This window comes from Phyllostomus discolor, chromosome 6 (assembly GCF_004126475.2).
Source record: "Phyllostomus discolor isolate MPI-MPIP mPhyDis1 chromosome 6, mPhyDis1.pri.v3, whole genome shotgun sequence".
Taxonomy (NCBI): Eukaryota; Metazoa; Chordata; class Mammalia; order Chiroptera; family Phyllostomidae; genus Phyllostomus; species Phyllostomus discolor.
Window position 1 is genome coordinate 63,852,295 of NC_040908.2, and position 68,938 is coordinate 63,921,232.

At 41.4% G+C, this 68,938-nt stretch overlaps 1 protein-coding gene across 2 annotated transcripts; it reads right to left on the reverse strand.

The window, feature by feature from the left end:
• Window positions 1-1,658: 1,658 nt before the first annotated feature.
• Window positions 1,659-53,283, reverse strand: TMEM87B (transmembrane protein 87B). 2 transcript variants are annotated; one of them, XM_028516334.2, is made up of 19 exons: window positions 53,016-53,283; window positions 49,676-49,736; window positions 44,223-44,314; window positions 40,019-40,150; window positions 39,076-39,129; window positions 37,778-37,868; window positions 36,263-36,324; window positions 35,855-36,038; window positions 32,778-32,877; window positions 30,143-30,236; window positions 22,647-22,718; window positions 20,706-20,814; window positions 20,564-20,622; window positions 19,194-19,297; window positions 17,705-17,778; window positions 16,700-16,773; window positions 16,178-16,230; window positions 6,946-6,976; window positions 1,659-4,809 (listed from the first exon to the last, which is right to left on the reverse strand). In XM_028516334.2, exons 1-19 carry the CDS (start codon window positions 53,145-53,147, stop codon window positions 4,750-4,752), a joined length of 1,638 nt encoding a protein of 545 aa, XP_028372135.1. In that variant the 5' UTR covers window positions 53,148-53,283; the 3' UTR covers window positions 1,659-4,749. The 2 variants fall into 2 exon arrangements, with proteins under 2 accessions (XP_028372135.1, XP_028372134.1); XM_028516333.2 differs by lacking the exon at window positions 22,647-22,718 and adding an exon at window positions 26,985-27,056 and having other exon boundaries at window positions 53,016-53,282.
• Between the last annotated feature and the right edge of the window lie 15,655 nt (window positions 53,284-68,938).

The window sequence follows — 68,938 nt, forward strand, 5'->3', positions numbered from 1 at the left end:
TTTGCTGCACTTTTCATAATGACCTTGACTGTGTTTTGAAGGCCCGTGCACCAGGCACTTGATACACATTATGTTACTTGGTTCTCTAACAAGCAAACACTTTCTCCCAGGACTTTCTGACGACTCAAGGATGCTTCACAAAGGTACTACACCAGCCTGTCACTTGCCAGGAGGGTGCTCTTGGGCAGGTTACTGAACACTGTTTTCTTATTGATAAACTCACTGGTGGACCTGCCACGGCACAATGGGACAACAATGGTTAGGAAAGCCTGGCCCTACGCACCCCTACTCTCCCTAAATCACCGTCACTGCTATTCCAACATGCTTTTCCTCTGGAAACACCCGCCTTGGCTGTCCCCAGGACCGGCAGCATTTCCATCCACTTGGGACAGGATGGGTTTCACTTACTAAAGGATTAAGCTGTGGTCTGAGACAACACCTACTTCTGGAGTTTCTGGTATCACATAGCCGTTATGGCACTATAACTGTCTACATAATTATTTCTCAATGTTTACCTGAAAAATTGGGAAGGAACAGGCTTTTAAGTCTCCCTCAGTCTGTTGCCCCAAAGGAACCCGTGGTAGAAGCTCTTGGTTGTCCACCCAAATCCGTCCGCTCCTTGCACAGCACTGGAACAGCAGGCAGGCATGGAGCTGCTGAATCCCCAGTGTGACTGGCAGTCTGCTGCAGCCAGGCTGGCTAAGCTTTTGCCAACAGAATACGCCGTGAAGTGATGTGCACCACTGACAGGCTGCACCCTACAAAACCTCCCAGGTTGGAGGAGCTGTCCCTGTCTGCTGGAGGATCACAGATGACGGGCCCTGGAGATGGCGGCTCACAGACAGAAGTTAACCGTGGGTCCCCCGAGGGACTGGGGGGCAGGACTGCCCTGCCCACCTCTATGCCCACCCTACAACTGCTACATAATTAAGAAACACCCTTTTCAGTCTTAACTACCGAAATGTTGTGATCAGGTTGTGACCATGGCCAAGCTGAATCGAAACACTGACTACAGGTGCCACTGTGAGGCATTTCCACTCAGCCCTTCCTATTACATGGAAAATAGTTCACACATGTGCCTGTGTACCATATTTCTTACAGTAAGTATTTTTCTGTGTGTTACACATTCTTCACAATAGTTTAATGGCTGCAGTGTTCCATAAGTAGCTGATTAAAATGTAGGTCACTTTTTACTCTATTGTTGACATTTGGTTTGTTTCTAATTTTGTCTCTAACTAATGCCATTATGAACATTTTTTGTGCAGAAGCCTTATTCTACATTTTGAATTACTTTAAAAACCATCATCAGAGTTGGCATTACTCCCAGGTTATAAACACACTGCTGAACTTCTTTCACAAAGACTGAATCAAACACATTGCCATCATTAACGTGCTAATTTCATCAGACTTTGAAAGCAAAAGGATTTTACAAATATGTAAGAGTGTACATTTAGGTCAAGTGGATTTTTAAAAATTTCCCAATCTTTTATTTTGCATTTCTTTGATCACCATTGAAGTTGAACACATTTACGTGTTTGCTAATTAGCTGTACCTTCTCTTAAAAATTTTATGTCCTGCCATAAACTGGAGTCTACATTTTCTGTAGATTTACACAATCTAGCACTAATAGATATTATCAAGAATCAATAATCCAAAAATTCAGAAAGCAATTTATTAAAAGTCAGAACAAATATTAAGGCACAAAATACATCATTTTTTCAAACGAAAATCTTTGAAATAGCTTTGTCCTACATTCAAAGCAACTTCTTCCTTATACAATAATTTAACTTTTTTAAATAGAAAAATATAACTACTTAAGTCCCTAAAGTTTCTTCCCAAATACATTTTCCTATTTCTTAAGAAGTTTCTTAGTGCGTAGTTGAGCTCCAGTATTATAATGTACACTTTCTTGGAAGTCCTGTTTGCCGTTTACACAGCTGCTATGTTTAGAACTCTACTTGTCAGTATGAGACTGGTGTTCTGTGCTGCTGACTGCACGCTGTTGGCCGTACAAAGACACAAGCGCCAACACCAGGGACTTGTAAAAAGCATAAGATCTCAACATTAAACCAGTCATGTGTAGCTTAGTGCAACAGACTCAAACCCCTTTTTTAAAAAGGATATAAAAAATCAACGGTATACGTACATTTTTATACTTTCAGCCTTGACATTCTAGTAGTGCAAACATAATGTACCATATTACAGGGGTAAAGCTGGTCTGCCCTACAGATAGGAAAGATTAAAACAATTATTTTCTTTACAGAAAAAGTATGGAAACATCATCTCTCAGCCTTAAAAAATCATATTCATCTATTTTTTCTAATTTTTGAAATAAACTTAATTATCCTTTAAAGTAGATACTAATACTAATCTAACCCAAATAGTGAAAATTCCCTTTTAAGCAAATTTCACACATCATGTAAATCTAACATGAACTGCAAAATGCTTTTCTAAGCCTTCTGCCTAGAACACATAAAACTGGACTATTATTCTCAGATCTCTTCATTAATATACTGGAAGACCCATCTGGATGGTATCCTAAGAATAAACTAATCTGACCTTGATGAGCAATTTCTGGAACCTTCATGCAGAAGCAGGATGACAGCTTCACAGTGGCCCTGGGTGCTACTTGGCCCTGTGTCCTTTCTATGAACAACAAGCAGTCCTAGGGCGCCCCCTCCTGTTCATAGGAGGAGGACCAGAAGACCCTGCCCAAGAATCCTTGCTTCGGGTTCCTGGACATCAGCAGAGGGCACAGTAATCACTCATGGACAGTGACGGACACAGTGCAGGCCCTTTGAAAATAGCATTTCTGACAGGCCATCAGGAGGAAACTCTACCTGCTTTGGATGATGAGGGAAGCCTGCACTTCAGTCTACAGCTAAGCCACCTAGGTTCCAGCATTAATTTTTCCGGCTGCAGGAAGCAGTGTTTTTATAAACACTACTGAGATTACTAGGTCAGAGGCAGTTTGCTGCCTCACACTGACCATCAGCCCCCACTCTCACCCCACTAGCTGGCAGCTCCTACAGGCCAGACGCCCAGGATTCTACATTCAAAATTCAGCTATAGGAGTTGGGGTGAATCTGCCTTGAAATCCAGGCAGTGGTATTAGATAAAAATTGAGGAATGAGAGGGCAGTGGTCACCTCCTGATCTGAAACAACTTGGGCTGGGGGTGAAATACACCAAAACCAGAGAGGACATGAATGGTGGGACATGCACAGGGTGGGAGCCCTGGACAGTGGGATACTGGGAAAGGACTGGAACCTACACCAGGAACTCGGACACTCTTCTAGGAAGGACACCCAAAGTGACAGCATCTTGACCAGCATGTCCTGTTCAGTACAACACCTACTGAAGGTCACTACTTTAAGTCACTACTGAAAATAAATTGGAAAGTATCTTTCAAGAGACTATTGGAAATAAATCTTTTTTTTTACTAGCCCTTGTTAAATAGGTAAATGAGAAACACATTCCAAAGAAAAAATTTTGAAAAAAATCTTTTGTGGCTTCATAATGAAATTAAAAAACAGAAAAGTTATATTAAGAGCTTATAGTGGGGAGGACTTCAATGCTTCTCAATCATAATTCCCTGGAGTCAGTCCTGATTTACAAGGTTAGATCTCCTTCCAAGAAAGACACACACGATCCCGACTTTCACTCCTGCTCTAAATGCCGGCCAGCCCTGCATCTCTGGTCACTAAAGCAGCAGGCAGCACATTTCCATCACACTACTTTCAATGGCCTTTCACGTTTAGAATGTTCTGCATTAAAAATAATTAAAACAAAAAATTTCAAATCACACATTGCAATGTAACAAAATAATGTATAAACCATGGTTAAAGGTTAAGAAATTAGTCGCAAGATTAACAGTGATGTACTGTACAGTTTAAATATATGTGATATCGTGAAATCAAGTATGCCAAGGTTACAAACGAGATAAGGTCCTAGCTTCCTCCAGGGTAACCCGGGAGGAAGAGCTCTGGCGAGCTGCGCGGCCAGGTGTCCACTGCCTGCCCCAGGCAGGTTCAACAGCAGCACATGCACATACAGCCTGAGTGAGGGGACAGTGGCAGAGCAAATCTTTGGAAGTGACCCTCAAGACCTCTCTCTCCATGTACTTGTGTCCACTGAGCTCAAAGAGAGAAGGTGTCCATGACTTGTGTGCACCGTGGTAATGAAAACCAGGTCTTTGTGCAAGTGTGCGCACTCTTACACGACAGCCATGTAAATGTCCTATGTTCCAATGTAAACCAAATGTCACTTATTATCAAACTGCTTCAGTACAAAAGTAAAGGAAATTCTTACTGCACCCAGCTAACTATAAACCGAGGAGATGGAGGCAGTGTTTGACCATGCTTCGTCTACCTCTAAAATCATGGAAAGAACAGTGGGAGTGTTTATGTTAAAAACAAACAAACAAACAAAACAGTTTAAACCTGGAAGTGCCATATTTTCCAAGGAAAAGGTACAACCCAATCTACATATCTGCCACCCATTCACTCAGGTCATTTGAGCATATACTGATCATAATACTTTTCTCACATTATTTCTAAGTCCAGGCAATTTAAAGGACAGGAACTGACATTCAAGAGCTGCTTAAAAAGGGTGTAGAACCCATCCACCACTTGAATTCTTAATTTTAATACACAGATTTCAAGATAATGCAGTCAGAACTTGTCGCATGACTTCTTTGAGTCCTGGGGAGTCCTTCACTGGTAACTAGGTCTCATGCATATGGTTCCAATCACATTATCTTTTCTGAAGAGAACATTTTTTCTGCCATTTCAGATCTGGTCATGATTTCCTAAAAACAAACAAATAAAGATACTCATCAAAGTGTAGATGCTTCTTCCAGAACCTAACAAAATTCTCTAATCTTTCAATAGTCATGATTTTTGTGGGGACCTGAGTATATTCCACAGTATGCAAAGAAGTATTAGATACAGAAAATAAAACCATATAACCCATATTTCCTAGTGTATACAAGGGTGGGGACCCCCAAAACCCTGGAATTATCTTCTGGAGGGCAGGCCCCCTATAATACAGGCTCCCCCACTAGGTGAGTGTTCTAAAGCCTGCGTTCGGCCTCAGTGAATTGTTTTTGAAGACTGTCAGTGTTTTTGCCCATTTCATGATGGGTGACTTTGAGCACCTGCCCACATCGCACTGAGTGGTCAGCAGTTTTTGACCAAAAACGGCATGACCCTTGTGCCCCATCCTCCCTATTCACCCAATCTTGCCACAAGTAGCCTTTCCCCCCTCAAATGAAAAAAGTCCTGAAAGGGAAATGTTTTGCTGACATGGAAGAGGTGAAATAAGAAATGGTGGAAGCAGTAAGAGGCATCAAAATTGACGAGTTCAAAAACTGTTTCAAGCAGTGGAAAAATGTTTTGATGGATGTACTGCATCAAATGGAGAGCACTTTGAAGGTGACTGAAGTTCAAACATGTAATAAACACACAATTTTTAATAAATAAATGTCAGGTTTTTTGGGGTCCACCCTCCCATATAGTCAATTAATTACCTGCTGAGAAGTGCAGGAAACATTAACCTCCCATTAGCTAGAGCACATCTTGAGCTCAGACTTACCAGGGAGTGGCAGGGACAGGAGTTTATCTGGAGATTTGCTTCACTTTACCAACTAATGAACTTTTAAATTATAAATGAGTGATTTATCATATGAATGCTATAAAGGCCCTTTTAAGAACAGTTTCACGGCAACGGCAGTTACAAATCCTGAGGCCCAGCTGCTCTTCACCCAGGCACAGGTGCGCTGCAGCCTCTCAGAACTCCCCACCCCAAGACAATCGGTCAGCAGGCTGACGCCAGAACCACTGCCCTTGCCTCCCAGGAACACACCGCGGCTCCCTCCTTGCAAGTCCCTGCTCAGCACCACTGACTGCCCTTGACTCTCTTCACGGAAGCTGACGTTCCCGCAGCCTTCCTCGCAGCAATTCTTACACTTCAGACTCCCGCCTGTCTCGGGCCACTTTTCAATGTCCAGGTGATCCCTAACTAATTCCCTCCCCAAAGCCTTCTTACATCTGCATCCTCTATTCAAATGTCCTTAGTAAATGAAAATCAGTCAGAAATCCTAACACCCCAGCAAAATATCAGCAAGTATGAGATTATTTAGACCAAGCAGCCATCTTCTAAACTCTACCCATATATGAGATACTCAAAATTTCATAAAATAGTTCTCCCCTCTTTTAATGGGTTGGCCAGAAAGTTTGATTTTTTCTGTAAGATGGCTCTAGTAGCACTTAGTTGTCTTTAACTTCTTTCAAAACAATTTTGTTTATATTGTATTGTGACAGCTGTCATATCAGCCTACATTTGAAAAAAATTTATCAAATTGATGAATTTTTGTGTAGCCATTTTAATACTGAAGATGGAAGAAAACATACAACATTTTAGGCATGCTATACTTTATTATTTCAAGAAAGGTAAAAATGCAACTGAAATGCTTAAAAAGATCTGTGCAGTCACGGAGAAGGTGCTGTGCTGATGGAACGTGTGAAAAGTGGTCTGTGCAGTGCTGTGCTGGGGAGTTCTCCCTGGGCGATGCTCCACCGTCAGGGAGACTGGTGGAAGCCGACAGCGATCAAATGGGGAATTGAGACGATCAATGCTGTCACACCTGGGAGACAGCCGACATACTCAAAATGCCAAATCAATAAAGTCCTTGTGAAAATGAAAAACGTGTCTTTTATCTTACAGAAGAAACCACATGGACCTCCTGGCCAGCCCAGTCATTTATCTTGCTCCCGTTTTACATGAAGATACAGTTCCTTTAAGCTTTACCCACAAATCAACAGTGTCTTTTGGCCTGCTCAATCTGCAGCTGTTTTAGAAAGTAACTTTCAGAATTTCTTTCTGAAATGCACTTCTACTTTGTGAAAAATAATAGCCCCAAGAAGTTAGTGAAAATATATTTTACCTCATCTGAATCTACTAACACTGGAAGAGCTCTGAAAAAGAAAGAAAAAAATGTCGATGGTTACTGAAAGGCTGGTGTATCTTTGGAAGCTGAGTGGGACACACCTGGATCCCCACCACCCACCTCCCAGCCGGTCGCAGCCAAGGAGCGGGCCAGGCTCCCCAGCCGCCATGGAGAACTTTTACTGCTGTTGTTTCTAAGAGCCCCAAAGGGGTGAACTGGCACATTCATACAGTGAAATGCTATACAGCCCCCTAGAAGGTATGACTCCTTCAGGAACAAAAGTTTAAAAACTGATACGAGTCATCTACAGGTACATATTCAGGACAGCAGCACCTTTGAGAAAGCGAGGTCATGGCTTGGGAGGAAAACAAGGTGGTTCTTAGGACAGGCAATGTTCTACTTTCTGATCTGGGTGCCGGTTACATGAGTGTGCTCGCATTAAAAATTTACTGAGCTATACACTCATTTAGAATGTGTACACTTTTACGAATGCGTGCTATACCCCCACAAACTTCAGTAAAAAACTAACTGAAATGTGAAAGTAATCGTAACTTCAAAATGGAAACTACAGAGGCGGAGAGAAAGCGAGACCAGCAGCGCTGGAAGAGGCTGTGCTGGGGGGACATCCGCGCCCGAGCAGCGCCAGCCAACGACCCCACACACGCAGCCCCGACCACTTGTTCGCCAGCCCTGCCGGTTTCTACCTCGACTGCACAGCCAGTGTCTGAGTGGCACTGTGCTGTCCAATTTTTGAAAACCCACGTGCATCTGAGAGAACTCGGCAATGAATTAGGTGGACTTCAGTCATCACTTCACTATGTATGTATGTATCAAATCATCGTGATGTACACCTGATATGTACCTAAGCCTTATTAAAATATACACATGCTTAAAAAAGAGGGACGAGCAAACATTATAAAAGATGGGAAAATATTTATGGAATCAGGTGTTTGTTTAATTCCATGTCTTTATCGTTATTGACTGGGTATAAGCTAACAGTACACTGGAGAGAGAAAAAACTACCTAACAGAAGCTTTGCTTGGGAAAGATAATATGATAAAAAGACAAGTGTAGCCTTGATGTGTGAGAAAGCTTTGAGGGAGCACCTGAAGGGCACGTCTGTGCCAGGCCACAACCTGAAAGTCCCATCCACACTTAAGCCCAAGGATGGATGCTACCTGCAGCACAGTCCCTAGTGATGGAGGAACAGAGAGACTGGGAGACAAACTGACGTGCAAAACTGACGTAATGAAAGGAGCTTGTCTGGAACAACATCGCTAAGGAAAATCCAGGGGGAGACAGCTTCTGGGGAAACAGGAACCAGAACCCGAGAGTCTGAGCACAGTCATTGGGCACCTAGCTCCTTGTTTACAAATAAATACTAGCTGCCTCAAAAGTGGGTCTGCTAGGTAAGTAACTACCTAAAACTTATTCAGATGTATTCGGAGCTGCGAAGAGGAAGGCAGATGATGCTAAGCTGAACTTTAAGGCTGGTCAGAGATAAGGAAAAGCCATAATGAACATGACCGCATGTGAGTAGCTCATGATACAGCAGATCACATGGTCATTCATCATCGGTTTAAACTTCCTATGAATTACAAAACTTTTGTTTTATTTTTACAGATGTATAAAAAAGGTTTCCCTGTGTATGAAGTCTAACTTCCATACATGCTATGTGAAGTGTACACTTATTTTGAGGAGCATTGCGCTAAATTTCTTGTGTTAGTTTTCAGAAGTGAACGACACAGATTTCTAAGAATCTAAAACACTGGAAACTAATTTGGATTATACAGCTCTACTCATTTCACATAAACTGTTCATGAGAACATATGAGATCTCTAAGTCTTTTATAGTCCGAAGGAATTTTTGTAATCAAGCACATATTTCTATTTACAGGAAGAAGAATAAAGTGATGACTTCCCAAAACATGAAGAAAATTGCCAGGAGCCCTACTGCTTTCCAGGAAGTGGGGATTCTGCTGGGATAACTTCCTTCTGAAGTACTTAGGAACGAGTTGCCAAATCTGGAAGACAACAGTTGTCACCTAATCTGAATCTCTCCACACACCTTTGCTCAAAAAAACCTGAAATCCCTAAAGACTGCAAATAAAGCCACACACAATCTGTGGTCTTCAGCATTTCCAGCAGAGCACCACAAACTGGAAATTACATGTAGGCAGAGAAGTAAATGCCACTTTTAACAGATTCCCTGCTGTCACCACAAGCTCATGAGCACACAGTGGGAAAAGAGAAGTTTGAGGGATTGTGTGAAGAGTAGAGGGGAGGGAGGACAGCCAAACAAAAACAAAACCAACCTCAGCAAAAAAACCCAACACTAAGCACCAAAGCACTGAGGAAAGGCGGGTGACCTACTACAGGGACGGGGCTTACAGTGAGCAGAATCAAACGGAGTGGCTTGGACAGGCATCCAGACTTCTGGTCAAGATGGAGGTGTGGGTAAACACGGCTCACCTTCTTGCACAACCATCAAAATTACAAATAAACTACAGAACTGCCACCACTCAGAACCATCAGAAATCGAGCTGAATGGAAGTCTCACAACCATAGAAAGAAACCACATCCATCTGGACTTGTAGGAGATGCACAGACATGGAATGGGTAGGTGCTACACCCACATGTGGTGAATAAAAACTCAGGAGGGGATAGCTCTGGAGTGAGAGAGCTCAGCTCAACACCAAGCCTCCCAGCCCAGGGTTCCAGTGCCAGATGGATACGTCCTGAGCAGGGTTTGAGTAGGTGAAAGGAGCTACTGAAGTTCCAAGCACAGCCTTTTAAAGGGCCCGCACATGGACTTACTCAGACTACGCCCTATAGCTCCATACTGGGGTAGCAGCTTGAAAGGCACCAGTGGCATGTAGAGAGAAACTGAAGTGTCTGGCATTAAGGTGAGAACTGGGAGACAGCTTTCTCCCAGAAAGAAAGGCAGGCAGAGACCACTGTTCCTTTTATGAGCCTTCCCTGCACAAACCTTGAGGGCTGGCAGGCAGAGGCCATATCTGAGAATTCATCAACCTGGCTCACATGGTTTTCTCTGCCCTGGGGAATACCTGAAACTCTGACCCACCCAACTTGTGACCCAGGCAAGCTGTTAACAGTGGCTTTTCCACACGAACGGCTGGTCTCCACTCAACTTCACATCTTTCTAAATGCACTCAAGCAACAACCAGCCTCAGTAAGTGCTCAATCCCTGTACCTCTGGCTAAGTGGCCTCAAGCCCAGCACTAGCAGCAGCCAGCTATGGATCAGTTTGGCATTGCCTGAGCTCCTCCAAGCTCATTACAAATAGCAGCCATCTGCAGGTTGCTTTGTAGCTCGTGATGAGGGGCTCTAGGCAGAACACAGGCTGTGGCTGACCCTGGCCTGGACCACTCGAGGAACCCCAGAGCCTGTGGGCCCAGTGGATAGTTGGAGACCACATGGGAGCACCAGAACCCTGCCCCTGCACAGCTGATCTTCCATGGAGGTCAGAGGTTGGTGGTCAGTGGTCATAGCCAGTCCTTGCAGCTGAATGACCTGAGGAAATCCTACCCATTGACCTGCCAACAGCAAGCCAGACTCAGTTACAAGAGGAGGGTGTACTCAGACCACATGAAGGGCACACTTTGAGTTCCCAGCTTGGTTGATAGGGGAGGCTGTGCCACTGGACCCTACAGGATACCTACTGCATTAGGCCATGCTACCAAGACTACGGAGTCACAGCAGCTCTACCTAATACATAGAAACAAACACAGGGATGCTGTCCCTGTGAAGAGACAATGAAGAGACAAAGAAACACAGCCCAAGTGAAAGAACAGATCAAAACTCCAGAAAAAGTACTAAACAAAATGTAAATGAGCAAATTATCAGATGTACAATTCAAAACACTGGATATAAGGATGCTCAAGGAACTTAGTGAGGTCCTCAACAGCATAAAAACAGATATAGTCAGAAACTAAGGATACACTAATTGAAATAAAGAACAATTTACAGAGAATCAGAAGTAGAATGGATGAAGCTGAGAACCAAAGCAACAATATGGAACATAAGGAAACAAAAAATAACCAATCAGAACAAAAAGAAAAATAATAAAAAAACCAAGGATAGTATAAGCAACCTCTGGGACAACTTTAAGAGTTCCAACATTTGCCTCATAGGGGTGCCAGAAGGAGAAGAGAAAGAGCAACAAATTGGAAATCTATTTGAAAACATAATGAAAGAAAACTTCCCTCATTTGTTGAATGAAATAGATATGCAAATCCAGGGAGAAGAGAGAGTCCCAAATAAGGTGGATGCAAACAAGCCCAAACCGAGATACATCATAATTAAAATGCCAAAGGTTAAAGATAAAGAGAATCTTAAAAGCCGCAAGAGAAAAGCAGTTAGTGACCTAGAGGGGAGTTCCTATCAGACTATCAGGTGATTTCTCAAGAGTCGTTGCAGGCTAGAAGGATTGGCAAGAAATATTCCATGTCATGAAAAGGAGGGATCTTTAGGCAAGACTGTTCTACACAGCAAATCTATCATTTAGAATCAAAGAGTAGATAAGGAACTTCCCAGACAAGAAAAAAGTAAAAGAGTTAATCATCACCAAACCATTATTATATGAAATGTTAAAAGGGGCTTATTTAAGAAAAAGAAGATAAACTATGAACAATAAAATGGCAATAAACAACATACCTATTAACAACTGAATCTAATAAACTAAATAAACAAGAACAGAGAATCATGGATGCGGAGACTGTTTTGATAGTTGCCAGATGGGAGGGTGTTGGGGGGAATGGGTGAAGAGGTGAGGGGATTAAGAAGTACATATTGGGCCCTAGCTGGTGTGGCTCAGTGGATTGAGTGCTGGCCTGTGAATCAAAGGGTCACTGGTTTGATTCTCAGTCTAGGGAACATGCCTAGGTTGCAGACCACGTCCCAGTTAGGGGGCATGCCTGAGGCAACCAGGCACTGATGTTTCTTTCCCTCTCCCCTGCCCTCTCTAAAATAAATACATAAAATATTTAAAAAATAAAAAAAGAAGTACAAATTGGTAGTCAAAGAATAGCCAGAGGGATATAAAGTACAGTACAGGAAATGTAGTAGTCAAAGAACTTATATGCATGACCCATGGACATGAACAATGGTGTGGGGAATGCCTGAGGAAGTGTGGTATGCTGGGTGGATGGGGGGAGGGGGAAAATTGGTACAACTGTACAATTTAAAAGAGAAAAAACAAATATAGTGGCTTGAATAGTCATGGTTTTCAGGGGAAAGTCAAACACACAGAGGAGTGGTATTCGTCAGAGACATGACAGCACAGTGAATAAAAAGAAGGAAGAAAGCAAAATTAAAGACTCTGCAAAAATAAAAGAAAAATAAGACAACACCAACCTCCCTTCTCTCCAAACCTCCCATCTCAACCACATTACCCATAAATGAAACTATAATTTATGTAACTTGATGAAAGAAAGCACTCAAACTAGGTAGTCTCACCACAAAGTACCTAGAAATAGGAAAAACAGAGAAAATCAATTCCATATAATGGTGGAGAAGAAAAAAACAAAAAGAAAAATCAAGACATTTTTCAGTGGAAGAGAGCTATAGCTATAATACAACTCTCTAAATTAAATAAAACATTTGGTGATATTAAAAACAATAATAAATTTATTTTTTAAAATTTTAAAAATATTTTATTTATTTATTTTTTTAGAGAGAGAAAGAGGGAGGGAGAAGGAGAAAGAGAGAAGAATGTGTGGTCTCCTCTCATATGGCCCCCACTAGGGACCTGGCCCGCAACCCAGGCATGTGCCCTAGACTGGGAATCGAATCGGCGACCCTTTGGTTCGCAGCCCACACTCAATCCACTGAGCTACACCAGCCAGGGCAATAAATTTAGTTTAGAAAAAACAATGAATAAATTTAAATTTCTACAGTAAGAAGTTTAAAAACCAAGAACAAAAATGGATAAAAATAAAAGAGGAAGGAAATAAAAGAATTACTCAAATGCCCAGAAATAATTAAAGGAAAAGACAAAATCATCCATATAATGAAAAAATAGCAAGGTTGCTATAGAAGAATAAATATAAATAAAAATTTAATATGTGGTAAGGAGACAACTAAGAGAATGAAAATGATGAAAAGGAAGAAGTAAAAATGATCATAGAGAAACTGGTGAAAATGGAAGATAGGAGGTAAAGGTGAAAAGAAAAGATCGGATGATTCCTCCCACACAAAGATGTACATAAACACAGACAAAATTATTAAAAACAAGTAGTTGAAGGCACTGCAAAATAACCAAGGGGAGTGGGTATACTGGGTATACTGATCCAAGTAGCTCAACCAATTCCAAGGAGAATATGCAAAAAGAAAACCACATCTAAGCACATTACAAAGACACTGCAGAAAGCCAAATACTATAAAAAAATCTGAAGAGCAGTAAACTAAATGACACATTACACACAAGAGAACAAAAATATAATACAACTGACTTCTCTACAAAAACTATAGAAAGAGAAGGTATTGGTAGGACATGCTACTCAAGTGTTCAAACAAAAGTCAACCAAGAATTTTGTATCCAGCAAAACTATCCTTCAAGAAAGGAGGGTAAAGAGCCCTGGCTGGTGTGGCTCAGTGGATTGAGTGCCAACCTGAGAACAAAAGGGTTGCCAGTTTAATTCCCAGTCAGCGGACATGTCTGGGTTGCAGGCCAAGTCCCTGGTGGGTAGCATGCAAGAGGCAACTACACATTGATGTTTCTCTCCCTCTCTCTCTCTCCCTTCCCCTGTCTCTAAAAATAAGTAAATAAAATCTTTAAAAAAATTACTTTATAAACAAAGGAGGGCAAATAAATACATTTACATATAAATAAAAGTGAGAAAATTTGTTTCTAGCAGAGATATATTGTAAAAAATAATAAAGACCTATAGGAGATGGTGATAATTCAAGACATACAAGAAGGAAAGTGCTAATAAATGCATGGCTAAATATAAAAGAATATATATACACCTATTTTCCTTTTCTATCAAAAAATATAATAGTGTATCGTTAGTATAATATATATGGTGTCCCCACTTTGCATAAATCTGATGTGTGTGAATTTAAATTACTATAATTTAGTTAAGTAACACTGGTTCCTTAACAGGACAGTTCAAATTTCAGTTACTAAAAAGCACAAGATACCATAACTACTGAAAGAGCTACAGCCAAAAAGGTGAGCAATAACAGGTGTTGATATGGATGTGGAGAAATGAAAAGCCTCATACGTTACTATAGGAATGAAAATGGTTCAGCTGCTGGGAAAACAGCCTGGCACCTCTCCAAAATATTAAACATACACTCACCATATGATCTAACAATTCCGTTTCTAGGTATATACCCAAGAGAAATAAAAATATATGTCCACACAATGCCAAGAATCACCATATTCACAGTGATGAAAACCAAAGATAAGGGAGAAAATCCTGAAGGCAGCCAAAAAACTAAACGAAACAAAAATTCCACAAATAGAACCCAGGTAACATATGGAGGAACAAAGAAGAACTAAACCAGACTTCTTTCTGAAATTATGAAAGCTGGAGGACATCAAGTAACAATCTTTGAAGTGTTAAGAGAAAAAACTAAGAATTCTATCTATACCCAGCAAAAATACCTTTCAAAAAAGCTAAAACAAAGACTTTTTCAGACAATAAAACCTGACAGATCATTGCCAGGATACCTGCACTGCCATGAAGGGTATTCTTCAGGCAATCAGAGTGCCATACTAACAGGAACTGTCTGAACAGGAAGCAAATGGGAACAGGAAAAGGAAGGAACAGTATGTGAAAACATCACATCTGTCTATCCTGACTACTTCCACTGTGGAACTGGCTCTGGAATGCTAGGGTTAGACAGAACACTGATCAAGAAGACCCTGAATAGTTCAAAGTTCCCAGAGGGGCTTCATTTGCACTCTATTTTTCCTGTGCTCACGTTTTTCTTCCAAAAGCTTCCCCGCCATACATGACAGTGTGGTTATGTGTTAAAGAAAAGTATTCTACATGTGTTTGAAATTTTCCAAAATAAAAAGTCAAAACAAAATAAAATGATTCAACCCTATAAACAAAGATCAGAAAAGGCTGGAATTGGTAATAGAGTACAAGTATTAAAAAATAGTTATTGTACAGTGGAAAAGAGAGAAGACAGACAATCCAATTAAAAAATGGGCAAAGGACCTGAATAGATATTCTCCAAAGAGGACATACAGATGGTCAATAGACATATGGAAAGATGCTCAATGTCACTAATCATCAGAGAGATGCAAATTAAAACTACGGTAAGATACCACCTCACAACTGTCAGAATGGCTGTCATCAATAAATCAACAAACAACAAGTGCTGGCAAGGATGTGGAGAAAAGGGAACCCTTGTGCACTACTAGTGGGAATGCAGACTGATGCAGTCACTGTGAAAGGCAGTATGGAGTTATCTCAAAAAAATTAAAGCTGAAACTGCCTTATGACCCAGTGACTCCATTTCTGGGAATTTATCCAAAGAAACCCAAAACATTAATTCGAAAGAATATGTGAATTCCTGAGTGCACTGCAGCATTATTTACACTAGCCAAGATCTGGAAAGCAAGTGTCCATCAGGAGATGAATGGATAAAACAATATGGGACATTTACACGATAGAATACTACTTGGCCATGAAAAAAGAAAATTTTACCCTTTGTGACAGCGTGGATGCACCTGGAGAACATTATGCTAAGTGAAATAAACCAGTCAGAGAAAGACAAACACTGTATGATTTCACTCATCTGCATTATGTAACGAACAAGCTGAACTAACAAGCAAAATAAAGACACACTCACAGATAGAAAGCAGGATGACATTTCACGGGTAGAGAGGTTATAGGGTGGAAGGACTGAGGAAAAAAGAAAAAGGACTCATGGACATGGACAACATTGTGCTGGCTGTGAGGGGGAGAGAGGAAGGTGGATGTGGAAGAAGGTATAATGGGCATAAATGGTAATGGAAAAAACAAAATAAAAAACTAAATAATTTTTAAGAAGAAAAGGGGGAGAGAAAGACAGATCAAGGTAAGGGTGTGTTTTCTTTGCAATTCAACATGCACTAACTCGGTCATTTACTAACGAAAGGGGCTATAAAACTGTGGAGGTGTGAGGGCTGAAAAGCATGTGACAAAGTATGAACTTATCCCTTCACATTTGAGCCTAAATTTAGATTCAAACTCCAATAGGATATTTACACGTCTGTGAATGAAGAGGGAATATTTTCTTCCACCCACTTCAAGTCTTCATCCTGTGGAAATATTTACATATTAATAAATATTTACACATTAATATTTATATATTATATAGATATTTACATGTTGCTTAATATTACTTGAAAATGGAATTTTTAATAGAATATATATAAAATTTAAGTATTTAAAATCAAATGCATGTCATTCTTTTAATTTCTATGTATCCTACAAAATTGTCACTCATGCCACAAAGAAATTATGCCAGTATTTTCTTAAAGAGGCAAACAAACAAGAAATTTGAATTTTTAATTTTTGTATTCTTGGTTTTAGTGAGATGCAGTTGGTTTTGTCCTAAAGAAAAAACAAAAACAAAACAAAACATAAAAATACAAAGAGTAGACCTATACAACAGAAAAATGCAAGAATATTGATTTGCATTGATTTTTTGCTCTCTGCATTCAGTCTGATACTCACATAAATTTCTGAATTATTAAAGACAGACAATTAAATATGTACATTACTCACAAAGTTATCAGAAGTAGCAGGTTTGGCTGTTCCATTGGAAACAGATTTTGAGGTTCTTAATTTTATTCCTTCAGCTACAATAAGAAATATTATAGAGATAAATATATTAAAATTATAAAATATTTTCCTTCACGGCCTCATATTTAATAACTCCACAAGGAGTAATATTATATATGTTTTTAAAAGAAGTGTTAATAGTATTTCTATTTGGTTCTCCTTCCTTCTCCTTGTTCTGGTCCTTCTCTCTTTTTTAAAAGTTTCCATGTCTCCTGAAATTTACCTTGTCTTCACCAATCTATCCCTGTAGAGTCTTTAATACATTTGTAATGCTTATTTTAAAGTTCCTTCCTTCTAAGTGTAATGTCTGTGCCACCTCCAGCTCTCTGCTGACTGGATGTTCCGCTAACTACGGGTCACAGTCTCCGGTTCCATCCCTGTCTGTTACTTTGCCACTGCGCGCTGGGCACTGACAGTGGTGCCACACAGGCTCTGGGTTCTCTCACCTTCCTCTGGGAAGTGTCGTGTTCTGTCCTGGCAGTCATTCAAATAACTGATTAGAGTATTAAGGTAAAATTAGTAAAATGATAAAATGCTTTGTAGGAATTAATAGGAAGATGAAATTAGCACCTAAAACATAGTAAGAAATGCTTTGGGTATGACCAGGAAATTACAGATGTGCCTAATTTTAAAGAGCAAGAAGAGGTGACTGAAAGGAACTGAGTAATCACCAAGAAGATGAATATATACCAAACTATGCTTGTGAAAAGCGGTGTGCTTACCTCAATACTCGGAGCAAACCAGTAATGAAAAGCTCAAACTACATTAATCATCTTGAAAATTTCATTACTAACTTCTCTTCTTATGAGTATCTAGCATACAGATAATAGTTTAAAAATATACATATTGTAAGAAAAAAGTATCTGACCTTGAGCATCACAGGTAAAGGTACAATAATTCTTTGTTATAATATACACATGGTCATTCAATAAGAAACACATCACTCACTTAAATTTTCCGACGTTACCGTAAATTCTTCAACTTCATCATCAGAATCATCTATTAAGGGCATGAAGGCATACCTATGTCATAAACAAGAAGTTGTTTTACTAGTGTGTTTAAGGTTGTTCAACCATCAGTTTATGGCTACAAGGGTCATTGCACACAAGCAAATCTAAAACTTTGAGTTTTTTCATAAATTAATTATGAAATTAAAAATTTAATTATTTTACGCTCAAATAGAAAGGTTATTGTGAAGAACGGTGAACCTAAGCACCCGCAGCCCTGCTGGTGAGAGCAGAAACGAGAGGGATCAGTCTGGAGAGCAGTTCTGCAACATGTCCTGTTCAGGGAGGGGCCGGCCTGCCTGCCTGCTGTGCTCCTCTCCACCTCAGGTCTGCCTCCCTCCCCACACCTTTTAACTCATGCCCTAACAAAAGGGAAACTGCTAATCTGGTGAGTGAAAATAAAGCACATGATTGAGCCACACTTACTAGGTCCAACAAGCAGTCAGAAAGCATTGCTGATAGTAATAGCAGGAAACCCCCCCCCCCCCCCGCACTTGAAACAAAGTGTCTAGTATTCAGGAACTGCTTAATAAATTATGCTACATTCATAACATGGAATGCCACATAGCCATTAAGCCCTGGCCAGGTGGTTCAGTTGGTAGAAGCACTGTCCCACACACCAAAAAGGCTGTGGGTTCGATCCCTAGTCTGGGTGTGTACAGGAGGCAACCAATTGATGTTTCTCTCTCATATCTATGTTTCTTTATCTCTCCCCTTCGACCTTTCCTCTCTCTCTCTGAAGTCAATAAACATATCCTCAGGTGAGATTTAAAGAAAAAAAGAAAAAAGTAATGTGGAAGATCTACATGGGATGATGTGGGTACATTCCAAAAAGGTGCAGAGTAGTGTATACATGTATGTGGGCATGTACTACTGTTATTATTGTATGACTGGTACATACTTGTACATTTTCCCCTCATAGTGCTTTTCTTGGGGAAGAGGAATGAGGTGAAGGAAGGTGGGGCTCCCCATCACATGTGGTCTAAAGCACAAGCTTCTGAACTTAGCATTCAAACTCTTCTTGATTATGGTTCCACCTTCCTTTGCAGTTTTACCTCTTTCCAGTGTAAGCATCATTAACCACACTGCATGCCTTGATGATCCCCAAAGCACACCTCGTTTCCCTACTACTCCAGAAGTGTACTTACACTCTTCCCCAGCCCTGTCTCTTACTGCCCTTCCCCTTTCCTTAAGGTGAAACATAAATGCTGCCTTTTGGAGTCTACCTTACCCCACCTCTGTGCGCCCCCTGGACTCACTTCACACATTTCTGATTTCACGGTCTTGCATCTGTTCTGTGTGCCTTCCTGCTGGACTACATACTCCCAACAAGCACGGACTACTTCCCCACAGTCTCTATAAACGTGGTGTTAAGTGTAGCAGGTGATCAACAAATGCTTGCCAAACTTGACTTTTCCTATGTTAGGTACCTTTGATTATTTGCTGACGGTCTCCACAAAAACATTATTACAATAAGGATAAGTGAAAAAAGGAAGCTCCAAAATGCACCATCAACCCAACTTTCCATCCAGTCCTACAAGGACAATTCAAACATGAAAAGTTAACTTTCTGATAAATATAAATACACAGATTTCTAATTCAAATAGTGTACAATCACAAGCACTAGTGAAATTTTTCCAATCAGTTAAGTCTGTATACATTTTTAAATGAAACATAAAAACTAAGAAATGTTATCTTTCTAAAATCAACATCAATTCGTGCTTCAGCTTCATAGCCAATCAGATGAATAAAATCCTAACATAAATTATATAGTATAGTATCATGAAAAGAGTAAGAGCTTAAAGGTACTTCAGAGATCATTTAATGTGTTTTCTATATGGGAACAGACATGGGGCAGGTTAACAGCAGAATTAGAATCAGGCTGAGAATGGGTACATAGTCCCCTCTCAGCTGCGCTTCTGCTTTCTATGGTTTTCATTACCTGTGGTCAATTGCAGTCCGAAAAAAATAAAGTCCAGAAATAAACAATTCAAAAGAAACTTTAAGAGAAGACCATGTTCACATTACATATAATTGTCCTATTTTATTACTAGTTATTGTTGTTAATCTCTTACTGTGCCTGATTTATAAATTAAACTTTATCATAGGTGTATATGTAGAGAAGAAAACATAGTGTATACAGAGGGTTTGGTACTATCCAGTTTCAGGCGTCCACTGGGGGGTCTTGGGATGTGTCCCCCACGGATAAAGAGGGCCTGCTGTATTTTTGACATTAGTCTCTCTGATGCAAAAATATCAATGCAGTATTTTTCCCAGTAGGTTGTTCTGCTTTTAGTGAGACAAGAAATTTTATCATATATGCTTGAAACGTTTCTAAAGGGCTGTTTAACATTATAAACATTCCCTTCCATAAACATTTCGGGTTAACAGAAAGATCTAGAAAACAAAAATAAAAATCCAAAAGATATCCTTAGAACTCCAAGAGAAAAATACTGAGGTGAGGGAAGGAGAAAAAAGGAATTCTAAAACGTCAGTCTCTTATCTCATTAACTCATCCCTAGGATAGCAGAGGTCCAGGACCCTCAGAGAATCATCTTTCAACATCTACTTTGGAAGGTGAGAAAAGAGCATAACTGGAAAAGCAGATTTAGGAGAAACTTTGCAGATTCATAGAAGGGGCAACTACAGTTTTTATAATTCTACATAAAATAATTCAAGGTAAGCAGAAAATCTCCTCTAGAAGTACTTTAATTTACAAAGACAAACTAAATTCTTAAAAATGACACAAAACAAAATAGTATAATTAAAAACAAAAACCATTTAAATAGATTATACTTACTGATCGACATTTTGCAAATCTAAATGTTTTAGTTGTCCACACCATAAACACTACAGAAGCTGAAACACACCAAAAAAAGTCACATATGAAGGAAAAGTCATCCTGAAATAATTTACAATAATAAGAAAAGTTCGATACTTACCCAGAACAGCAAAGATCAGAGTATTTGTAAAGTGCCTATACAAAGAAAATTTCACCATGTTCTTCCTTAGCCTCAGAGTCTTCATAGTCTGTGCTAAACTTATAAAAATGTGAAAAGGTTAAGGAAAAACATTTTAAATAGTAATAAACAGTTAAAATCAAAATCAAAATAAGAATCTTCTACATTTCCAAAACTGGTATCACTAAATATAGTTCCACTAACTTAACAGTAATAAAAACACAGAAAATGTCACCTGAGCCAATACTATATAATCATGATACTGATTTATTGTAATTTTGCTTTACTGTCTACTGCTGTCTGACCAGATAAACCCAGAGGAAAACACATGCAAGAAGCCCCACGACGCGCTCTTCCAGGTGGAGCCCCCAGACCACAGGACAGAACCACGCGACCTGCCTGCCCCTTGGGCGAGGCGCTCTGATTTCCCACAGGGCTTGGGCTTTTCTGTCTCTTTCTTTTGTTTTCTTCTCGTCTATTCTATCTTTTCATGCCCATAATTAAGAAATCGGAACACCTATCAATTTCCTTTTTATCAATTAAAATTGAAATATGTCAAATAAAACAAATCTGAACTTAGAAAAGGAGAGACTTCATTCAAGAGATGATTGCAAAAGGGGGAATGTTCGAACTGTAAGATCTTTAGAAGTGAAGTCCCAACCATCACACAGGAAAGGGCTTTTACAGGGAGAGGAAACAGGACTAGAAAGCTTAGGTGCGAGGAAGTGGGTGGCGTGAAGGACAACCAGTCAGGGAATGACTTTCCTGAGATCTGCAGACTCTCGCAGGGCCTTTCCAGAGGGCTTGGGTAAAGGAGAGCTCAGGAACCTGGGGGAAGGAGACAGCTCAGTTTGGTCCAGATTGGTCATTGGGTACATAGGTCTGAGCCTGGCCTTGTCACAGGTAAACCAGGGGCCTTGGGGAGTCTCACTAAGTCCTACAGAAGAAGGAGGTTCTTTGTAGTACGTTTTTTCCCAGAAGGCAAAAGGGTAGGGTCTTTCCTCACCACAGTGGTTCTCCAGGAGCACAGGCTCCGGTGAAGTTTGCTACTGTCAGGTACGAAGAAGTCAGAAGGGACTTCTTCACAGGCTCCTCTGCAGCAAGCCTGGGCCGGAGCCAGAGCTCCGTCTGTCAGTGGAGTTGCTCCTGGTGCACAGCACCAAGCTTTGATCATGAACCACACACGGAAATTACAGAGCAGAGCAAAAGAATGCAAGGGGAAAATTTCCCGTTTATGCCTCCTATTTGAAATTCCACATACTAATAAAAAACTTCTCAGTACCTAAAACTACCAAAACTGCTTTTCAACTTTTCTGAATGAGCAAAATGCTGCAAAAGATCAATGTCTAAGATAACACAATCCAACCAATTATGGCTACTGTCAGAATTTACAAAAATGCAAATGTGCTATATATTCCTTAAACATTACCAAGACAAATACTTTTTAGAAATTCTTGATGAAAACCAATTTTCTATGTTAAAAATCTGGTGCCACTTTAAAATTCAGAAGTGCCCTGACTGGTGTGGCTCAGTGGATTGAGTGCCAGCTTGCAAACTGAAAGGTCGCCAGTTTGATTCCCAGTCAGGGCATGTGCCTGGCTTGTGGGCCAGGTCCCCGGGCCCATAAGAAGCAACCAGTCGACGTTTCTTTCCCTCTCTCCCTCCCTTCCCCATTCTCTAAAAAAAGTAAAATCTAAAAAAAAATATTAAAAAGTAAATAAAATTCAAAAGTGTTTTTAAAAGCCAAGGAATAAAAAGAGCAAAAGCAAATTCAGAGCTGCCTAAGCCTGCACTTACCAAGACATTGCTAATGCACGGAAAGCTTAAACCATCTCTCACATTAGAGGGAAGTAGTTAGGAAAGCAGATGGCCCATCATCCTGAGTGAGCGTCCACAGGCCCCTGCTGCCGTACGAAAGGATATCCACCAGCATAAGCCAGAGTCAAGAAGAGACAGAGGGAGGCTGGCCAGAAGCACAAGATCAGAGTCATTTGCCTGCAGCAAAACAGCGAAAAAAATAAAGCAAGCAAAAAAAAAAAAAAAAAAGGAAGGGGGTTCATGAGAAAGGCTGTGCTTTGAACTTTTTAGGCTATTTCTGTTATCACTTTAGAAGTAGATTTGTACAGGATTAGCCTCAGTTAAGCTCACCAAAAGCAAAGGAAGCAAGGGTCCTTATGAGAGCACTCACTTCTCTAAGGAGTCCTGCTTCTCTGCTTATCATTTGTGTCATTAGGAAACCCACTCTCTTGTACAGACAGAGAAAGCAATTTTCAGTGCAGTAATGAAAATTACCAAACAGCAATCTAAAAGCAAGCACCAGGAATTCAGTTTTAAGCAGAAATGGATACTAAATTTTCTTCTCTCACCATGAAACACTAATGAAAATAATTTTAATTTCTGGATTTCTTTGTGACTTTTATCCCAAACATCTTTATTAAAAATATTAATAATTAGCCCTGGTTGGTGTAGCTCAATGGGTTGAGCACGGGCCTCTCAACCAGAGGGTCACCGGTTTGATTCCCCTGTCAGGGCACATGCCTGGGTTGTGGGCAGGGTCCCCAGTTGGGGGCATGTGAGAGACAACCACACATTGATGTTTCTCTCCCTCTCTTTCTCCTTCCCTTCCCCTCTCTCTAGAAATAAATAAATAAATAAAATCTTTAAAAATATATTAATAATCAATTCCATTTCTGGGATTATACCCTAAGAATCCTGAAACACCAATTCAAAAGAACCTATGCACCCCAATGTTCATAGCAACATTATTTATAATAGCCAAGAGCTGGAAATAGCCTAAGTCCCCATCAGTAAATGAGTGGATCAAAAAACTATGGTATATTTATACAATGGCATACTATGCAGCAGAAAGAAAGGAGCTCCAGATGAAACTGGAGAGCATTACGCTAAGTGAAATAAGCCAGGCAAGAAAAGACAAAGAGCATATGATCTCACCATTAAGTGGAACCTAATCAACAAAATAAACAAGCGAGCAAAACAGAACTAGAGACATGGAAATAAAGAATAGAGGGGAGGAGAGAGGGGAGTAACAGGGGAAAGGTAAGGGTTGTCAGGAACACGTATAAAGGACCCATGGACAAAGATAATGGGGGAGGGGAGAGGGCTGAAGACGGGAAGTAGGGGTGAGTAAGGCAGGGGAGAGTAATGGGGTGGAAATAGGGACAACTATAATTGAACAATAAAAATATTTTAAAATATATTAATAATCAGCCCTGACAGATGTGGCTCAGTTGGCTGGGCATCATCTCCCAAGGTGAAATGTTGCAGGTTCAATTCCCACTCAGGGCACATGCCTGGGCTGTGGGTTCAGTTCCACTGGGGCACGTGTGGGAAGCAACTGATTGATGTTTCTCTCCCTCTTTTTCTCCCTCCCTTCCCCACTCTCTAAAACTAAGTAAGTACAATCTTTAAAAATGTTAAGAATTGATATTGTTCCTTACTAATCTTTCACCTTGTTTTCCTTAACTTCCCACCCCAACCTGGCTCCTTCTGTGTTGGAACAGACCGAAGCCAATGCTGTCCATAAAGGAGAGAAATTACCCTCATTCGAATCCAGATGTAGTCAGAGCATCCGAGCTGCAGTTCTGCCCCCCTCCCAGGGCCGGGGAGCATCCCCTGCCATGGCGCACCTCTCAGAACAGGACCTGCGGCCCTTGGCCGGAACGTGGTTCATGTGTAGAACCAGGAATGGACTTCACCTTTTTAACAATCAAACGTCTTCAAATGTGTTTTAATGAAGAGAATATGAAAATTACTAGGGTATTATGTTTATAGCACTCTCTGAGAAGATCAGATTATCTAATTTTATTCCATAAACTTGGATTCTAAACTAGTAGCTCTGGACAGAAGTAGAATATGATTTTCACTCAAGTTTGGTCAGAAACAACTCTTTAAATCAAGTATTATGTCTTAGCTGGACACCCCTAGACATGAAGGGATCCACGAATATCTTTTGGGAGGTTCTTAAACGCCCCACTGCAGGCAAACACCTGTGTGGGTGGGGTGCACGTCCACGGTCTGTGCAGAGAGGCTCTGGGCTTCCGTACACTTTCTAAGGTGAGTTGATCCCAGGACCCAAGCAAGGCTGAGGACCACTGCTTTAGAGAATAAGGGTAACAGATTTAAAGGTTTCATTTTGCTGTCACTTGGAAGCAAACTGAGAACCCACAAAGAGACATTAAAGAACAGGTAGACCTGGCTTAGGGAAAACCGCCCACGAGGCCCTCAGAAAAGCCTTAGTGCCACGTTTGCTAGCGCAGCTGCTTCTTTGTGGAGAAAGGACACAGGCAGGTAGAGTCAAGCCCCCTTACCCTTCCTTCCCCTGAGGGACAGAGATGAGAAAATGAAAAAAAGAACAAGGAAAGCAAAAGAACATTCAATGTTCAAAGCTAAAATGCAAGTAGCAAAGACAATGGAAACAAAAAACCTTGGTAAAAATAAACCCTGCCCTGGCTGGTGTGACTCAGTAGACTGAACACAGGCCTTCAAACTGAAGAGCTGCCAGTTCAGTTCCCGGTTGGGGCACATGCCGGCCAGGGCTGCGAGCCAGGGGGCCATGCGAGAGCCAACCAATCAAGATTTCCCTTACACACTGATATTTCTCTCCCACCCTTCCCGTCTCTCTAAAAAATTAAATAAATAAAATCTTTTAAAAAAGTAAACATAAAACCCATCTATAGGAAAGTTTCAGAGAGAACATAAATGTAGAAGAAATAAATGAAAATACTATTCTGGGATCTGCAGGACCCTACTTTCTGCTCTCACCAGGTCAGAGTGTCTCTAGAATTCCTCCCATTTCCATGAGAGGCCCCACCAGGCAGAAATACACATTGGGGATCCCCAGGCTCAAATGAGTCCTGAATCAGTGAGGGGTCCTCAAGGATCAGCCCACACTGCCCTAGAACTTCTGCTGTACTATGATTTCTGCCCCTACCTTCACCAAACCTGCTCCTCCACTGCCCCATTGCCATCTCTTCAATGACGGAAGCTGGTGTGCCTTGGGAATTCCTCTGTGGCACTGGCCACTGCTGACCACTCCTCCTTACTGAAGCTCTCCCCGGCCCCACTCCATGACAATTCCTGGTTCTCCCACCTCCCTTCACCCTGGTGCTCCTTCCATGAACGATCTGCCCACTCGGCCACCCGGCTCCTCTCCTCTCGCTGGTCTACATGTTCTCCTTGGGCCACTACCATGGCCGCAATCTTCTCCCGTACAAAGATGTTCTCTAACCTTCGCCACCAGCTCTGACTCTTCCTCACACTAATTCCCCAGCAGCACAAATCTCATCCATTCCGGTCCCTTCTCCAAGGTCACCACCTTGATAATAGCAGCGCTGCCTCCAGCCGCCCAAATAAGACCCGTGGGTCTTCCCTGGAGACTTCTCTCCTTCTTCCGCCACAGTTTCTAGCAAGTCTGTCACGAGGAATTTTTTCTTCACTTCCTCTGCAATATTTCTAACCCTCACCATGTCTTCCTCGGACCATGGTAGATGACTTTTTACTAGACTTTCTGTATGTAGTCTCTCCTTTTCCAAGTCATCTCTTTATGTCATGGCTGAGTTCTTTCTCACAGAGATCCTGTGTTTTTCACCTGTGCAGCTTCAACTTCCTCTACCTCCTATCTTCAGAGGAAACTCTTAAACCCTTGAGCAAGTTGCTCTATCCTTTCCTCCGGCCCCACCTTCCTTGACTCTCCACACACGTTCCCCTACAGGCTGCTAGTCTGGGACATTCTACTACTGTCCCTATATTTCACGCCTTCCTAGAAGGCTTCTTCCCTGATTCTCAGTTCTCTTCCTTCTAAACCCCTATTTGTCCTCCCAGTCTTGATTTAAATGTCACCATCTCTATGAAGTCTTTCCTGATTTCACATTAGAATTATCTTTTCTCTTTCCTCTGTCTGCAAAACAACCCTCTAAAATGGAGACAACTATTTCCATGTTCCTTCTAGTTACGTGTTTGTCTCTTCTACCAGACTATGAATTCCTTAAATGCGGAGACTGTATCTTTTTCTTCCAAGCCTCCTCAGCACTGGGCACATAGTAAGTACTTAAGTTTGCTGAACTAAATAGAAAGAAACAAACATATTCTTTATTTGGGGAGTTGTAACTTTCACCTTCAACTAAAATTCCTGTGTTGAGGTAATAATGCAAAACTGTATTTCTTTCTATTATTATTACAAATAAAAGTAATATGATTTTAGTGCTATAATAAACTATTTTAGAAGGACACTGTAAAGGATATGAACCATACAAAAATGGAGTCGATAACTGCTAAAATAATGTCACCAAAAAGAACAGCTAAATGGTTAGAACCCTGAAAGATAAAAATGGGAAAAAAAGCTGACAGTTTTATTATATTACAGGAATTATCTGATGAAGAAAAACAATTCAGGTCACAGCATCGCTTTACAAAGGCCATATAAAATACCTTTACTTACTCACAGAACTGTTTTTAGCACATAAAAATGATCTGTTTTGTCAACAACTTGTTTGGGGACAAGGTCAAAATGAATTCTGGAATGGCAGGTAACAAGCACCATGACCCAGCCCCACCAGGGCAACTGTGTGCACCTCTCCTCTCCACACCAGACCTACAGCCACAGATACTAGTGACTTGGACCCTCCTCTTTCCTACTGCCATGCAAAGGATGTGGAAAAAGTAAAACAAGGAAAAGTAACTGAGTGGAAGGGAAAAATAAACTATAGGTTATTAGCCACTTATTTAAGAGCTGACAGAGAAGTGTATGTAAAACATTTATCTACAATGCTGACTATGTAAAATTTTTAGGAAATATAATGTATACACTATATCTATGTGTGAAATATTTATCTTTTCTGTTTTTTTCTGTAGATATTAGTTTCCTGTGAGTGACATGAAAATGCAGAGTTTTTCATTATTACGTAAAGATAAATACCGTATTTTGCTTTGTATAATGTGAACCCACATTTTCGGCCCAAACTTTAGGGAAAAAATCTTTCATTTTAATTTTTTTAATTCAATTTTTAATTTATTTATATTTAGATACTAGTTTTTTTTGTGTTATAAGGACTGTTAGCATTGAACATATTATGGTACAACAAAGTTTATGTGACAGATAATTCCAAAACACAAGAACAGATATAAGGTGCAAGAAATGTTATGTACTGGTGACAAATTTACGATATTTATGCATCATAGAAGGCCAAGAACTCTTCATCACTGTCAACATCAGAAGTATTGTCTTCTTCAATTTCTACATCATCAGTGTCTTCGGAAGAGTCACTTTCCTTATCCTGGTAAACTTCCTCAGTTCCCTTCGCAGCATTAGCAGATGCTGCATTTTTTAAACGATTTCACAACCACCTCCTTCTTGACACAGCTCCACAATCTTGAGATCTAATAACAAACCTGGGTGACAAGATGCTTTCTTTACCCTGCCTGTAGGCATCAAATCATTACCAGCTGACAGCATCCAGGATGTCCACTCTTTCTTCATTAGGGCCTTAAAGGGCTCATTTTCTGACACATCAAGAGGTTGCAGTTGGCTCGTTAGCCCAGCAGGTATCACTGCAAGTTGGGTTTTCAAGTCTGCTGAGATTGTTTTTGCACTTTCTGTAACATGGCTTTGAAGTGATCAAAAATAAACAAAGCTGGTTTTTCAAGTTAATTCTCCAGGCCTTTGTGACCAGGCCTTATTAACTAAGATTTCCATGCCTTCTTCATTCATCCATCCTTTTTCATGCACACGGACAATAACTCCACTTGGAGTCTTTTCTTTCGGAAATGTTCTTTTAAAGATGATCATAGGTGGCAGCTTTGTCCCATCTGCATGACAGGCTAGAACAACAGTGAAATGTTTTTTCTTCCGACCACTTGTTTTAACAGCCACGGTCTTAGTTCATTTGATGTCCACAGTTCTGCTGGCTTGCACATCAAATATGAGTGGGACCTCATCCATACTGGTGATCTGGGACAGCTCAAAGTTGTGAGTCTTTCGAAAGTTGGTCACATAAGAATGAAAGTTGATTCTAAACGTTTCTAAAGTTGATTTTCATAGGCTGCTGGAAATTTGGGGGTGAGTTTCGTTTGTGTCCCCATGTTCAAACCTCTCTTCATAAACTTAAAGCACCACGTAGGTGTCCCTGAGAGTCATCAATGTTTTTTCTTGTGCAATCCTTTTACCTTCTTCTTGTATCATGTTGGTCAAAACAGAGATCCCAGTTTGACGCTGCTTCTGAATCCTGGTCTTTGCCTCCTGCCCCACCTCCGGCTGCTTAGGAGGCTTCCCTCTCGTTGCCTTCTTCTGTCCTGGCATCTGAAGGAGCTTTTCTTCCTGTTGCCTCACAGTCTGATGACGCCCCCGTGGAAGGAGGTCCAGCGTGTCTCTCGGCAGCCCTGCTGCCATGCTTTTTAGCATATTAATAATTTTTAGCCTAAGCCTTACAGTGTATGAAAACTGTTTTGACATTTTCCAAGGGATTTTCCAATAATTTCTCCCACCTAAAGTGCATGAAGAGAAAAGTTGCACTGTTTACCCTATGGTAATAATGTCGCCATCACCTGTCTCATCAAGTGGATGAAAATTAGCATTGTCTGTCTTACTCAGGATAACAATACATTGCTCTTTGTTTCATTTCTTTGACTCACTGGCCACAACTGCTTTCATTTCAAGTTTGTTGTAAGTTCACCAAAACTGATTATCATATTCCAGGGTATTATTTTGCATACAGATATTGTTATTGCTTTCTAGAATTACACTTCCAATGCATACGCATAAATTAAAGAATTAAAAATATTTATATAGATATGGAATTAGTATTACCCATGTATAATGTGAAACCTTACTTTTCCCTCAAAAATTTGAGCAAAAGTACACATTACACATGGCAAAATACGGTACCCCTCTCAAGAGTCAAAGACTTAAACAGCAGGTGCATCCAGCACAGAATGTAGGTGTACTGAGACAACAGGAAGAAGAATGAGGCTTTCTGACACTATGGGACAAGTGTCCTGCTTCAGGGGACAGAGCAGACATGTGATGTGACCTCACAGGCAATATACAGATGAACCGCTCTGCACAGTCATCTGATTTATAGATCTAAGCCAAGACACTGTAGGCAAAAGTTACAATGTTCTTTAAATCAAGTAAAAAATAGTAAGTTCTTATACTATGAACATCTCTGAGGTGCAGCCAGGGCTGGGGCTGACGGCAAGTGCTTCCTTCACAGTCAACCACATCACCTTAGGAAGTGCTCTGCCTTGCCTTTTACTTTCTGAAAGTATTAAGAAGAAAAATATTCCATAGGAAATAAAGCTCAAATTGAGCCTTTTGTATCAATTTCCTGCCTTTAAAAATTCATCTTAAGAGATATTTGTTATCAACAACATAAGGGGTGGTAGTGGAATTATGCAGTTTTTACCCCAATGACTCTCATCACGCCTTCGACCACCGCGAAGATAAAGTAGAGAAGCCCCAGTCCGATCACCCGGTGCATGACTGTCCCTAAGCGCGGCCTGGAAGTGGGAAGAGAAAGCAGGAAACAAGAAAAAAAAAGGCACGGTAAATCAGATGCATCTGAATAGTCACTGGCTCCATGTCCAACACCAGGGAGGCCGCCACCTAATCAGGTCAGTCTGCTCCCACCCTGAGGTGCTTTATTTTAGGAAACACCACATTTCCTGGGAACCAGGAAGTAACAGGCCCAGAAAATGGGCCTCCTTCTCTGGCGCTGGAAGCAATAGAGGATTTTGCTGCTGAAATGTCAGGATATGATCCACATTACCACACAGCCCAGGAGCAAGTTCACAGGACATAAGAGTAGACCAAAGAAACCCGGGAAGCTAAGGGCCAACTCCCCAGTGTCACTGGCAGAAATAATAATTTAACTCGTTTACTAACAGTAATTAAAAACAATTCTGGGGTATGTTTTACTAGCCAGAATCTGCTGATTTATGGCTTGGGCAGAGAAAGAGCAGGGATATGAAGAGACAAAATTCAATTACCTTCCTTCTCTCAATACCCCAAACCAGAAGAATTTAATTGCCATTCTTTAAATTCAAAGGAATCAAAATAACAGTTTGAGTTTTCCAAAATATAAATGAGTGGGGAAAACGCAAAGAGGGCAATTAACAATGCGAAAACTGAACTGAAATTTCATGACACTTTCAAAGTCCAAATTGATTGCACATACATTTTAGCTCAATAATCCTCTTCTCAGAATTAATTAGAAGAAAATAGTGGTTTTGAAAAAATACTTAAGATTGTCATTTTAAAACAAAAATGTAAGTAAAGATTAAACTAGTATCCATAGCTCATATTTCAGACCAGCTGCCTAATTCGGTTGATCTGAATTCTGACCCACAGCCATCTAACTGGACCCTCCAACAGCCAGAAGCATCACTGCCCTCCCTCTGGGGGAGCTGAAACCACAGGCTGCAGTGAAGGGATGTGCTCACAAAGGCTGTGCCCTTGCCACCGTACACCCACCCAGGCACCTGACATTTATAACTAGAACCGTGAGGTACATGAGATGCCACAAGAGGGGCTTGTGTTCTATATACTGTATCAAACCCCCAACCCCAGAGCAAAGCATTTGAGAAGGAATCTCAATAAAAGCCCAATGAAAATAAGGTCTCCTGGCTAAAATCTTCCTAAATATACCAACCCTGGGCTCACACGCATACATGTGTGCATTCGGTGCTATTTACTGGATGCCTGCTCTATGCCAGGGACAGCACAGGGGCATCATGGCACACAGGAACAAAACAGGCAAAACTCCTACTCCACTCACATGGCAGGGGGAGGGCAACAAATACTAATGTATACATGGAGTAGTCTTGTAGAGAGGATGGGGGCTCTGTGATGGAGGGCGTGTACCATGCACCACAGTCGAGTCCTGGCAGGGCTCTCTTCCTGGGGAGATGACAGAGGAGCAGAGCTGACAGAAGTGAGGGGGTACAGCATGCTCAGGTCTGCAGAAGAGGCCTCCACTGCAAGGAAGTGTGTTGTGTTCAAGGAACAGCAACAGCAAGATAGCCAGAGGATGGGGCAGCGTTCAAAACAGAGAAGGTAGTAGAGGAGGTCAGCCATCAGAAAAACCACAGAAGGAATTTTGGTTTGATTAAGTAAAATGAGCAAGAAAGTAAGGAGATCTGAGTTACATTTCAAAAGGATCATCTTAGCTGCTGTTGTCTGAACAGAATGACAAGAGACAAGGGCAGAGGCAGGGAAACCAGGCAAAGGGCCCCAGGTGTTCATAAGAATCCCTGCTGGATCAAGACTGTACGCTGACGGAAGAGGTGAGCACATGAGAGGGGAGGGCCAGTGGAAGGTGAGGATCAAAAAGCCAAAGGCCGCACCGGGTCCGGGTCCAAGGGCGACTGGAGCTGACAGATCAGAGAAAGTGAACAGGAAAGAGGTGGTGGCAGCTAAAAAGTGAATTGCTTAAAATTGTGATAAACAAGAGGGTGCAACTGTGCAGAGTAATAAAGTCTAGAAAATGGCCTTGCGTCTTATCTGAGGTGAGATAAAGGTGAAGAGAGCAGAGGTGATGAGGCAAGATCAGGTTACCTGAAGGATCAACCCCAAGGATCCCGAATGCACAGGGAATGGAGGACCTGCTGAGGAAATAGGGAAGCAAGTGCTCAGGGAGCTAAGGGAGGAGAGGAGAAACCTGGGGCCCTGGTAAGAAGATGGAGCAGGTGGTCCAGCCAGGTAGCCTGAGGTCTAGGAGTCAGAGGGTTTTAGGAAGAAGGAAGAAGAATGGTCTAAAGAGGATAAACTCTTTCACATTCAGGCCCCATGATTCACAGGGGTGAGAGGAAAGACCTGCTCGAGAGGGCTGGGAAGCAGCCAGTGCTTATTCATGGAACTGTATAAAGCTGAGGACCATATCAAATAGTCAGTGTGCGGACACCCTTTCGGAGCAGTTCTGCAGATACTTCCCCCGGGCGTTTGTATAATGCTACTGAGAAGCGCCCACCTCACGGGTCCCGGCAGAGAGGGACGGATCACAGGACTCATGTCCAGCATCTTTCCAGCACAGCCAGACTTACTTCACAATGCCGTATCCCAGGCTCATGATGATCACCAGGAGGCGGGCCAGCGTCCTCTTAACTGCAGATATCAACTCCGCAAATATCAACAAACCCTGGGCTGAGGAGAAAGAAAGAAATCCGCTCACTGCGTGTACATCTGGAGTCCTGCCACCAATCCTAAACATGTATCATGTATGACATCTAACCTCAGGCAGATTGGCCATATTTGATTTCAAAGGCATCTAATACAACTGATATTAAAAACCTCAGTTAAAGGGATTCATAACCTGCTAAAGAATTCACTCCATTTGTCTTTTTTTTAATCCTCACCCAAGGATATGTTTATTGCTTTCAGAGAGAGAAGAACGGAGGAAGAGGAGAAGGGGAGGAGGGAGAGAGAAACGTCAACTGGTTGCCTCCTGTATCTGCCCAACCAGGGATCAAATCCACAACCTAGGTATGTGCCCTAACCAGGAATCGAACCTGGAACCTCTTGGTGTATGGGACAATGCTCCAACCAACTGAGCCACCTGGTCAGGGCCACTCCACATCTCATCAGCTCTGTAGGGCACAGCTTTCTTGTATCAGCATAAAATCTGACTACCTTAACTTCCCTTCATATTCAATCTTTCCCCTTGAGATGACAAAAAACAACATCCCTCTTTTTGTTCTATAAATAACTACCCACAATGTCCCCTAGAGTCTTTTCTCTGGATGTCACCATCATTTATTTATTTGTGCTCCTACAGCGTGGCTATAACAGTAATAGAGACATTATGATCCCTGCCTCTTAGAGCCTGTACTCTGGTTAGGACAAGGCAACAGATGAAACCCAGCCTGGTAAGTGACAGAGGTAACACAATCTTGCCCCAGACTGTGAAGAAAGCCAACCTACTCCACACGTTGGGAGGTAGACGAGGGTCCAGATAACTTTCTCAGAGGCAGTGACATCTAAATCAGGATCTGAAGGCAAAGCAAGAGTGAACTACCTGGGGGGAAGACAGGGGAAAACAGAAATAAATGGCACATGAGGGAGCACAGAGAAGACAAGAAGAAAAGCAAAATGTGCTCCAAGAAGTGGAGGGAGATTCAGCACGTCTGCAGCTGAGCTATAAGCGGAGTGCTCAGGAAAGAGGCTGGGACAGAGAAGGAGCAATCACATGGGTTTGCAGGCCACGTTCTGAGTCTAGACTTGAAGCTAAGGATTGTGGGTAGTCAAAGACAGTAAAGGGGGTAAAATGGAATCAATAAACCACAGCCCAGGTCCCAATCTGCCCCATGCATGCTTCTGTAAATAAAGTTTTATTGGAACACAGCCATGTCCACTTGTTTGCAGCTGCTTTCATGTTACAAGGGCAGAGCTGATCAGCTGCAACAGAGGGTGTGTAGCCTGCAAAGTCTAAAATATTTACTATATGGCAGAAAGAGTTTCCAGACCCTTGAAATAAAATGGATAGCTTTATTTTACTTTGTAAGTGCAGGACTGATGTAGTTAATGGCTTAGACCGGAACTGGACTGCAGGTGAGGAAATGCCTAGGGGCTGTTCCAGAAATCTGGGAAGACAAGAGTGCTGGCAGTGAAGATGGAGAGAATCAGAAAGTACCCAGAAACCAGACGTGAATCCACCTCATTACTCTTGTTTCAGCTCATGTTCTCTACCTTGTCTCCACCTTGAAGAGGTACAGACAGACGCACTTTACTCCACTTTCCCATGACCAATCCAGGGCACGAAGTCAACCTAATACACTTTTAATATGCTCCCTTTGGGTCTTAACAATCACTGTTCCCATCCCTTTAAAATCTTTCCTTCCAGAAACAATACTGAGCAAGAGAGCCTAGGTGACAAATTCCCATCGGGGAAAATCACACATTAGCCCCTGACCAGTCTCCTGGCACCTCTCCTCTTCCATGGGACTCCTCAGACACTGGCAGCAGTCTGGGGTCTGTCCCCGAGCCCTGCTGGGGTCATCCCAGACCAAGGGCTTGAAGCTCCTGAGGACAGCAGATGGATCACAGGCTTTGGCTGCCCTTGCCAGAGTCCACACCACCCTTGGCCCTGTCATGTAAGAGACTGCCTCTAACAGCAGAGGGGCTCAGCTGCCCCTCTGGCATTCATGGGCACTTCAACCCCGGCCACCAGCAGCAGCCTCACCTTGCCTTCCTTATTTGGTTACAGCACAAACACAAAAAAGTCACTAAAACTCCTTGTAGAGTAGTAATACTTCTCATGGGCCTCCCTGGATCCTTGTCCTTTCTTTATTCTTTTGTACGAGTCCTTTTAAACTTTTTATTTGGGAAAATGAAAACATTCCCCAGCACAGAGAAGGTGGTAAATAAAATCCCATGTACCGTCACTCGGCTTCAGTAATTATCAGCATTATGCCAGATTTGTTTCATCTGGATCAACTCCCTTTTCTTCCTCTAGAGTATTTTTAAAAATACCCCAATAGACATAAGCTCACCCTTTGACAATCTGGGCCGAGCTCTTTATAACTAGCCCCTCAGAAGCACATTCTTGAGTGCGTTTAGCCCTTCTGGGCTCTCTCCCTTCTGAGGTTCAGTGACTGCATTAACTGACTTCTCTAACTTCTTGACATCTACCTTCTAGAAGCCTGGGCACACAGTGCAGATGCCCAACCACACACCCTCCCTGCTAATCACACATAAATGTCACAGGAGGGCCTGCGTGTGAGAGAAGAGGCGGAGCAATGAAAGAAGGCTGCGGGCACCACCCAATGTACTCCCTGTGGGCACGTTTTCTTTTTTGGAGGGGAAAGGAGAAGGGGGTAGGGGGAAAAAGCCAGACATCTACTACAAACTGGATGCACCTAAAGCTCCCCATCCAGCCTTTGTGTTGTTTTAAACCAGTTGCAGCAGCTGAACCTTACTTAGTGAACGGGATTTTCTTCTCCGCAGGAGGAGAGGGAAGGTCAGCAAGAAGAAAATGAACAACGAAGAGGACACACGTGCTGGCCCAGGTCAGAGTTCCACCATGACAGTCTCTTCATGGCCTCCTTCCTCTTCACCCACAGCCCGGCTCAAACCCTGAGGACCCACAGATCACACTGTGTTTATGGAGAAAGTCACAACTTACTTGACAGCCCAGTGCTGTTGATGTTTTGGTATTCAGCATAAAAAACTGCTTTTTCGAGCATTCCCAGGAAAATGACAGCTGCAATCCAGAACTGGATTCTTAATATATCCTTCCAATAACAGGCAGACCACATCAGCCAGAGCACACCATAAAAAATATAGACAATGCACATCACCATGTAAAACTGTAGAGAGAGAAGCAATTTTAATTAGTTAAGTTTTTCTATTACTTGAAAAATCAACATTTGTACATTCAACTATCAATGCTTTATTTTCCAGTGACTCTGAAAATAGAGGGTTATATCAGGGCACTAGCTACTAAGGGATTACCATCACTGAGCTCTTAGAATTTTTAACTTTCCAATTAGGATACAAAGTTCACTTTTAGAAAATGATGAAACATACTCACAATCATGAGAGGCCAATCTGAGGCAGAGAGATATCCTTTCGGTCCCATCATAGAAAGAGAAACTGATGAAAGTGAGGGTAGGATAAAGAAAGTAAAGAGTTAAATTTACAATCAGCTTCCTCTTAAGTTTTAAACATAAGCTCATTTTGCAGAAGGCTCCAGGAATACAAACCAAGCTAACAAATGCTGAATTTTTACCTAGCACACACAGATACTGCATAGTTACCATTGTTTGATTATATCACCTCATCAAGATACCTAGTACACACTTGGTTATAAAACCTGGGCCAAATCTCACCTCATGAAGACAGCAGACTTGCACTGGTCACGGTCTGACCCCTGCTGAGTCACCAACCTCCTAAGGACCTTGTCTCCCTTCATGTAATGGGTAAATGACTGACCTCAAGCATCTAATCTGGGTTGTTGTCTAAGTGATAATAAACAGAGTGTCCAGAACAGTGAAGAACTCACTTAGCAACCCAGCCTGCTAGTGTTGGAGGAGCTCAACCCCGCCTGCTAGTGTTGGAGGAAGGCATACCACCTGGATGGAAGGGGGCAGCAGCAAGGTAGCAGAATAGCATCAAAGTCCCTGCTCCCTCCATGTGACATGGCCTGGCCCACGTATCACCTCCAGAAGGAAGCTCTACTTCACATTACTCCAGATCGGCCACCGCCACCAGCTTCCCCCGCAAGACACCAGCTCTTTGCCTCTCTGCAGTGATGGCTGTTCATCCCACTGCTTTCTGCACCCTCCCCCAGGCTGGGTGCCTCTCAGAGATGGAGCCTAGTTTCCCCACTGTGTCCCCAGTGGATGGACCAGAGCAGAATGCAAATCCTCGGAACCCTCACATGCTGTTGGCTACTGTCAGCCCAGCAGACGCCTGCTCTGGAAAATGATAGCCAAAGCAATTCCAGGACATGTGAGGCATTCGTTCCCTTGAAGCTGCTTATAGCGAGGATGCTCTTTCCCTGGGCACTGAGAACCATGGCTTACTGAGCCACAGAGGGGCGACCCTGTTGGGGCTGGGGAGCTCACAGACTCCAGGAGCCACAGTTGCCAGCCATGCCATTTCTACTCCTTAGCTATAAACTGATGTTTTAAAAAACTTTGTTTTTTTATCTTATTTTTCTTAAATAAGGCCCTTTAATATTTCACACAATAATGGTAAAAAAAACCTTAAAGAACAACAATTTTTAAACCCTGATGATGGCCAGTTTCAAGAAACAATATAATCTACTTCATGAACAATTAAGATCTTGCCTGTCCCTTTGCTTTTTTCTAAAATCTGGAAGAATGAAGAATTTTCTATTCAACTATGAAGTTTAAAACTTTTCCATTTAACTTAAGATACCTAAGTATAAAGTTTTAAGTTCCCCAAATATATTCATTTTTGTGATGAACAGAAATGCATTTTTGAGTGATGTGTTTTTAACAGAGAATGGAGATTTGGGTCAAGACAAAAATACAAAATACAGTAAAAGCAGACAAAAAACATGCATGCAGTTTAACTGTACCATTCAAATTCCAGTTTGCATTGGTTTCTTCTGTTTTAAATGAAACGATAAGGAGATGAAACCCATCCCTCTGTGTTCTTGCAACAACATCCTGAGCACGAAAAAAACCTTGTTATTTAATTGCTATATAAGATAGAGATAAATAATTGTTTACCACATTTTAAAGCAACTTTTAATAAGTAAACTGGGTTATTTTTCAAAAGCACAGATAACACAGAGAAAAGGAAGGGTGGGCAATGAGAAGACCCTCCCCCTGCCATTTTTTACCATCCTCTTTCCAGACCTGAAGGGATGGAGGAGGAGAAAAGCCTTTTCCACTCTTTAATATTTTCTACTTCTTATATTTCTACAGATTTCCCCCTGAGGTTACCATTCTGTGTTTTATTTAATACTGCCATTCAAATAGTTTCTCTTCCCTTATTTTATCCAAATATCATCAAGCATTCAGTTTTCAGTGTGTTTTTTTAACTGGACTGTAGGAGGAAGAAGTCAGATTAACACTGTGAGAAATGACTCATATTCCATATATAGCTAAATTATTTAAACCCTTCAAGGTACTAAGTTACTAGCAGTCCCACTGGTGACTCTAACTGCTGCTGTAATGTCTGTGACCCCTTCAATGACCCACATAACTGGACCAAACTTCTCACATTCCTTCTTGCTGAATATTTCCCCTTTCCCTTTTACTTCACCTTCCCCCACCTGTGCCAGTTTGTGCAGTGTCTGTGCCCCCCGACCCCACTGTAGGAATGCCTTTCTATGCTTGGGCTCTCTTTAAGACAGTGAAAGAAAACAAGAAATGTGAAGGCACAGTATAAAAGCAAATATTAAGTTCTCCTAAATCTGTTTACTGTGCCTACACATAGCTCCTTCTAACCCTTTTGGCCTCTAGGTTTTCTGACTTTCAGTAATTCCCCAAAACACCAAATTTTCTCTCCCCTCCATGCTACATTCATGGTTTCTACCTATTTCTTTACATCCTTAATGACGATACATACCAGCCCATTGCTATGCTATCTTCAGCATTTGAAAGCAAATTTTATTTTGTGAAAGAAAAGGCTGCATATGAGTTAACCTTAAATTATAACTTTAAAGAGATTTTTAAACAAAGACAGAAATAAGGCTATACAAAATTCATATAGACATATTTATTGTTTTAAATAAAGGTTCTTTTCTCTTTCCTAATTCTAATAACCCTACTTTACAACACTCTCCAAGTGGTCTATCCATTAGCAGATTCTTTTCAGTCTTTCTATAGCTTGTATACATTTGATTCAAAGACAAATAAAATGACTTACCATTGATTCTTCCTGGTTTGAAACATTTCTGATATTTGTAACTAGTTCTTTATTCTGGAAAAAAGAATAAATTCTATTTAATATTACTGCATTTCTATGGGGATAATTTGAACAATTAAGAAAAAATGTGTTATGAAAAAAGTACAAATTTGAAAGGTGAACATCAGAGAACAAATTTCACTGTATCCCAAACATGAATAACAATATCCTGCTTTGGAAAAATTACTTCCTTAATCAGGAGAGTGGCTATGGTTGGTGGTGGTGGGGGGCGGGGGCGGGGGCGGGGGCGGGTGGCGTGGGATACCAGGAACTAAAAGACAGCTCCAGGTGCTAAAATATTCATCAAGCCACATACTTGTGATATGCACACTTTGCTACATGTTCATTACATATTATAAATTTTTAAGTAATCCCTTTAAAAATTTTACCAAAGATATATTTTCATTTCAGAATTTATAGAACAGAAAACAAGTTAAAATGACCCATAGGCTCACGACTCAGGAATGATTGCTGGTGACACTTTAGAATCTGACCTTCCACACGGGGAGGGAGCAAGTGCACACAGAAGGAGAGGGCGTTCCGGAGAGCTAAATGCTGACAGCCTGTGCTAAGAGCAGCAGACCACCGAGTGAGCACTGTGGTCGCTGGTAACCCTGACTCGTGCTGCACTGGCAGAGTGATGGAGCTGAGAGAACAAGTGAGTTGACAGCAGGTCAGTGGAGGGACAGTGAAGGGACACTGCCACAGAGGGGTACAAAGAAATGGAACGATGGTGCCAACACCTTACTCCTTGGGCACTATGACATTCAGAAAGATTTAAGTCTAAAAACTAACAAATTAAGCACCTTAATGAAATGCCTGGTGAAACAGAATTTAAGCTGATATTTGTATACACTGGAAATAAAATAAACTCTGCTTTAACGCGGCAAGACAAGGTACTCACGTATAATGAGGGAAACACCTGTAGGTTACTGTCGCAATCTAAGTTTTCATTTTTTGTTGTCCAACATTCGATGTTCTTGAAATAATTACCACAAAAGTCTTCACCAACACTTTCATGTTTTTGTGACAGCTCCTACCCAACGTAAAGTTTTGTTATAATGTATTTCCATACTTATCCAAGAAGATAAATAAAATTTAATATCTAAATAACACCTAAAATTTATTCAGTTTGGACACTTGAAAATATGCAGAGCAAGGTATGGAAAAAAAGGTTTGAATATAATTTTAAGTAAAATTGAGAAACCATAACATTTTAGTCATTCCAATGTGCTCAGAGACAGTAATACATAATACAACCATAATCTTACAGTAAAAAGTGTTTAAGGTGTTTTGAAATACACAATACTTTGTCCTGGGGCTACTTCCATCTTATACCAAGTATAAACGACCTTAGAGAGAAAGAAAGCAGCATTTAACAAGGAGGAAAGACAAACCAGACACTTGGCAACACGGAGCAAACGTGCAAACACAACTGAGGGCAGGGGACACATTTGTTCACACACAAGGACCTGGGGTTCTTCCTGCCTATATCCAGGAATAAAACCTAATGGCAACTCCCAGTCACCAAAAAAGGGTAGGTGGGCTTCTACCGGCCAACTATGGGACAACTTGAGCAAAATAAGTAAAAACGGTAATAGACTATAATCCACAATGAAGTAAAAACCAGTGAGTCCATACTGATGACTGACTGCAAGGTAAGACAGAAGAAAAAAGAGAGAGGATCTCATAGCAGAATGCTAACACATGTAGGAGAAAGCAGATTAGAAAATCACCATGTAGCAAAGATCAGTAGAAACTGGAGAAAAATCAAAGGATGTGGACTTATGAGGAACAGGATACATATTTACATACAAAGTATTTTTTTCCCAAATTACTGTTAATAACAAAGAGAAAAGTAGTCACTTTACAGTGGAGGAAACTGGCAGACACTTCCCCAACCAACTGACCAAACATGGGACAAACCTGAATTCTCTGGTCTGTCTGTCTGCTCAAAATATAACCTTAATCCAATCATGGGAAAACATTGGGAATACTCAAATTTAGGGACATTCTGTAAAAATAAATGGCTTGTACACTTCAAATATATCAATGTCATATCATGAAAGACAAAAACAAAAACAAAACAAAAAACAAAAAAAAACTACAGAAATGCAATGTGATTCTACACTGGTTCTTATACCAAGAAAAAAAGAAAAGGGGAAAAAAAACCCTGCTAAAAGAGATGTTATTGGGACACTGGAAAAATTTTAATAAGGTCTATTTATTAGGTAATAGTATTGTTATTGATGCTAAATGTCCTGAATTTGACCACTGTACTTTGTAATCTAACTGAATATTGTTGTTCCTAGGAAACACATAATATACACTGAAGTATTTAGCGTGAAGGGGTAAAATATTTGGGAATAAAATTAAAAAGGCAGTATTCAAGGAAAATGACATCTTTCACCTCAAATGAAAAGATAATAGAAATAAAAGTATGGAAATCCACACATTATTCAAACTAGAAGCCAACAGACCCAGATCAGCTGAAAAGGAACCATGGGGAGCGGCACCGGGAGAAATGCTGGGGTGGAAACACTCACGCCTGGGAAATCCTGCAGGTCCGGGGCAGGACACACCCAGGCTGCCCCTCTTCCCCTCTCTCACAGCTCCCCGCCTTCTCCCCACCCCCACCCCAAACTCCCTGATGGGTCCTTTCCTTCCTCACCTCTTTCTGAGACCTGCTCATACTAAATCTATGTATACTTAAGTAAGTTCTAGGTGTTATGTTACTAACTTTTTTAATAAAGTGAAACTTATACTTCTTTCCTAAATTAAGTTTATTTTGGTTTGTATGTGACCCATTGTCCTTTTATCAGTGGTTCCTACATATCTGACTTAATAAACATTTACTATCATTTTTCATAAATACAAGGAAACTAAAAGATTTGTATTCTGGCCCTGGTTGGGTAGTTCAGTTGGTTAGGCTGTTGTCCCAATATGTCAAGGTTGTATGTTTGATCTTTGATCAGGGTACACAAGAATCATGTTGGGAACCGCCCTGCCTGGTTTCAGAAGCTGTAGGCCCCCATGGCTAAGGCTGAGTGAGAGACCTTGGGTCCTTAAGCCACTGAGGAGACAAAGCTTGTCTCTGTGGCAGGGATGCTGACTCTGCCCCCTTTACTTCACCCTGCTTGGCCCCTAGCCTGATCAGTTAGCCAATGATGGGTAAGAATCTTCAAGGGAGGGATGACCTAAGACAGGCATGGTCACGAAGGGGCCCCTAGGGAAGGACTTCGGGGGCTATAGAAAAAAAAGGGTGATGGATCCTCGCCCCTTGGCTTTGACATAGCCTGAGTCTTCATTCTGTCTGCGAGAAGTCTCCTTATCTCTTGGCTGCCTTACTTACCCTGCCTGACTTAAGTATGAAACAATGACAGAGGGTGGTGCAGCCCTGTGCTGGAAGGGGTGGGTTCCCTGGGCCACCAGACCTAAGAAAGAATGCGTAAAATCCTGTGAAACCTGCTTTGCTAAGAATGCCCTCAGTTTTTTCAAAAGGGTCTGAGCAGGAAATGAGTTTGTTTCCCAAAGTTTTATAGCCCTTTAGCTAACTGACCCTGACTCAGAATAAGCCCTCGTAGTTCTTTGTATATTACCTATTGTTTGATCCTTACTGCCTTACAATGATTGATGAGCTTTACCCGTATTCCTGTATAAATTGAACCCAATAAAAGCCCATTGAGGAAAAGGCTCTTGGCCTTTCTCCTTTGAGAGATTGGCCACCTTTCTTCCCTAAGCACAGCATGTCTTGGTAGACTTATTCTCATCTGTGGAGGACTGGGGCGGGGGGGGGACGGTGCTCTGCAGGCAGAGCCCCCCCACAGAATCAACCAATGAATGATAAATAAGTGGAATAACAAATCAATGTTTCTCTCTCTTTCTCCCTCCCCTTCCTCTCTCTTTCTCTAAAACCAATAAAAATTTTTTAAAAAGATTTCTTAAAAAAAAAAAAGATTTGTATTCTTCTCAGGAAGCATATACTTTGATAGGATTAAGGTACATATTATATAAGGCCCAAAATATCTCTGTGGCACTATAATCTATATTTCTAGCCTCCTCACAAGATGAGCTAATAAATTTTTATACTTATAATTTTCCTTCATAGCTTTATATACACACATTAAAAATTTGTGTTAATGAGATATCATCTCACACCTATCAGAATGGCTATCATCAATAACTCAACAAACAACAAGTGTTGGCAAGCCTGTGGAGAAAAGGGAACACTCATGTACTGTTGGTGCAATTAAATTGGGCAGCCACTGTGGGAAACAGTATGGAGGTTCCGCAAAAAATTAATACAGCTACAGCATGACCCAGCAATTCCTCTTCTGAGTAATTTATCCAAAAAATATGAAAACACTAATTCATGAAGATATATGCACCCCTATGTTCACTGCATCGTTAACCATAATAGCCATGATATGGAAACAACCTAGTGTCCTTCAGTTGAAAGATTTGATGTGGCACATACATACAATGGAATATTAGCCATATAAAAGAATGAAACATTGCCATTTGTAATAACACAGATGGATCTTGACAATATTATGCTAGGTAAAATAAGTAGGACCAAAAACTGCGTGATTTCACTCACACTTGGAATAAGTAAGAAAAGGTAACAAACGAACTAACAAAACAAACAGAAACACGCTAAAAACCAAGAGTATGGTGGTTATCAGAGGGGAAGGGGGGCTGGAGAAGGGCAAATTGGGTAAAGGGGGTCAAATATAAGGTGACAGAAGGAGACTAGACTTTGGGTGATGAACACGCTACAGAGTACACAGATATCAAATTATACTGTTGTATACATGAAATTTATATAATGTTATTAACCAATATTACCTCAATATAATTTTTTATTTACTTTTAATGTTTTATTGATTTTTAGAGAGAAGAAGGGAGGAAAGTGGGAAGGGGAGGGGAGGGAAAGAAACATCCATTTGTTGTTCTGTTTATTTATGCATTCATTGATTGATTTTTGTGTGTGCCCTGATCAGGGATTAAACCTGCAACCTTGGAGAATCAGGATGATGCTCTAACCAACTAAGCCTCTAGGCCAGGGTCTATAAATATAACTTTAAAAAAAACTGTGTTTTACTTACATTCAGCTGAGAATATTCATTTTGACAGGTATAATGCTTCAAATGCCACTCTATGGTAAACTTCACAGGCCCGGAACAATGGAATGACTTAACTGTTTAGGAAAAGAAAGTCTCAATTTTCAATAATAATATATATACTCCAATATAAACTTCAGGTTTCAAGAATGTCATTTAAAATAGGCTACCTGAATAAAACAGTAAGTAAAACATACTTAATTTCTCCAAAAGTCACTGAAAAATGAGACAGGTAAATTCATCAAATTTAAATAGAATCAGTTAACCAAAAGTTGCTATACTACTATTGCATCTATATGTAAAGTCCAATGTCAAAAATCAACCGAGTGGCCAGACACGTTGACACTGCTTACTTCAGCCTAAAACGTTCTCTTCACTGACTTACTCATTCAAAACATACTGAGCAAGCACCCCTTGTGTGCCAAGAAGGGACATAATGGGAATCTAGAACAGTCTCTGTCCTTTACAGAGGTATCAGGGGAACGGAGGGTTAACAATTAACAGGCCCCGGCATGAAGAATGGGGTGCTGCCAGGCTTGCTGGAGGAGGAGGCCTATAACTGAAGAAGGAGCAGGAGTTAGCAGGTGAGGAGGGCGGAAGAGGACATGCGACTGCTCAGGGTAAGTGAGTGCCCGGCATGAGTACACCTGTCTGAAACCAGCGTGCAATGCTTAGAACACAGAGAAGGAGAGCTGGAGAAAAATTCATAAGGGTATTATGCTCTGCTGGGGAGTTTTCCTTTTTTCTGAGTATTACAAAGGACCACCAAATGTTTCAGGCAGGAGAATAACAACACTACACAGACTGAAGAGAATTAAGTCTAGAATAAGACAAAACTCTTTTGAAAGTGCTGTTACAACATGGCATCAAGTCATCAGAGAGAGGGCAAAGAAGCCACAGCATCTTTTATGACCTAGCATCTTAAGTGACATAGCACTACTTCTGCCATATTCCACCGGTCAGACCAACCTTGATATTATAACGCAGAGGACCACATGAAGTCATGAATACTAGGAGGCAGGGGCCATTGTGAGCCATTATGAAGGTAACCAAAGGGAACTCAAACTGAGACCAGAAACTGACTTCCAGGGGCTGTGACTGGTAGAATGTCAAAGGCACAGCACCCAAGAGTTGGGAGCTACATGGAGAAAAAGTAAATGAACTCTGCACAGATAGCCCATTGGATGTCTGGCTGCATAGGAGCCTGCCCACGCACAGGGAGAAGCCCAACAATTCTGAGTAGTTCAGAGGCCTCACTGAATACATCAAGCCCTGGGGAGAGACACGGAAGGGTCACACCTGACAGGGTGCTAAGTCAGCCCTGGAATAAAGGCTGCTCCAGATTCATCCTAAAAGAATTTAAAATATAATTGGAAAGGATCTGATAGCATGTTAGATGCCCTTTATCAGACTGAGGAAGTTTTTCTAGTTTTTTTTGAAAGTTTTTATCATGAATGAGTATTAAGTTTTTCCTAATACTTTTCTGTATATATTGAGTGATTATATAACATATGTTATTGTTAATATAATTACATTGAGAAATGTTCAACAGTAGCTCTATATGATGGCATCTTGAATGAGGCAGCAAATGAGTGGTCACCTAAGGGAAAGCCAGAAGACTGATCCACCAAACAATAAGGCCACACACCAAACGACCCAATGCTTAGCTCGCAGGCACTAAAATCTGGCTCTGTGAGAACACTGAGACTCAGTCTCAGGTTTTCACCAAACCACCAATGCAGATATATAAACTAGAACATCCTATTACTCCCTTAAATGAACAGTAACTGAAAATGAAAGCGTGACTTCTGGTCAAGATGGCAGCATAGGTAAATACGGCTCACACAACCACAAACAAATTACAACTAAAATATAAAACAACCATCACTCAGAACTATCAGAAATCAAGTTCAATGGACATCTGACAACTACAGAATTAAAGAAACCACATCCATCCAGAGTAGTGGGAGGGGTGGAGATGTGGAATGGGCTGGTCCCACATCCATATGCAGTAGAAAAAACTCGGGAGGGACTTCTCAGTAGTGAGGAGTCCCAACCCCACACTAGGCCCCCAGCCCAGGGTTCTAGTGCCAGGAAGATACGTCCTCATAAGTTCTGGCTGCAAAAACCAGGGGAGGATTGAGTTAGTGGAAGAAACTTCTGGAGTCCCAAGCAGTTCCTCTTAAAGAACCACACATGGACTTACACAGACACACACCTTCTGGCTTTAGCACCACTGGTGTAGTAGCTTAAAAGGCATACAGGGAGGAACTGAAGTGTCTGGCATCTAGGTGGGAGCTGGGAGACAGCTTTCTCCCAGAGAGAAATGCAGGCAGAAGCCATTGTTACTTTTCGGAGCCCTCCCCCCACAGATCCACGGAGCTATATTTGAGATTCCATCTACCTGGCTAACACTTGTAGGCCCTGCCCTAGAGATCCCCTGGGAGTTTGTCCTACCCAACTTACTGGTCCACCAAGACTGTTAACCACAATTTTTCATACAAATGGCTGGTCTTGGCTCACGCTTCACAACTTCTTAAATCCTATCAAACAAGAAACAGCTAAGTGGCCCCAGGCCCAGCACTAGCAGCAGCCAGCCTAGATTCACAACTTGACTGTAGCTGGGAATCTCCAAGCCCAGCACAAATAGCAGACATCTCAGATTGCTTTATAGCTCAGGCAGGGTGGCCCTGAGCAGAACATAGTGGGGGGCTCACCTTGGCCTGCATACCAGGGAAACCCCATAGCTGGTGCACCCAGCAGACAGCTACAGACCACACTGGAGCACCATAACCTTGTCCCTGCACAGCTGACTCTCCAGAGGGTGGAGGCCAGTGGTTATAGCCAGTCCTTGCAGGTGACTGACCTGGGTTAATTCCCTCCCATTGTCTGCCAACAGCAAGCAAGGCTCAACTACAAGACGGTGTACTCAGCCCATATGAAGGGCACACCTTGAGTAGCCAGCTTGGGTGAAAGGCGAGGCTGTGCCACTGGACCCTACAGGTCACCTACTGCATTAGGCCATGCTATCAAGGCAAGGGGGTTATAGCAGCTCTACCTAATACACAGAAGCAAACACAGGGAGGCTGCCAAAATGAAGAGACAAAGAAACATAGTCCAAATGAAAGAACAGATCAAAATTCCAGAAAAAGAACTAAACAAAAGGAGGTAAGCAATCTATCACATGCACAATTCAAAACACTGGATGTAAGGATGTTCAAGGAACTTAGTGAGGATCTCAACAGCATAAAAACAGACACAGTCAGAAATGAAGGATACACTAATTGAAATAAAGAACAATTTACAAGGAAACAACAGTAGAGTAGATGACGCTAAAAATCAAACCAATGATTTGGAACATAAGGTATTAAAAAATAACCAATCACAACAACAAGGAGGTAAAAGAATCCAAAAAAATGAGGATAGTTTAAGGAGCCTCTGGAACAACTTAAAGCATTTCAACATTCTCATCATAGAGGTGCCAGAAGAAGTAGATAAAGAGCAAGAAATTGGAAATCTATCTGAAAAAAACAGTGAAAGAAAACTTCCCTAAGTTGGTGAAAGAAATAGACATGAAGTCCAGGAAGTACAGAGTCCCACACAAGACAGATGCAAAAAGGCCCACTCCAAGACACATCATAACTAAAATGCCAAAAGTTAAACACAGAATGTTAAAAGTAGCAAGAGAAGTGCAGTTGGTTATCTACAGTTGCTTACCATAAGATTGTCAGCTGATTTCTCAAAAGCAGCTTTGTAGGCTAGAAGGGATTAGCAAGAAGTATTCAAAGTCATGAAAAGCAGGGACTTACAGCCAAAATTGCTCTACCTAGCAAAGATATCATGTAGAATTGAAGGGCAGATAAAGAGCTTCCCAGAGAAGAAAAAACTAAAGGAGTTCACCATCACCAAACCTAGATTGATTGAATGCAGAGACCTAAAAAGAAAGAAATGGATGGGTAACAATGAACTAACTCTCTCCTGTTAGCATGCCACCCTGGATGACCAATTGTGATGAGAAGGCTGTTTGGTGAGCCTAGCACCAGAACAAGGAGGCTCAGGTGGATGCTACTTCCACACCTGCTGGCCACATGTCTTCACACTTTTGCTAACTCCTGCTGCTCATTCTTTCTTCAGATATCTTGACTGTGGTCTACTCTTAGGCTGATCTCTGACATTATGTATGGACTTTTTTTTAAAAAAGATTTTATTTATTTTTTAGAGAAGAAGGAAGGGAGAAAGAGAGGGACAGAAACATCGATGTGTGGTTGCCTCTCGCAAGCCCCCTCCTGGGGACCTGGCCCACAACCCAGGCATGTGCCCTGACTAGGAATCGAACCCACAATCCTTTGGTTTGCAGGCCGGCACAGCCAGGCTGTGTTGACTTTTTTAAAAAAATCAAATTCTGTGTCTCATTGGTCTATATAACTTTTTCCCTACATAACCTCTTTGTACCAGTCTTTTAAATCTTATTTGTCTAGATATTGAGACATAAATTCATTAAAGCAATCAGATGCCAAAGTTTTTTCTTCACCCACTTTGGACTTCAATTTCCTCTTAACCAGCTCCTATAAATGCTGATGATCTGATATCACCAGGCTGCTTTGAACCACCTCTGCTTTGTAGCTGATGGCTGGCCCACTTCCCTCAATAAAGACCCATGTATGGCAGACTTGACCAACAAATGACCAGAGCATGGAGTGACAGCAAAAGTACTCATGGCTTTGGATTCCCAGGAAGCCAAACTTTGTTACCCCCCCCAACCCCCCCAAATTTCTCCTCAGCCCAAAACTTTAACCCTGGTAAACAAATTACCTAGTCAAGGTATGGAAACACAAAGAGGAAGTTGGACCACATTAAACATGATCCAATTTAAACTCATTAAAAACACTGAAATCTCAAGATCCTCACACAGCAGTGTTCACATGGACAACACAGTCCCTCACAAATAGTTTCACTTTCATAAGTCCTAAAAGCCTAATGAAAATGTTAGCTTCTTGTACTTTTTATTTATACTATGATCAAATATATGTATTTTAAAAATTTTGAGGGGCAAAAAGGTTTTATCACAATTATGACATTTCATATACTTATAAAAGGAATTTATCTAGTTTTAAAAGCTGAGATCTAGAGTCAAATTTCACAGAAGTCAAATACTTTTTTGCTGAAGCCAACTTTATTGGACTTTAATTATAATTTTTAAAGAATGATCATATTATATGTTCTGAGACAGAAAAACCTATTCTTGAAAATAAGCAAGACTTGATGGAAACAAAAGAAACCCTTAAAATGTTAGAACCACTTAAAAACAAAACATTTGCCTAGCTTATAAAATACAATATTATTATAAATGCTTACATTAATGTATTAGTTTATAACATATTTACATGTTACTTGTCTATAATAGAGTTATGTTAGTATTGTTACCTTATAAAACTTACCAGAAAACTTGATATCAGTTGAGTTATACATAATTTTCCTAAATATCAAAGGCCCTGATTTCTAAAATGAAAAACAACATAGAAAAATCATGTTAAAATTTTCTTCCCTACTGTTTCCAAGAGTATAGCTTTATTCTGGAAAACATGTAGTTCTAATCCTTGCTGTCCTCCCTATGACCAGAATGATTACTTTTAAAAAATATAAATCTGATCACATCACTCATTTGCTTAAACCCTTGCCCACATCTCTCCTCCCTGAAGTTGGCAGGAAGCTCTGGAATGCCCCTCCCTCCACGTCTCAGTCAGGGGCCAGCAACACCTAGGAGGTGAGGGCTGCTGCCAGCATGGCACCGTGCACCTGCAGTTGGTGTCTGTGTGACAGTACTTCTGATAAAATACCCAGCCCTTTCCCACACTGTGCACTTACAGCAGACCAGTGAGAAACTGCAGCTCATACAGCCCTCCATCATGAGGGCCACTCACTTCTCTAGGACCTTTCTTTCAGCTCCTCCAAAGTATGATACTCCTTCCACTCAAAAATGTACTTAAAAACTCTTCCCTGTCACTCTTTCTTCACTTCATCAATTCCTTCTTACCCTCCAAAGCCCAGTTCCAAAGTCCCTTCCTCAGGAAGTCTTCTACCATCCCCCACACCAGGCCAGGACCTCCCTTATATGTTCTCTAGGACCCATTCTTCTTTACAACCCCTCCCACAACTAAAACTAGAAAATGTACATGTTAGTTGTTAGATGTCTGCCCTCACCAAGAATAAAAATGCTGTGAGAAGGGACTGTGTTAAATTAACAAGTGGTTAGGAATGAAAGAAATACAGAACAGGCAGCTCTTTCCTGAAAACCCCTCCACCTTCCCCAACACAGTTTCAACAGTAACTATAAATAATGGAATCCCCAGCCCCTGATCAACAATAAAACCCACAGCCCAGATCCCTCCTCTGAGTGCCAGATCCAGCTGCCTAAAGGTCATGACCACTGGGATTTCTGACACCCATTCCATACCAACCTTCCCTAAACCATACATACTCCTCACCACCTCTTCCGGCACTATTCATATTGGTTGTAGATGATGCCACCCCGTCCCCAAGGCTCCTTCCAGTTACCTCACCTCCACTGCCCACCCCCAAGACATGCCTATTTATCTCATAAACACTCCCCAAACTTAGCTCTTGCTCTCCATTCCTGGTACCACTGCCCTTAACTCAGGCCCTCAACATTTTCTGCCTCCACTTCCGCAATAAACTAACTGGTACCTTTGCCTCCAGATCTGATCCTGAGATACCAGCCACAGTGGAGCTCTCTTAAAGCTTGGGTTTATTAAATCCTTCAATGGCTCTCCCTCATTCACACCCAAAAGGTGCTACGAGTGGCCTGGGGGCATAACCCAACTTATAAATGTTTTGTTTTGTTTTGAGCAAACGAGGGGCCCTTTTAAAAACGTCTTTAATTCATTGACATAATACAAATATGGATTCTGACTTTTAAAAAAGTAGACCTGGCAGTTCATGCCTAGTCTGCCATATAGTATCCATCAGTGGGGCTGGATGGCAGTTACCCTTTTCATAAGGGGCATGCAACCTTAGTCCACTGCACACCCCCCACCGCTCCCTCCAGTCCTGAACCCAGCTCACTTCACTCACTAATACTATTTATCTCAGACCTCTCAGGTCCTTGAGTTTAAACCCCTGGCATCGGGTTCAAGGCCAAGCTGAGACACAGAAGGCTTATCTTATGGTGGCCTGAGTCTCCTGTAACACTCCTGACAGAACAGCACTCAGCAGAAACAATAGCAATTTTTTTCAGTGCTGCTGCTCTACTCACTCCTTCTTCTTCACCAAGGAAACACCTACTCATCTTTTAAGACCCAGCGAGCCACCAACTCCAGAAAGTGGGACTGGGTGCTCATGTAATATCCCAAGAACGCCACCAGGTACGTAATTCCTACTTAGGAATCTGCTGTCCTTACTGTGTGGGCTTTGTGAGAAAAGGGACTGTTTTCTGAAATTCACCTTTGCAACAGCAATGGCCAGTGAAGTGCATGGCACACAGTAGGTGCTTAAACTATTTGCTGATCTTTACAATCAAAACCACCATCGGACAGATTTGTAGTACAAATGAAAGGAAGCTCTACTCTCAGGATCTGAAGTTCTGAAAACTTGAAATAGGAAAAAAATTCAGCCCATTCTTTGCAAAGAAGGGCTTTATGGACTGCTCCTGACTTGAGTCACACAGGACTACAAATTATGTGGAACCAAGGAAAAGTGTCTCTTCTTCAGGCAGGAATCAAAGTCATTCCGTCTCTGCGGCCTTTGGAGTTTTGCCATTCAAAGTATCCTTGGCAAAGATCCTTATAGATATGGTTAAGTCATTTAACAATCTGTATGCAGCTGATTCACTTCCAATATTGTTCACTGCCTTAGTTTAATGACACTGCCCATTCACTTCAGAAGCTGAGTATGGTTCTCCGAGCTTTGCTTCTTACTGATCAGACAAACACAACAGACATGTGCAGGCTCTACCACTGCGGCACAAAAGAGGGCACTAACCCACTAGGATCCTGTTAGAAATGGTTGCCCTGGGTCGTAAAGATTCTTAAGATTGCTCCTTTCGTTCTTATGTGCAGCTTTTATGTTGTGGGAAACATAGTTTCTGATACTACTTTTTCTGGTTGAGAACACCAAAATATGAGTTTTTGCCTTTATAACTTGGACATCATTTCCATGGGTGTGGGAAATACGTCAAAGATAGTCGAGTCATCCCATCTAGAGATAACTCTTCGATTTCCGGTCCCTTTTTAACACGACTCTCCAAAATGCTACCTCCTGCGCTTGCCCACATCCATCCCCCATCCCACATCTGTCCCATACCCACTGGACGCCAAATGCTGAGACGCCTATCCTGGAGGGAGAGTTCCCACAGACTGCGGCCTGCACACTAGCCCCCAGACGCTCTATCTGCACACCTAGGGTCCCAGAACTGCGGAACTCTGGGGCCCACGAACGGGGAACAGGGTGGGTGGCTCCGGCGGGTACCCCTCCCACATGCAGAGAAAGCGGAAGCGGCATGCGCACTTTCTTCTTTCTGCCGGAACTGAACTGGAGTCTCCTGCGTAGCCTCACGGTGTGGCCTGCGAACAGTCCGGAGAGCGGTCCGGGATGTCGCTGAACACAGAGGCCAGGGTCAGTCCTCAAACGAGTCCTGAAAGGGCTACAGAGCAACCGACCCCCGCGCGGACGGACCCGTCACCCCCACTCCCCGGCTGGGAGAGGACGGGCGCCCGCGGGACGGAGCCTGCCCGGGGACGCGGGCCCAGTGGTACCACTTACGTCGCTGACCGTCATTGCCCAGAGCCCAGGCTCGGGGACGGCGCGCACAGCCACCGGGGCCCAGCATAGCAGGCAGAGCGTGGCGCGCAGCAGCAGAGTCCTCGCCGGCGGGCGGCGGCGCGAAGCGGCCATCTTGACGATGAAGCCACCAGGCTCTTCCGCAGCACCTGTGCCGCTCCGCCCCGAGGCGAGGGTGTTCGGTCAGGGGAGCCCGGGCCGGGTGGCAGTGGGAGGAGGAGCGGGAGCGTGGGAAGTAGGGCGGGCGTGCGGGGGGCGAGGCCAGGGCGGGGGCGGGGCCAGGGTGAGGGCGGGGTCGGAAGGGAGCCTTGAGGCGGGGCTCTGGGCTGGTCTAAGTGAAGGCGGGTTCAGAAGGGAGCAGGTCTCTTGTCCCAGATTCCGCCTTGACACTAGGGTTCTCGGCCTTGAGTACGGGGTGGAGTTCCAAGTTAAAGCACTGTTCGGTGGGTCTCAGTTTCCTGTATCCGCTGCACTTGCCTCTATCTGGGTCCTCTCAGCTTAGAGGAAACAGATGGCTCTGTAAATTCATGAAACGTACTTTGAGGTCGGGGTCAGCAGAACCCAAGGCATTGTGCTTTGAACAGAATAGTTAAAAATTTTCAGAACACATAAAATTTCCTTATCACTTTAAAGTTCAGAGGGGCAGGGCGTTGGGGTGCTTTGTCCAGCATTTTTGGCCATGAAGCTGAATAAATGTATTGTTGTCAAAGAGAACTATTTTTATTATTATTATCGAATGTAAATAATGTCAAGAGGGAGAATACAACCCTGGATTAACATTGTTGTTAACGTACACTAGGATGGATTTATAGTTCAGAGTCCCTGGCTGTCTTATCAGTCACCCTGGCCACTTTCAGCAGGTAATTGAGGGTCTAGTGTGTACTGGAGATTGCACGTTCTTCCGCCTTTCCCAGCAAGCAGTGTTGTGCCTGTGTCGGTGGGAGTAGCGGTGTGAGAGGAACATCCATCACAGATTTAGAGGGTAGGTCAGGTGGGAAGAGAGGACATGAAATGACATTAGGATCTACAGAAATTAGAAGTGAGTTAGCTGTGGGAGCCAGGAGTAGGTTTGAAGGCGTTTTGGTTAAGAACAGCCTGTGCCAAGGCCTGGGGGAACTGTAAGACCTTCCAAATGACTAGATTTTGGTGTGAGATGGACATGGGAAAGACTGGGAATAATTAAACAGAACCAGAACATACAGGTCTTCTTAAGCCCCATTAGGAATATAGTGCTTTAGTCTAAGGACATCAAACAGGCAATCATGGTTTTTAAGCAAGGTTGATGAGGTGACCGGAAATGTCATTTTTGTTGTCATATGAAAACTGTTAAGGTGGGCAATAGAATGACTAGTTAAAGAATATTTCAAAAATTTTATGACCAGTTAAGAATAAGGTGCAATAATTTAGAGTTGGTGATCTTGACCACAGAAGTAGCTGTGAAGATGGAGATTTTGAAGATACTACAGACATGGGGGTGGAGAATTTAAATAAGAAAACCTGGTGATTGATTAGATATTGGGGCTTAGGAAGGAGAGGCTGGTATCATGGTTTCTGGCTGGAAAAAGTGACCTATGGAACATCCAGAGGAGGAGAAAATGTGAACACATTAGGCCCAAGCTCCCCCTGGGAGCAATATAGTGAAAATGACTCTGATGTTGGGAAAAGCAATTGGGAGTTTGTGGTCATCCTCATGTAGACAGAGTTTGAAGAAGGTGAGGCTGCCAAGGAAGACCAGAAGAGTGGGAGGAGAGGAGCAGTGGAGGCTGGATCCTGAAGAATAAAGGGTCATGAAAGGCATAATCAGCAGTTGGGACTCAACCCTGGCGGTATAGGAAAGTCACTGAGGAGTTTTACAAAATACCCAGTTATCAATCAATTCTGGAAAGATTGGAAGTGAATATAGTATAGTTTTTAGTCTACCTGGATATTCCCATAATCCTCCCCTAAGATAGCATAACCCAGAAACCACAGGCAGTATGCATAACACATCAAGACAAAGTATCCCCCATAAAGGTGCAAATACAAGTAGTTGTTATCAAGTAGGAAGCAGGGGGAACAATGAGATACCAGATGGACCCAAGATAGGGAAATCCCAGATTCCTCCCAGGTACTCACTGGAAATCCAAGTTCGGAGGCAGAACAGAGGAGGAGCTCCCATGCAATCTGATTTGCAAGTAAAGGCAAATGTTTGGAAGGTTCTGCAGAAGTCTGGGCCTTATACATTCTTGAATCTAACAAGTGTATACTTTCATACAAACAGTGTTCCATGATGAAGAGAAACTTGGAAGCAGAATTCAAATTTAGCAGGACAGGAACAATATGAGAGAAAGAGAAGATTCTGATAAAAGTGGATGAGGTAAACAGAGCCAAGAGATCGGAGCAAGTTCAAGGCCATTTTTTTAAAGTAGTTCATAAAAACAACAGGGAGCTGTAGAGGATGAAGCTAGAAATTGTATTCAGTACTTCCTAAAAGTTTAAGAAAATTAATTTAATATAAGTTGAGCAATAGTGAAATTTATATGGAAATATAAAAGAGAATATGGAGCAGAATATATCCCTTCAGGGAATGAAAGCATACCAGAACGAGGTACCCACAAAAGAGCTGAAACTGCAAACTACTATTTCAAAATGAATTGAAAAATTAGTAAAATGAAAGGAAATAGGTGGTAGAATTCAGGAAAGAATTAGAAATGAAAACTCAGAGATAAAGACAAGTAGAAGGAATACGAGGGTGAATAAAAATCTTAAAAATATAGAGAAGGTAAAAGTGAGATGAGTATTAAAATCCAAAATAAATGAAGATGTAAAAGTTGAAAACATATTCAAATAAAAACTATGAGACTTTTTAATTCTCACCTGAGGAAATGTTTGTTGATCTTAGAGAGGGAGAGAGAGAAACATCAATTGCTTGCCTGCTGTACATACCCCAACTGATTAAACCTGCAACCTAGGTATGGGTCCTGACTAGGAATTGAACTTGCAAGCATTTTTTGGTGTAGGGACAAGTTTCAACAACTGAACCACTGGCCAGGGCAAAATTAAGAATTTTTGAAAGAGAAGATCCTTTGTGCATTCAGGTAAAAAAATGAAGAGTCTAAGAAAAACTCAGATTGCCATATAAAATTTTGATAATAATACTTTGTACCAGAAGACAATGAAATAGCATCCTTAAGTTACGCTGTGAAAGAAAATGAGCTCTAAGGGCTTTTTTTTTTTTTAAAGCAAATACATTTTTTTAAAGATTTTATTTACTTATTTGGAGAGAAGGGAAGGTAGGAAGAAAGAGAGGGAGAGAAACATCAATACAAGAGACAAACATTGCTCACTTGCCTCTGAGATCCCCAACCAGGGACCAGGCTGGCGACCCCGGCATGTGCCCTGGCTGGGAATTGAATTGACAACCTTTTGCTTTGCAAGATGATGCCCAACCAATTGAACCATGCTGGCCAGGGTTCTAAGGGTTTTTTAAAATTCATCCACATGCCAGGTACAAAAATGTTGCCAATAGAATTATTTGTATTGGTCCCAAACTGGAAACAACCCAAATGTCCATCAGCACTAGAATGGATAAACTGTTCTTCCAACTGAATTCAGCAATGAGTGAATGAGCCACAGCTATAGAGTCACATGACCGAATCTCACAAAGCGCGACATTGGGCTGAAGACAAACACAAAAGGATACACATGGTATAGTTATGTTTTCATTTACAAAAAGTTCAGAAACAGGCAAAACTAACTTATGGTGTTAGTAGCCAGGATGATATACAGTGAGTTGGATTCTGCAGGGCCTCACCCAGTTTGAGCCATGGTTCTCATATTGGCCAGCGGTACTTCCCAATGAGTACTGATGGGGCCTTTGAGGTTCTGTAATTCTGATCTGTCAAATGCCCCTTGGTGGGTAATACTGCCTGAAGAGGGATAAGAAGTTTTCTCCAGGGGCCAGCAATGTTTTTTCTCTTGATCTGAGTGCTGGTCTGTGGCGGATACTGGCCAGCAGTATTCATCCCTGCTGCCCATGCTTGTTGAAACACGAGAAAAACATACCCAGAGACAACAGGGTCCTGTGGGGAAACAGGGACAAAATGGCCACTCTCTCTAGGGGAGAGCGTTCCATCTTTCCACCCAAGCAGGTTTTTATTAAGAATTACAGACACAGTTTGTGGATTCACAGTCTGGCAGGAAAGATCAAAAGGAATAGATAATATTCAAAGGGACTGACAGAACTCCTGCTGGGATTCTGGGAAGTTTGGAGTTTTATCATCTGAAAGGACTATAGGGCCCAAAAGTCTAGTTTTGGTTTCCTGTCTGTGCCTTCATATTCTAATTTAATAACATCCTTCAGCAAGCAGATCCCACAGGATCTTGCATATTCTATGTTCCAGGCCTGATTACCCCAGGGGTCCCCGATTCTGGTCTGGGCTGTTTCGCCCTTGCTATTTCCGCAGGCCTGAGTCAGGCAGAGGAGACAAAGTCAGCCAGGAGACTTGGAATGCTTACAACTAAGAACAAGGACTCAGGCTTTGACAAACCCGAGGGGGCAGGGGTCGATGTCAATCACCCCTTCATTTCCACAGCCCCGAGTCTCTTCCCTGAGGCCTCCTCATGATCATGCCTGTCTTAGGCAATTCCCCCCATGGGAAATCTTACCCGTCATTGGCTAACTGATCAAGCATAGGAGGCCAGGCACAGAACAGGCAGCGTTCATGCCAGGGAAAAAAGTTTTGTTTCCTTAGTGGCTCCTGGTCCGGAGGTCTCTCACTCAGCCAAAGTCATGGGTGAGGGGGGTTACAGCTTCCTGAGACCAGGCAGGGCAGACCCCAACACTGGTCACATAGGAGAGTTAGTTCAGTGTACCAATCTGTACACTTAGTTGTGTATTTTTCTAAATGTGTGTTAACCTTTAATTAAAATGTAAAAGAGAAGAGATAAAAGAAAATATATCCATATGCCTATTTTTGCAAAAATAAAGGAGAAATAAAACTGAAATAATGAAATGGGTTAGTTATAGATAGGATGGAAGGATTAGAAATAAGAGTCACTTCTATTATACTTTTTGTTGGTTTTGACTTTTGAATCTCATTAATGTTTTACATACTGAAAGAATTAGAATAAAGAGTTCTGGCCAACATGGAGGCATAGGTAGAAACGCTTTGCTTCCTCACACAATCAAAAGAGGATATCAAACAATCTAAAAAACAATAAACAACCAGAAGTGCCAGAAAATCAAACTGCATGGAACTCCAACAAACAAGAAGTTAAAGAAACATTCATTCAGACCTGTAGGAGGGGCAGAGGTGGGAGACCAGCAGCGAAGTGGAGACAACTCACGGCGAGGCAGTGGACCGTATGGGCCAGGCAGGGCTGACTGAATGGGAAACCAAGACTCAAAGTAGCTGTAAACTACTGTGGGGGTTGCCATGACGGGTGAAAACCCCAGTCTCACACGAGAGTTCGTTGGAAAGTGGGGCTAGAGAGGAGCAAACAAGCTGCATCATTCCCTCTCTCGCCCTTCCCCCACAGAGACCACCACAAAGAAGCCAAGAGGGCTGCCCTGCCATGACCAATACCTAAGGCCCCGCCCCTTAAAACGTAACAGGCATGTGGAGACAAAGAAATATGGCCCAAACGAAAGAGCAGATCAAAGCTCGACAAAAAGAGTTAAGTGACAGGGAGATAGCCAGCCTATATGATGCAGAGTTCAAAACACTGGTAATCAGGATACCCACAGAAATGACTGAGCTTGGGGGTAAAATGAAGGATGAAATGAAGGCTACCCAAAGTGAAATAATGCAAAATATCCAGGGAACCAACAGTGAAGGGAAGGAAACCAGGATTTGACGATTTAGAACAAAAGGAAGAAATAAACATCCAGTCAGAACAGAATGAAGAAACAAGAATTCAAAAAAATGAGGAGGAACTTAGGAACCTCTGGGACAACTTTAAATGTTCCAACCTCTGAATCATAGGGGTGCCAGAAGGAGAAGAACAAGGGCAAGAAGTTGAAAACTTATTTGACCAGATAATGAAGGACAACTTCCCCAATCTGGTGAGCGAAATAGAATTCCAGGAAATCTAGGAAGCCCAGGGAGTCCCAAAGAAATTGGACCCAAGGAGGAACATACGAAGACACATCATAATTACATTGCCCAAGATTAAAGATAAAGAGAGAATCTTAAAAGCAGCAAGAGAAAAGGAGACAGTTACCTACAAAGGAGTGATCATAAGACTATCAGCTGGTTTCTCAAAAGAAACCTTACAGGCAAGAAGGGGCTGGAAAGAAGTATTTGAAGGCAAGGACCTCCATCCAAGATTACTCTATCCAGCAAAGCTATCATTTAGAATGGGAGGGCAGATGAAGTACTTCCCAGATAAGGTAAAGTTAAAAGAGTTCATCATTACCAAGCCCTTATTATATGAAATATTAAAGGAACTTATCTAAGAAACAGAAGAAGATAAAAAACTATGAACAGTAAAATGACAACCAACTCACAACTATGAACAACTGAACCTAAAAAACAAAAACTAAAACTAAGCAAACAACTAGAACAGGAACAGAATCAGAGAAATGGAGATCACATGGAGTGTTTTCAGTGAAGAGGGGGAGGAGAATAATGGAGGGGAAAGGTACAGGGAAGAAGAAGCATAATTGGTAGGTATAAAATAGATGGGGAGAGGTTAAGAATAGTATAGGAAACAGAGAACTCAAAGAACTTACATGTAGAACAAATGGATATGAACTAAGGGGGGATGCTGGAGGGCTGGGGGATGCAGGGTGGAGGGAGGATAAAGGGGAGAAAAAATTGGGAAAACTAATAGTATAATCAATAAAATATACTTTAAAAACCCCTATAAATAAAAATAAAAATTTAAGCCACTCTTCTGAAAACCAGAATTAAAATAAAATCAATAGAGGAGCTAAATGGAATAAAATTAGAAACAAGTGAACATACATAACTTTCAAATGAATAAACATGGCACAATGAAGGGAGAAAACAACTTTCTCAAGAATTTTTTTTTTTTTACTTTTTTATTAAATTTGTTGGGGTGACATTGGTTAGTAAAATTACATAGGTTTCAAAGTATACAATTTTAATGTATTGTGTTGACCACCCTAACTCTCCTTCTATCACCATTTATCCCTCCTTTACCCTCTTCTACCTCCCTCCATACACCCTCTGGTAATCATCATACTGTTGTTTGTGTCTGAGTTGGGTTTTTTCTTCCTAATCCTGTCACCTTTCTTGCCCACCCCCACAATCCTCCTTGCTTCTGTCAGCTATAAGTCTGGTCTCTATGAATCTGATCCTGTTTTGTTAGTTTATTTTGCTTGTTAGTTCCACATGAGTGAAATCATATGGAAATCATTGTCTTTCTCTGACTGGTTTATTTCACTTAGCATAATGCTCTCCTGGTTCATCCATGCTGTTGCAAAGGGTAAGATTTCCTTCTTTTTTATGGCTGAGTACTATTCCATTGTGTAAATCTCTCAGTTGCTCTGTCCTCTCGGATTTTGTGTTGCTTCTAAATCTTGGCTTTTGTAAATAATGCTGCAATGAACATAGGGGTACACATATTCTTTTGGATTAGCATGTTGGGTTTCTTTGGATATATTACCAGCAGTGAAATTGCTAGGTCATAAGGCAGTTCCATTTTTAATTTTTTGAGGTAGCTTCATACTGTTTTTACAGTGGCTACACCACTCTGCATTCCCACCCATAGTACACAGGGGTTCCCTTTTCTCCTTGTCCTCACCAGCACTTGTTTGTTGATTTATTGATGACTGACATTCTTATAGGTGTGAGGTGATATCTCATTGTGGTTTTAATTAGCATTTCTCTGATGATTAGTGACATTGAGCATTTTTCATATGCTTATTGACCATCTGTGTGTCCTTGTTGGAGAAGTGTCTCTTCAGGTCCTTTGCCCATTTTTTAATTAGATTTCTTGTTTTTTTGGTATTGAATTTGGAAAAGGTCTTAATAAATTTTGGATATTAACTCCTTATCAGATGTATCGTTAGCAAATATGTTCTCCTATTTAGTAGGCTGTCTTTTCATTTTGTTGATGGTTTCCTTTGCTGTGCAAAAATTTTTTAGTTTGATGTAGTCCCATTTGTTTATTTTTCTTTTCTTTCCCTTGACTGAGGTGATGTATAAAAGCTGATGCAGACACTGGCCCGCAGGGTCCAAGTCATTATGGATGAAATGAGACATTCATATGGACTACCAAGTCCAGTGGAGGAAAAGGGACAACATGCCTTTTCTCTCAAGGGGAGCAAAAGCCTTGGCCCTTGCTGTGACCTGCCTTTATTGGGTTTCTCAGCACATTACATGATGGTCCTCATTTACTGTGCACAGGTTCACTTTAGGTGGTTACCTTTTATAGAAAACAAAGGAGCCAATGCTGCTAATCACATCACAGAAGAGAGATATTTGCAAATGAAAAGGCAAAAGTGGTTGAACTGGTTACACTCATCCTTAGAAGGTTTAGCATGGATTTTAGGAAGTTATTTGTAGTAAATGTCCTTAATTCAGGGTGAGGGAGTTTTTAGCAAAAAGCAAGACTCGAAGTGGCCTAGGCACATTGCAGGCCTGATTCCCCACAAGAGAACCTATCCATGGGCATGGGTCCTGTGCATCTCTGAGTGGGAGCTGGGCCCATGCCACACAGAACAGTCTTCTACATGTTCTCCTATTTAGTAGATTGTCTTTTCATTTTGTTGATGGTTTCCTTTTCTGTGCAAAAAATTTTTAGTTTCATGTAGTCCCATTTGTTTATTTTTCTTTTCTTTCCCTTGTCTGAGGTGATATATAAAAACTATATTGCTAAGAGAAATGGCTGAGATTTTACTGCCTATGTTTTCCTGTAGGATTTTATGGTTTCAGGTCTACCATTTAAGTCTTAAATCCATTTTGACTTTATTTTTGTGTATAGTGTAAAAAAGTGGTCTAGTTTCATTTTTTTTTGTGAGTACCTGTCCAATTCTCCCAATACCATTTACTGAATAGAGTATCATTACCTGATTGTATGTTTTTCCCTCCTTTGTAAAAAATCAATCATAAAGGTGTGGGTTTATTTCTGGGCCTTCTATTCTGTTCCATTGATATATGTGTCTGTTTTTATGCCAGTACCATGCTGTTTTGATTACTATGGCCTTACAGTATAGTTTGATAATAAAGTGTGATTCCTCCAACTTTGTTCTTCTTTCTCAGATTGCTGTGGCTATTTGGGGTCTTTTGTGGTTCCATATAAATTTTTAGAATATATGTTCTAGTTCTGTGAAATATGCCACTGGTGTCCTGATAGAAATTGCATTGAATCTACGAATTGTTTTGGGTAATATGGACTTTTTAACTTTCTTAATTCTTCCTTACCATGAACATGGTATATGCTCCCACTTATTTGTATCTTCTACAGTTTCTCTCTTTAGTATCATAATTTTCCAAGTGCAGGTCTTTTACATCCTTAGTTAGGATGTAAAAGGTTTATTCATAGGTATTTTATTTTATTTTATTTTTTGATGCAATTGTGAACGGGATTGTTTTCTTCCTAGTTCATTATTGATGTATAAAATGCAAGTGATTTCTGGATGTTTATTTTGTATCCTGCTACTTTACTGAATTCATTTATTAGTTCTAGTAGATTTTTGATGGACTCTTTGGGGTTCTGTATATACATGTTGGGGACCACCACCTCTGGTTCTTGCAGCAATAACCCTCAGGCAGTATGGACTGAACCTGGTTGCAGCACCAGAAGTCAAACGTGGCTGGAGGGAAGTAGCAGCAGGTTCCCAGGGGAAGGCATCCCAGAACATGATCCTTTGTACAAGGTAAACAAACCTATTAATCAACTTAAGCAATTGTATTCTGCTTATTGAAGCATTTAGCTTTGGAGCCAGGCTGACCTTTACATACGTAGTTTATGTTTAACTCACATCCTGCTTAGTAGTTGTACATCACTTTGTTAGCTCTAGAGGACACTGTCTTTTTCTATAAGATAAGAAAGTTGTGCAAAGATTTATGTGGCAACTGACACTCCCTGTTCTCTGTTTCACAAACTATGTATGCTTTTGTACTGAAAACCAATTTTCCAAGCTTAGGGGATGATTTACGATGAATAAGAATCACAAGGTACCTGGGGAAAAACGAATAAAAGCCCTGTGAGAAGATTGGTCAGGAGCACTCTCTCTCTACAGAGGGCTGCTCCCACTTTCTCTCTCCAGGGAGAACAGTTCAAGGTGGGCCTGGATAGTCTTTCATATGCATCTTGGGAGACTGGCTGGACCAGAATCCAACATACATTCTTATGTCATCTGCAAATAATGACAATTCTACAGCTTTCTTTCCAATTTGGTAGTAGTTTTTGGTGGAATCTTTAGGATTCTCAATATACGTTATCATGTCATCTGCTAATAATGACAATTTTACCACTTCTTTTCCAATTTGGATGCCTTTTATTTATTCTTTTTGTCTGATTGCTGTGGCTAGGGCTTGTGGTACTATGTTGAATAAGAGAGGTGAAAGCAGACATTCCTGCCTGGTTCTCAATCTTAGGGGGAACGCTTGTAGTTTTTGACCACTGAGTGTGATGTTGGCAGTGGGTTTGCCTTTACTACATTGAGGTATGTTCCCTCTGTTTCCGCTTTGCTGAGAGTTTTCATCACAAATGGGTGCTGGATTTTATCGAATGCTTTTTCTGCATCTATTGATATGATAACATGGTTTTGTCTTTCATTTGGTTTATGTGGTATCACGTGTATTGATTTGTGAATATTGTACCAACCTTGCATTCACAGATAAATTTCATTTGATTATGGTGTATGATGCTTTTAATGTGTTGCTGGATCCAGTTTGATAATAGTTTGTTGAGGATTTTAGCATCTATGCTCACCAGAGTTACTGGTCTATAATTTTCTTTCTTTGAAGTATCTTTATCTGGGTTTGGAATTAGGATAATGCTGGCCTGCTAAAATGAGTTTGGGAGTCTTCCCTTCTCTTGCATTTTTGGAATAGTTTGAGAAGGATAGGTGTTAGCTCTTCTTGGAATATTTGGAAAAATTCATCTGTGAAGCCATCTGGTCCAGGAATTTTGTTTGTTGGGAGTGTTTTTGATCACTGCTTCAGTTTCACTGGTTCTAATTGGTCTGTTCAGATTCTCTGATTCTTCCTGATTCAGTTTGGGAGATTGATTATTTCTAGGAATCTATGCATTTCATCTAGATTGTCCAATTTATTGGCATATAGTTGTTTGTAATATTTTCTTACAATCCTTTGTATTTCTTTGGTGTCTGTTGTTACTTCTCTTCTCATTTCTGACTTTATTTAATTGGGTTCTTTCTCTTTTTTTCTTGATGAGTCTGGTTACAGGGTCATCAATCTAGCTTATCTTTGCAAAGAACCAGCTCTTGGTTTCTCTGATCTTGTGTATATTTTTGGACTCTATTTTATTTACTTGTCTGATGTTTATTATTTCCTGTACGCTACTCACTTTTGGGCTTTGTTTGTTGTTCTTTCTAGTTCCTTTAAGTATAAAGTTGGATTTTTTTATCTGAGATTTTTCTTGTTTTGGAGGTAGGCCTTAATGGTATAAATTTCCCTCTTTGTGCTGTTTTTGCTATGACCCATAGAATTTGGTTGTTGTGTTCTTGTTTTCCTATGGCTCATGGTATCCTGTGATTTCTTCCTTGATCTTGTTAACCCATTCATTGTGTAGTACCATGTTATTTAGCTTCCATGTCTTTGTGTATTTTCAATTTTTTTCTTGTAATTGATTTCCAGTTTCATACCATTAGGGTCAGAGAAGATGCTTGATCTGATTTCAATCCTTTTAAATTTATTGAGGCTTGTTTTGTGTCCTAACATGTGGTCTATCCAAGAAAATGTGCCATATGTACTTGAAAGGCACATATGTTCTGATATTTTGGTGAGAAATACTCTGGAGATATCAATTAAATGCATCTGATCTAGTGTGTCATTTAAGGCCACTGTTTTCTTGTTGATTTTCTGTCTGGAAGATCTATCCTTTGATGTCTGCAGGGAGTTGAAATCCCCTACTGTGACTGCATTACTGTCAGTCTCTCCCTTTATATCCATCAAGATTTGCTTTTCATATTTTGGTTGCTCCTGTGTTGGGTATGTTAGGTAGGATGGGTAGTAAACCAAGGCTGGGAGGAGGAGGGAGACATGTCTCATTCATTAACTCAGTAGTCTTAAGTCTGGTTTGAAGATTGCCAGGTGTTCTGAAGATCACAAGAAAAACCATGATAGCACATGAGGAGGGGAGCCCTTGAAATTCTGTATGTGTCATTTCCATTAGCTAAGACAGAAAGCCTTTGAAACTGTGTATTAATCCCAAGGTCTGGAGTGGGGATGAGAAGTGGGAACCTAGAAGCTGGTTGCAAACATAAAACCCCTAAACTTTAATAGTTGGGGCACTCAGACTTGCAGCTTTGTGCTAAAGTGTATAGTACAAACTTACTAACAAACTTCCTACCTTATTTCCACTATACATGGGGCACTCAAACTAGCTGGGTGCTTGCTTACAGCTGCCTGTTCAATAAATTTGCTGTCTCATTTCCACTATGTGTGTTGTCTCTCACCTGAATTCTCTTGTGAGCAAGGCAAGAATTGAGGAGGTGGAGGCCCCTGACTCAGGTCTCCCTGGTAACAGGTACATAAACGTTTTCAAGAGTTATATCGTCTTGTTGGATTGTTCCCTTTATCATTATGTAGTGACCTTCCTTGTCTCTTACTATATAACCTTTGTTTTAAAGTATATTTTTTCAGATATACTATTGCTCCCCCAGGTTTTTTTCCTTTCTATTTTCATGAAATATCTTTTTCTATCCCTTTACTTTTAATCTGTGTGTATCCTTCATTCTGAGGTGGGTCTTTTGTAGACAGCGTATATATGGGTCTTGTTTACTTATCCATTCTGCTACACTATGTCTTTTGATTGGAGCATTTAAGCCATTACATTTAAAGTGATCGATGATAGGTATATATTTATTGCCATTTTGTTCTTTTAACTATGTTCCTTTCTCCTCCTCCTCAAAGACCCTTTAACATTTCTTATAATACTGGTTTGGTGGTAATGAACTCCTTTAGCTTTGTCTTGTCTGGGAAGCTGTTTATTTCTCCTTCAATTTTAAGTAATAACTTTGCTGGGTAGAGTAGTCTTTGTTGTAGTTCCTTGCTTTCACTTAAAATATTATGAGAGCTCCTTTGTAGGTAACTGTCTTTCTCTTGATGTTTTTAAGATTCTCTCTTTGTCTTTAATTTTTGCCAGTTTAATTACGTTGTGTGTTGGTGTGGGCCTCTTAGGGTTCATCTTGTTTGGGACTCTCTATGTTTTTCCTGGATTTGAGTGTCTTTCTCCTTCACCAGGTTAGGGAAGTTTTCAGTCATTATCTCTTCAAATAGGTTCTCAATCCCTTGCTCTGTCTCTTCTCCTTCTGGTACACCTATGATGTAGATGTTACGCTTCAAGTTGTCCCAAGGTCTCTTAAACTATCCAGATTTTTAAAAATTCCTTTTTATTTTTGCTGTTTTTATTGTGTGCACTTTGAACCTTGTCTTACAAATTGCTGATTTGATCTTCTGCTTTATTGAAAGCAGTTTATTCCTTTCAGTGTACGCCTCATTTTCAATATTGTATTATTTATTTCTTTTTAAAAAAAGACTTTATTTATTTGTTTTTATAGGGAGGAGAAGGGAGGGAGAAAGAGAGGGAGAGAAACACCAATGGATTGTAACTGGACATCAGTTGCCAACCAAGGACCTGGCCTGCAACCTAGGCATATGCTTTGACCAGGAACTGAACTGGTGACCTTTTAGTCTGCAGGCTAGCACTGAATCCACTGTGAACATCCTTATAATCATTGCTTTGAACTCTCTACCTGATAAATTGCTTGCCTCTACTTCATTCAGATTTTTTTTTTCCTGGAGATTTATCCTATTCTTTCACTGGTGGCATGTTTCTTTGTCTCTGCATTTTGGGTGCCCCTTTTTGCTTACTTCTATATATTAGATAGATCACCAATGGCTCCCAGTCTTAGTGGGGTGGCCTTATGTAGTGGGTGTCCTATGGGGTTCAGTGGTGCAGTCTCCTTGATCACCTGAGCTGAGTGCTCCAGGAATGTCCCTTGTGTGGGTTATGTGGGCCCTCCTGTTGTAATTCAATCTTGATTGCTATTGGCCCGTTCATGCATGGGATCAACACTCAGAGTGGCTGATGGTGAAGCTCAACCCTGACCATGGCATGTGAGCTGCTGTGCTGCTGCTGACCACACGACATGGAATTTGCTTCAGTAGGGTCTATCGACTGCTGAGATCTCTCTTTGAATATGCTATTTATGAAGGCTATTGGATTCTGCTCTTATGCTGTCTGAAACTGGCCACTAGTCTTCATTATGGGCCTCTTGGGAGGGATTCTGGTGCAGACCAATGTCAAACATTGCCTGTGAATGGCCCTGGGGAACCCATTTTGAGCTACAAGCAATCTACAGTTTGTGGCTGCCTCTGCTATTCCTGAGTGCACAGGGGAAGGACCAAGCTGTGCGCCACGGCTGACTTTTTACCAGCACTGGGCATGAAGGCAGATCAGCAAAAGCCCCAAGGCACCACAAGATCTGCCTCTGCCTGCCTCTACCTGCAAGCTACCTGTTAGGCCCAGTCACTGAAAGAGCCTCTGGCTGTACTCAAGTTGCATGAGGAAGGTTCTTGGTGAGTACCAGGTTAGGGGAAAATGGTGTTCACCAGATTGATACAGGTTCAAACTTGGTGTCAGCGCTGGGTCTGAGGCCACATGGCTAATGTCCCAGGGTATACCAAGTCTATCTGCCACCTATGGGTGCTCACACACCTTTGGGTTGGGGTGAGGTCTCAGAGAGTCGTCAGGGTGAGGTCAACAGGGTTTATCAGTCCTAAACAGACCAAGCTTTGGCTGTGTGAAGGGAGGGCTCTGCTTCTGTTGGGCGTGTGAGGGGAAAAAAATCAAGAAAATGTTTTGAACACAATGCTTTCAGTATAAAACCTCAGACTATGAAAATGATAAAAAGAAATATAAATAAATATTAAGCTCTAGATAGTGTATTTGTCTTTTACAGTGACATAGGATAGCAATTTTGAGACTCATTTCTATGTATCCCGGAAGTAATTATATGAAGGATGATGGGAACCAGGTTTCCCACTGACAAAGAAAATAGATCAGATATGGAAATGAGAAAGACAAAAATGAACCCTGTAATACTGGTTTGTAACCAAAGCTGTATATGAATTCATCTTTTAGAATTAGATACATGAGTAGATGTAGATGTGTATGTACACTTATTTATATTTCCTTGCTTTGATTACTGATGTGACCTAGTGATACCTCCGTGGCAGTGAGCACATCTAGCACTGTTCTGGTTCATAAATGCCATTCTCCACTAAGATAAACAAGGGCTCCTTGGAGAAGTGGCTAGTTCTGGAGATGGATAGGGAAGGTCACGATGAACTTGGAGCATCTTGTTTTGTCAGAAAGTAAGAACATGGTCGAAGAACAAGGAAGACATGTCAGAAGAACACAGGCACCAGTTTGAGGGGACTCCCACCCACTGACCAGATCTGGGACCATCTGAGCACCAAAACAAATAATGACAGCAGTAAATTGTAACTCATTGAATTGAGAAAGAATCCATAAGTCCATACTGATATAAACAAGTAAATGACTAAGTATATCAATGGAAAGTAAGAAAATCTCTTCCATATAGTACATGGGTGTCAAACTGATTTTCACATCAACCTCGAGGTTGCCTTCAAAGGGCCAAATGTAATGTTAGGACTGTATAAATGTAACTACTCCTTAACAGTTAAGGGAGAGCTCAGCGCTGCTGCCAGGTAGAAACAAGGTGCTGGGCTGGATAA

Excerpts from the sequence above, each read along its gene's own strand:
- TMEM87B (XM_028516334.2), bottom strand. The coding sequence starts at position 53,147 with ATGGCCGCTTCGCGCCGCCGCCCGCCGGCGAGGACTCTGCTGCTGCGC. Across the intron at positions 36,325-37,777 it reads TGCAAACTGGAATTTGAATG|TTTCTCTTTCTATGATGGGA; the intron begins GTACAGTTAAAC and ends CACTTTCATCAG. Across the intron at positions 20,623-20,705 it reads TCTGATCTTTGCTGTTCTGG|CTTCTGTAGTGTTTATGGTG; the intron begins GTAAGTATCGAA and ends GGTGTGTTTCAG.